Raw genomic sequence first — 72,089 nt, 5'->3', positions numbered from 1 at the left:
GTTCAAATCACTCCAGTTATTGCAACCAGAATGAATGGTATAAACATTAAAAATGGGACAGTACAAAAAATACATAAAGTAAAAGTGCCTTGTTAGTTATTGCTTCATTTCATTTAAAACAGTACAAAGAGAAACAGAGTTTCAGAAAATAGGTATTGCTTATCTCAAATAATGAAAACAAAAACCTGAAGGGGACTATAAAACACAAAAGCAAACTTCAGAGTTTACCTCCAGCAGTGATGTAGATTATATCATAAATAATCATATTTCCCATTTTAAGAGCAGTAATATATTTATAAGTTCCAAAGTGAATGTTACCTATTCCAAGTTGCAAAATACAGCTTCAGCTTATTTGAAACAAAGGCAGAATGACAGATTCTACACGTGAGAATTTTCAGCAATACCATAGAATTCTAACACTGCTTTTTGCATATCAGGGATTTTTTGGCAACAGAGAGCACCACCAAACAGGAACATATTAAGGAATTCATCTGAAAACTGACGGCAGTTTTGCAAATGCCAAATGCTTACTTAAGGTATTTAATGTCTCACGGAGCTCGTCAAAGGATTTTCTTTCCTCCCTCCCTCCCTTCTTTCTTTCTTTATTTCTCTCTCGCGCGCTCTCTCTAGATTCTTTCATTCTATTCCTGCCCTTGGCCAGCTCCTTGGAAATCAGAACTTGCCAGGCTGCATCATCTTTTGTTTGTCTTAATTTCCAGAAGTGTTCTTCCTACATTAATAGTTAATGCTATATAGTATTTTTTAAAATACAAGGCAGATAAGAAATACTCATCTGAAAAATGAATCAGAACAATGGCAAAACTACAGTCAAAGATATCTTCTTTTATTTTATTCCATGCGTCTATCAAAAGGATTGAAATAATGTTTGTTCTTCTTTGAAGGTAATATAGGTATTCTGCCAAGCCCAGGGCCTAGCATAGAGTGGACACACACTAGATAGTAGTAATTTTTAAAAATCCCTTTAAGACTTAAATTGGCAGAAAAAAAATACTTGACTCTTCTAAGAAAACTTTCATTTTTTATAAAATGTATAATTAGAATTACAGACTCTTCCTTGTTTACCTATTTTATAGGTAAACAATTTTATGCAGAACTAAGTACCTCACTTCAATAATCATCTTATTCTTAAACCTAACATATATTTTCAAGTTTTTTTTTTTTACAGTTGTAAAAAATTAGCTGTCTCCTGTTACTTGGGTTTTAACATTTTGATCAGGATTTTTTTTATTTTAGTGTCTATTGAAGTATTTCAAATACTGCTCCTTCCCTCAGGGGTAGTGGTGGTGGATTGTACAGACATGGCCAAAAGTTAAGACCTACACACCAGAATGGAGGAGCTGCTTAAAGGGCAAGAAGAGCTAAAGGTGGAGCTGTCCTGGGGAGGGCCACCAGAGTGACAAGAGGCGAGCTTCCTACCCTTCCAGGACCCCAATGTTCGCAAACCCATCACCAGGATTCTCACCCTCACCAACCAGACTCCTCAGGAGAACTGAGGACATTCTACAACGGGAGGAAGTACAAGTGCCCTGCAGCCCCAGAAGACACATGCCAGGGTGCCGCCAGCTGAACAAGCAGGGGGAGAATTTGAAGATCAAGATGCCACAGCAGCAGGAGCAGCTGTACCCCCTGTGGGAGTCCGTGGTCAGGGGCGGAACATCTGCATCCATAAAAGATGAACACACTGGGGGGAAAATTCAGATATCACAGGAAGAAATAGTCTGATAACCTGTTTGTGCCCCCACTTAAGAAACAAAACAAAAAGCCAGTGTTTTACAAAATAAGAACTCTTATTAAAAAGAATCCGAGAGAAGCAAAAATATTTATGTTATATTTTAACACATCTGAGTGTCATGCTATGTACCGTGGATATGTGAACAGAATCTGACAGGCATGTGGCCTGATCCTGTTACTGCTGCTTCCTGCTGAGTGGTCTTGGCAGTTAATCAGCCCCCCTGTGCTGCTTTCCTTACCAGTAAAATTTACATAACTCCTATCATTCATAGTTGTAAGGATTTATAACCGTTTATGCAGCAAGCCTAAGACAAAGCCTGATACACAATCAATATTCCATAATTGGTGGCTGTTGAATTAATAATGAAACCAGTAATATATGCCTTGGTTAGCTTCAGATGTGTGCTGAACATGAGCCCCCAAAGGACCTCCAGTAGATTGAATTGAGCAAAAACGTTAACACTGGTGGCAAAACAAGTGGGTTCTTCTTTCTAAAGCAATTCTGACTTGACTGGCATTCTCTCTGCTTGATGAAGCGGTGTGAAAATGGAGACTTGATCTTATTTTTTATAGCAAGTTATGACATACTGATTTTTGTTTATATTAAATAACAAAAGTAATAACACTAAGAAAATAACATTGTGTTACTTACATAGCTACACTTTTTTTTTTTTGTAAGGAAGAGAGAAAAATACTTTAATCACTTATAATAATCATGAGGGACATGTTTTTCAGGTGTGGGGTTGTTTCCTGTAACACCCTGAAATAATCATTTACTTTTGCCAAAATCCGTCCTTGGTTAATTGCATGAGACTTCTGTTGATTACCTAAGGGGTGTGCTAAGATTCCAGAGGGCTGAATTTTGCTCATAATGTAGTACACAAATTGAATCTGGAAATTGTGCATATTGGAGAGTAGATATACTGACTCAGATGGAAGATAGCATGACTCCTTGTAGAGTAGCTTTCTCATCTATTAAAGTTTCTGGTGTCATAGCCAGAATTTTTTGTTTGTCTTGTTTAGTTTTTGCTGTGGAGAAAGGTGATAATATGCGTCTCAATATGTCAAGGCTGTATAGATCTCATACAGCAATTAGACTTTGGTCTTCAACATTTGACAACTTTTTGTGCTGGTAAAGAGAATCGTGAATTCACTGTGTATCAGTTTTGACCTTTTTTTGCTTTCTGTAGGAAAACATAAAACTAAACTGACAACTTTACCCATCAGTTGGTCTTCATCTGTGAAAACAAAAATAAAGGAATAAAGGAACAACACCCATCATATATGCTACATAGACCCCTAGTGGCCAGAAGAGCAGGCCTTTTACTGCAGTGTAACTATAAAGTCTAGAGATGCATCATGTTTGACTCTTGTCAGGACATCAAGTAGTGACTGCACTTGACCTGCTGGGGGAGGGGTGCCCTGGAGTGGTTAAGGGACTGGCGGGTGATGTTGGCCAAAACTGCAGCTGTGTGAAGTGATGTGCACACTTCCAGACATGGAGGCCATGCTTGTCTTCCGATGTAGGCTAAAGGCACAGGTTTATTTAATGGATATTGAAGGTGCAAATCGTCTGAGATGATGCATTGCAGATGTGTGTGTGTGTGTGTGTGTGTGTGTGTGTGTGTGTGTGTATGTATACACAGGGATGGATGGCAGTGCTGTGTTAATGCACTTGGTTACCATTTTGTACATTGCAGTGAAATAGACATTGCTAATGAGGGGAAATTCTTTGAACTTCCAGGTATGTCATTGAGCACCCCATGTATTTTAATCCCATATCACCAAATAGGTGTATTTGCTGTTTTTTCTAAAATGTATAGTCACCCTGTAGCTTTCTGGTCCCTGAGTAGCACAGTGACTCAGGTGCCCAAATGTCCTCATTTGTCTGGGCCTGAGGAGTTTCTCAGATTAGAACTTATAGTTTAAAATTAGGAAAGTTCCTAGAAAGCTGGGCCAGTGGGTCACCTAACAGTAACAAACCAAGATGCAAAGAAGTTGGTCAATATGTGCTAGTAAAGAAAGTGTGAAATCAACCCAATGCTAATTTCTAATGATAATTCACACAACCGAGTAATAGCCATGTTCTTCACCTATGATTGCTCTGGGTCTCAGGAGTATTTTCATAGTTATCTCCTGCATCATGTTTGTAACATAGGTCAGTGGGCAATAACTGCCAACCAGGAATTCATGGACCAGCTCAGCTACCCACTTCATGTTCCAGCATGGAGCCAGAGAGCTGTGGTGTATGAACAAAATCAGAATCAATCAAGTCTTAAGGATTTTTTAAAAAGATTTTTACTTATTTATTTGAGACAGAGCAACACAAGGGGTGGGGAGGGGTAGAAGGAGAGGGAGAAGCAGACTCCCTATTGAGCAAGGAGCCCCACCTGGGGCTTGATCCCTGGACCCTGAGATCAGGACCTGAGCTGAAGACAGATACTGAACCACCCAGGCACTCCTATTCTGCGAGGGTTTGTAAACCTTTTCCTCAGATTTAGAGGAACCTTTGTAGGAAATATTACAATGGTTGGGCTGGAAGAAAGGGAGATATAATTCACTGCAAAGAATCCTCCTGGCTTTGTGACTACATCCTGTCTCTTTCCTGCAGTTGTCTTCGTGAGCCCCTGAGAAACATAAGGGAAGAGCATAGAGCCCTGAAGTTAGGCAGGAAAGGAATCCTGTCTTTACAACTTCTTGGCTATGTAACCTTGATCAATTTACTTAACCTCTCTGAACTTCTATGGCCTCATCTCTGAAATGAGAGACTAAATCCTTAGTCTAGATCAGCTTCCTTTGTTATGTACTCTCAGAGCATTATACTCCTTTTCATTAGAGCCTCCAGCTTAGTATTGAACGGTTGCCCAGTGTCAGTCTCCCTGTGAGCTCTGTGAGAGAAGGGGTCACCGTCCTTTCACATTACCTGTATTGCCATAGTGGGCACTCAGATGCTGTTTTTGTTGTTGAATGGAGGAATGACCATTTTTTTTGTTTTTGGTGAGGATTGCAAGAGATAACCTTCTTTTCTTTCTGTCTCCCCAAAAAATACCACCCAGATGCCTAAAGTTCTGGTCTTGCTTTCATATTTGTAGAAGTTGTTTTAGTTAATGGATCTTTTGCGGGGGCGTCTGGGTGGCTTAGTTGTTAAGTGTCTGCCTTTGGCTCAGGTCATGATCCTAGGGTCCTGGGATCGATCCCCCATCAGGCTCCCTGCTTAGTGGGGAGCCTGCTTCTCCCTCTTCCACCACCCCCCCCCCCCCGCTTGTGTTCCCTCTCTCGCTGTCTGTCTCTCTGTCAAATAAATAAATAAAATCTTAAAAAAAAATAGATATTTTATAAATATGTAGAGAAACTGAAAACCCAAAGATCAGATGGCATATCTGCGTGTTCATCAGATCTGCATATTTGGCCAAAATGCGAATTTGAATCCAGTTATTTTGGGTAATATATATGCAAACTTAGATTCTGGCCAAGGAATTGTGGCCATGGAGAACTGGTGGTTTATTTCCTTGTGACTAGAGGTCTCTAGTTCTGTGATGAGAATGAACTGACTACCAGCGATTTAGCTGAATTGCACACATTTTCAAATTATTTGTTTGTGCCGATTTTGAGCCCAGTTATTATATCCGAGACAAGAATTGTGTCTGAGCGAGCAGTGAAAAGTGAGGACTGGCGGGAAGTCTATTTCATTTTATCCAATCAACTCAATATTTCAGCTGTATGTGATTTTCTGTCCAAATGATGTAGTTGATTGCTTCAATTTTTTACTTCCTTCTGTATGTCTAGACACATCATTAGAACTGACAAAGAAGACAGAGAATTTAAGTGGCATACCCATCTCCACAGCACCAGGCCTTATGAGAAGGATAATCCCAGGGATTTATTCCTTTCTGAAACAATTCATATAAAATAGGCCATACTGTTCCTTTATACAAGGAATCCTGTTCAGCTCACCACAAAGTTAATTTGGGACAGATAATGCCAAATACAGTTATATCCTGTTTCTATTGGTGGGCTTAAATCCTAATAGCCTTTTAAAGAGTCCTTTAATTTTGTGTGTGTTTTTAAATAGTTATCTATAAGTAACAATCCAAACTTTTTAATGGTTTTTCTAAGTGATCCCTAGAAAACCCACAGTGGATGGTGGACCCTCAGTCATCGTCTTCAGGATAGGCTTATTGCTGTTGACATTTTCTTGCATCTCCATATACTCTGCTCTTCATGAATATATTATTGTCAGTGATGCTTTTTTAAAGGTTGGAAGTAATGAGGAAATTAAAAACATACAAACCGGGGCGCCTGGGTGGCTCAGTGGGTTAAACCGCTGCCTTCGGCTCAGGTCATGATCTCAGGGTCCTGGGATCGAGTCCCGCATCGGGCTCTCTGCTCGCCTGCTTCCCTCTCTCTCTCTGCCTGCCTCTCCATCTACTTGTGATTTCTCTCTGTCAAATAAATACATAAAATCTTTAAAAAAAACAAAACATACAAACCAAACAAATAAGAAAACTTTGTGAAGAATTATTTTATGCAAGAACCTCATGAGAATGCAAAATATGGTTGTCACTGATACAAGAATACTTGCATTTTACCACAGATGCCATTTTAATTTTTACAAGGTTGATACTGAGGGGAAGGGAGAATCTCTTCCTCTACCCGTTTTCGGTTCCGTAGCTGGGCCGTGTAAGTCAGATTGGCGAAAGACAGAGTAACAGGAGAAAGCAAACAGATGTTTATTAACATGTGCTGCATGTATCACATGGGAGTACTAGAGATGAGTAACTCAGAGGTTTGGTTAGCATTTCAGCGAAGAAATAATAAATTTTTACTGAAGTGGCAGGACAAGGGAAGAGGACCGTGATTCTCTAGGGGCTACAAATTGTGGGAAGTCCCGTAGATGGGAAACTAATGGGAGGTAAGGGCTAATTAGTGAAGTCTATTAGGCAGATTCCTCTGGTGCCATCTCTAGTTGATAAGAGTCCAAAGTTGTCTCTGCCGAGCAACTTTTGTCCTTCCTGGTAGAGAAGGGGGGAAGGGCACCTTTGTCAGTTTAGGTCCTGTTGTAGGCAAATAGGGGGACAGCAGGGAGCTTTCCTTGTATCTGCTTTTCCTCAGTTGCCGCCTTCAGCTCAGAATAATTCTTACACTGGAGTGCTACATTTTGGAATGGTGTATTCTTCTACCCTGCAATGTCCTTGACCTCTTCTTGTGCTGCTTTGATGCATGTGTGTTTGTTTTAAACTATAAGATGAAATTGACAGAATTAAGGGTGTATATGATAATCTCTCTGTAGCACTCATTGGTCTATTCAGGGTTCAAAATTAAACACGTTTACTTCGTAGAGAACTATTATATGATGTGAAAACTAACTTCAAGTGACTCTTTTAAAATAGGAAAGCATACCAAGATCACCTCTTTTATTCACTGTATCAATTCATTCTTACAGTTTAGGACTAAATTTAAGAATAGTTTGGCAAGGGCACCTGTGTGGCTCAGTTGGTTAAGTATCTGACTCTTGTTTTCTGCTCAGGTCATGATTTTGGGGTCCTGGGACTGAGCCCCATGTGGAGCCCCACCTCAGGACCCATGCTCAGCATGAAGTCTGCTTGTCCTTCTCCCTCTGCTCTTCTCCCCTGCAACCCCCATGAATGAATGAACGAGTGATGAATGAATGAATGAATGAATGAATGAATATCTTTAAAAATAGTTTGGCAGGGCACCTGGGTGGCTCAGTGGGTTAAGCCTCTGCCTTCAGCTCAGGTCATAATCTCAGGGTCCTGGGTCGAGCCCCACTTCTCTCTCTCTGCCTGTCTTTCTGCCTACTTGTGATCTCTGTCAAATAAATAAATAAATAAATAAACAAATAAATAAATCTTTTAAAGTAGTTTGGCCAATAAAATTTCTAGAATAAAAGCCTGGAAACATTCAACTCCCCCACGTCCAACATTTTATAAACTACATGGAAGGACATATTATGACATACTTGCCCAGTGTTTTCCAACAGAATTTGTTCTTTCCTTCAAAAACATTTACTGTGTACCTCCTATTCTTCAGGTACTGGTGCTGCACTGCCAGTTTTAGGAATGGGAACCGAACAAGACCTTGCCCTAGCCCTGGGGAAGCTTTCCACGAGTCATTCTTACACAATGTGATGAACGCTTTGATAAAGACAAGTCCAGTGTTGCCCACTAGTTCCCTTAGAGGTAGATTCTTTGTCAAAGTAATGACTAGTGGGGCGAGTTAAACCATGATCTTTGAGGTTAATCATGGCAGTGGGTAAATGGGATCTTGAAGGCGTGTGATAGGAAGGATGTAGGAGGAGAGGCCACAGCCTTTCTAATCTGAAATCTTTTTAAGAGGATACTTTCCTGAGTTCTGGGAGGTACTTAGAACCATGATAGAGAGGAGTTATGATGCGGACTTGATGAAAAATCAAAAACAGATTTCTGGATCCCTTGCCAGGTCTTCTAGTGTTCCTTTATTACTCTGTCCTACACTTACCCATGATGTTTTCCTATGCACAGGAATTCATTTGTATTTCAGCACTTACAAGATTTATATGAAAACAAAAAAGTGAAAGCTACTTGCATTGTTTGTTGCAAGAGCATGTATGTTGTAAGTGTTCCTATGTTGCAGCCCATCTTTCTTTCATTCTTCATCAGTGTTTTTAAGCACGTGGGTAGCTTTATCACAGGAGAGTTTCTGATTAACTCTGAAGTCTGTATAGTCCTGTTGTCAAATATGATGGTTCAGAACATCTGAGGTTGTCAAATTTCTGTCACCTAATGAAATCAGGTGATTTTTCCTCTTCTATAACCCCCTTATTAATTTCTCGGTAATATCTCCAGGTATGTACATTTGAGCTAATTTTGGGAGAGAGAGGAAAATATTAGAAAACTGAAATGGCAATGAAACTTGAAAGGTTGAAATCTGAAGAAGAAAATACCTTCTTCACAATAAGCTGTAGACACTGAGGAATAATGATTTCTTACTCTCTATCTTCTTCATGAGAAGAAATCTATCAATTTTATAGGAGGAGGAATATAGGTAAGAGTTCTTGGAGAGTAACTTATTCTAGGATGTTTTAAAGAAAGTGGAATTGGTCAATACATAAATTTCTACTGATTTCCTTTTTGACTTTTTAAATTAATATTTATACTCATCTGACTGGGTTGGTGTATCTATGTTCTTACTGGGAAGACATGATGGCTTCTTAATGGACTTTTGAGATCTATTATTCCTTCCTCCATCATTGAAAATTTAGGGCGCCTGGGTGGCTTACTTGGTTAAGCAACTGCCTTTTGCTCGGGTCATGATCCTGCAATACCGGGATCAAGTCCTGCATCAGGCTCCCAGCTCCATGGGGAGTCTGCTGCTCCCTCTGACCTTCTCCTTTCTCGTGCTTTCTTTCACTGTCTCTCTCTCAAATAAATAAATGAAAAATCTTTAAAAAAAAAAAAAAAATTGATCTCATGTGTTTTGTGACTTGGAACGTGTATCAGCTCCTCTAAGCTTCTGTTTCTTGGGGCACCTGACTAGCTCAGTTGGTTAAGTGTCTGACTCTCGATTTTGGCTCAGGTCATGATCTCAGGATTATGAGATTGAGTCCATGCTGGGCTCCATTCTATGTGTGGAATCTGCTTAAGATTCTTTTTTCTCCCTCCCCACCCCATGCTTGTGTGCGTACACTCTCTCCCTCTCTCAAATAAATAACTAAATTTTAAAAAAACTTTTGTTTCTTCTTAAGCAAAATGAAGATAGTCATAGCTCCTATAGGTCATGGTGAGGACTAAGACAATGCTTGTAAGGTTCCAATTTAGCAAAAGCTCTGGCAGATGGTAAGCAATCCACAAATATGAATTATTGTTTTTTTTAAATTTAATTATTATTTTTATTACTGTTAATTAAGGAGATACGCCTTTCATAATCAGCACGGCGTGCATCTTTAATTTTTCTCACGTTGGCCATCACCTGCATTTGTTGTCCATCTTTGGAACACTAACATACATTTATTTGTGTGTCTACTGATTAAGGTAAATGGACATGTTCTGATGGGGGAAAAGATGCCAACAGACACTTCTTAAAGATAAATGCAGTGTGCTAACTTGTTGCCCTGGCAAAATTCTGACAGTAACATTCTTTATATGAGATCAGTGGAAGTGGCAGCACATGCCCTTCGCCATAAAAACAATGTCCATTTTTTAATGTTCAGACTTATTTGATATAAAGATGACCATATGGGAGGGAGGTTTTGTTCTATATATATCCTCTATTCCTACTCTACCAAATGTTAAGGTGAGACTTTGTGCTGGTTCAAACATTTTTTTCCTTCAAATTTGAAAGTTTGAATGTTTATAGTCTCTTACCATGAGAAGCTGCTCCTCCTGTCAGTGTCGCATAGGTGCGTGTGGGTTATAGAACAGTGACTTGGGCAGCATTTTGAATGTTAATAATCCACAATAGCCAGAAGATGGGGTCAAAAGATAAGGACAAAACCATATCTGAAGAAGTCATCTAAGATCAAAACTAGTTATGGCAAACTGGTCATCAGTAAGGGGTGGGATGGTGGTGGGGCAAGTATGGGGAATTTTCCAGAGTTCTATGGCTACAAGAAAAATCATAAAGCAGAAATGAGGCGAGAGAGGTCAAGACATTGGTCATAAATAGGGATGGGTTGCCTGGAACTTACTTTCATTGGGTGTTGATTGCATAATGTATGTGTGTATTACTTAGGTCAGAGGCACAGGGTTTAAGGACTTCAATAATAGATTTAAAGCATGTATTCAATTTTATATCCTTTGAGTAATTAAAGGTATTCATCCTAATCTAGAGATGAGGTTACAGACGTCAGTGTTTCTTGCTTTTGAAAATTTGCCATACAGGATATGATTTCTTTTTTTTTTAAAGAGGGAATCTTCTCTTAAATACTCAGTTCTGTTTCTCATAGTGGAAAGAACAGACTGGAAATAAGATAAAGAAGAAGAAAAGGAGGCATATAAATTAAAAATGTTTTAAATATGTGTGTTATAGAATGTATCATAGAAATGAAAAGTATATGTTGGAAGAACACCACCCAGATAGCTAAAGTCATTAGAATATCTTACATTTATAGTATTTCTGGGACCAGCAGGACAGGAATTATACATCTATGGCTTTAGTTAGGAGAAGGAGCTTGAAAAAACCCAGGGCCTTTCAACATATGTAGAATTTTGAAATTTAAAATTGATAGAGATTAAAATGAGTTTCTTTCCCAATTTAATTTTGAGTTTAGTTCAATACACACGAATGGAAGAATGGAATGCTTATAGTTTCACATGATATGACAGCCTGGGCTTTGTTTTCTGCTGTGGTGCAAAAGAGCATAGATCAAGTTGTGAAAATCTCAGCCCTTGCCCCATCCAGTCATGTTGTTGCTCCTGAAACTTGTCATCATGAAGCATGTCCATGTTATAGCTAATGGTTATTCTTTTTTTTTTTTTTTTTTTTTTAAAGATTTTACTTATTTGACAGAGAGGGAGAGACAGCAAGAGAGGGAACCCAAACAGGGGGAGTGGGAGAGGGAGAAGCAGGCTCCCTGCCGAGCAAAGAGCCCCATGTGGGGCTTGATCCCAGGACCCTGAGATCATGACCCGAGCCAAAGGCAGACAATGACTGAGCCACCCAGATGCTGAGTCAAAGATTATACACATAAAAAAAGACTTTTGATATATTATTTCAAGTGGTTTTTCAGAAAACTTGTACCAATTTATATTCACACCAACACCTTCTCTGTGCCAGTCCCTATACTCTAGGAAACCCCAGTTCCACTCTCTATCTTAGGATATCAGTCCTTTGTCTACCTTATGTGTTTGGAAATACTTTTCTAGTGTTTTAACCTCCATCGCTCTCCAATTAGACTTGATAAATCCTTGATATTTAGTTAAATTTCATAGGGTACTCATGGTTTGAAAAGAGGTTAAAATTGTCCTCTTACTTTGACCCAAAATAAGTAGGAGGCTGTGCTATTATTGGTATTTACAAATATGGTTACTTAATTTCAGATACTCAAATTCCATCTGATTGGTTGGCTGGACCATTCATTCATTCATTCATTCATTTCATCAGGCATTTATTGAGTACCCTAAAGATTTTCTACTTGTTAGGTATGTATAGTTAAGTCAAACATGATCCTAACTCTGAGGAAGCTGATAGACAAATAAATGCATAATTATATTTTAATATACAGCATGAGAGTGTTACAATATCAGAATGCGCAGAATAGTTTGCTAACACAGGGTAAGGAAGCCTTTAATGATATAGGATGCTCCAGGAAGGCACTTGGGTCATTTTGAAAATTTAATAGGTATTTGGTGGATATAGGCATCAAAGGGCATTCTCTATAGAAGGAACAGTATGAGTGAAGGTGCAGAGACAAGATACACATTGAAGTACTTGGGAAATATTTTTGTGTTCAGTGTTTTTGTTTGTCTGGATCAAAAAGTGTTGGAGAATGGTGAGAGGGAAGCTAGAGATGAAGTTGGGGCCAGGATACAATGGGGCTTTTGTGGACTTAAGAACGTTGAATTTTACCTTGAAAATTTTGGCGGGAAAGAGGGAAAAAGAACAGAATTGTAGAAGGAACAGTGGGGACTTTACCTGCAGTGTTTTTGTTGGTTTTCCAGAAATTTTAGATTTAGAGGAGAATTGTGAAAAGGAGAGTCTCCGTATGTCTTTTAGCTAGCTTTGCTTAAGTAACACCTAACGATAGAACATTTATCTAAACTAAGAAACTTACCTTGGTACAATCTTTTTGATTAAAGAACAGGACTTTATATGATTTTACCAGTTTTTCTAACATTTCTTGTCTCAGAATACAGCCTGGGATTCTCCATGTCTTCAGCTGTTACGTTACCTTAGTCTATGATAGTTCCTCAGTTTTTCCTTGTCTCTCATGACCTTCATATTTTGGAGGACTACTGGTCAATTATTTTTTAGAATGTTCCTCAGTTTGAATTTCTCTGTTGTTTTTTTCATGAGTAGATTGAGGCTTTGCATTACTGGGAAGGCTTAACTCAGAAGTGACATTCCCTATCACATCAGGGTGTACATTGATTTTTCTGGTGATATTAACCTTAATCAGTTGGCTAAAGCAGTGCCTGGGAGAATTTCTTACCATAAATTCATATTTTGCCTTTGCAATTACTATATTTTTGGGGAGCGTCAACTAGAACTCTGGAAAAAAAGCTTCTTGGATATTTGGATAAATGTTTTTTGAGCTGGTAGTTTCCATCTCATTAAAGCTCGAGACTTTCTTGACAGATCAGTAGTAATTCAGACATTATTGCTCTTTGAAGACTAATTCAGCCTTATCTCATCTTTGACGGACGTTGTGACATAGCCCACATGCACTTACTGTATCGAAGGTCACCTTGATCTTTAACCCCCAGGCCAGTCTCCCCTCTTTTTCTCTCTCTTTCTCAAATGTCTTTTCCCCTCAGTCTGTATATTTCATTTTTCTCAGGTCTTTGCCACATTAGAGAAAATTATAAACAAAAACCCCTCAAAAATCTCCTTTGACTTTGTGACTATCTTTGTAGCAACCACCCTTTCTGCATACTTCTTTCTTAGTTAGACTTCCAGAATATGGAATTTATACTCTGTGTCCACTTTCTGTAATTAGCCCATCCATGGCATTCTAGCTTTGTTCCATCAGGTAATTAACACTGTTCTTACTAGAGTCATCACAACCTTTCATTTGACACTTTTCAGTAATTACCTTACTTTACTTCCTGTGACATTTGACATTGTTGACCACAATCTCATTCCTGAAATACTTTGGTCTTTCCTGGCTACACGGACAATAATACTGTCTCTGGGTTTTCTTGTGGACATCTGTGTGGACAACTGTCTGGACAGTTACTGCTTCTATTTCAATTATCCTGGAATTTATAGTCCTTTCTAAGGAGAATAGTATCTTGGCATTTGATGTTATTTTATTTTGAAGAATTCAAAGATTTTTATCTTTCACTTTTATTTATGTAAATATACGTTATGAGAATACTCATATCTTGACAATATATATTAGAATTTCATAATATAATGCAGTTAGAATTCTCTAAACTACTTAAATAGTGGCCTTTAAAGATAAAGTTGTCTTTATATCATTAAGTGAGATCAGTGGATATGCTTTCTACCTTTACCTCAAATTAATTGAATAAGCCTAGATTTTGTGATGTTAGACCATGTTGGTATGAAAATTCCAAGGATATTAGCAACAAAAGGATAATAAGAGCACACATAGCATTAATAATTGAGAAATTTTTGAAGTAATTTTTCAGGTACCTTGTTGAAGGTAAATTAAATTGGATGCAACTAGTTATAGGCTCCATATTTCAGAACACTTCATACGTTATTTTACTATTATTTATTTGGTAAAATAATAGTTAAATTCCAGTTAATTGTCTCAGTTTTTCTTAGACAAAGAACATCCATATAAATAAAAATACATCAAATGAAAGAACCACTGAAAAAACACACAACACTCAAGTATGTGTAAAGTTAAAATATGAAACAATGTAGTTTTCTAAGATTTAAAAATGATTTTAGTAAAAGATTAATAAGTGTCCAAGTGAAGAAAACACTTCTGTTTTTTTTTTTTTAAGATTTTATTTATTTATTTGACAGAAGGAGATCACAAGTAGGCAGAGAGGCAGGCAGAGAGAGAGAGAGAGAGAGAGAGAGAAGTAGGCTTCCTGCGGAGCAGAGAGCCCGATGCGGGGCTCGATCCCAGGACCCTGAGATCATGACCCGAGCCGAAGGCAGCAGCCCAAACCACTGAGCCACCCAGGCGCCCCAACACTTCTGGTTTTTGAGCTATTTGAAATTCAAAAGAATTGAAAATGATTTCGGGTTTAGTGCAGTCAAATCTTTGCACAGTTCTTTGCCTGGATAAAATGAGAACTATTAGTACACATAAAATTATGGAACGATTATTTAAATCACCCTGGAGTAAACAAAGTTTATTTATTTAATGGGAAACTTTTTGTTTCCTTCCTTTTATTTCTTGCTGAAGGAGTGCCAGAAACCATTTAGGAGTATTCAGTGAAGTAAAATAAAAAATAAGCAAGAAGGGATAAAGAAACAGAAGATAAGGAAACATGTCTGATCTTCAAAATGCAAATCCATTTGGAAAGTAGTATTTCTCATTTTGCCAAGCTTTTGTTGAGGTTCAAATAAGTAGCAGAAGAAAAGTCTTGTCTTGGCAAGAAATGGCACTTGCCTTAGCAAAATTAAAACGTTGAGATCCCTTTATATACTTTCATACATAGTGCATTGTTTAAATTTAAAAACTTAAATTTATTTTTTAAATAAAAATTGTACATATTTAAGTGTAAAATATGTTTTGCTATACAGATATTGATTACTTTAGTTTACATATCCATCTCTTCAACATAGTTATCATTTTCTTCCTGTGTGATGAGAGCAACTTTTAGCAATTTTTAGTATACAATACATTGTCACTGACTGTAGTCACCATGCTGTACATTAGATCTCTAGAACTTACTCATCCTACATAACTACAACTTTGTACCCATTGACAAAAATCTCTCCATTTCTCCTACCTCTCTGCTTATGTGAAATTGACTTTTTTAGTTTCCATGTCTACGTGAGACCATGCAGTATTTTTCTTTCTGTTTGGCTTATTTCACTTAGTTCAATATTCTCAAGGTTCATCCATGTTGTCATAAATGTCATGATTTTCATTTTTATTATGACTGAATAGTATTCCATTGTATGTATATACCACATTTTCTGTATCCACTCGTCCACTGATGGACACCTAGTTTGTTCTTTTTCTTGGCTTTGGTAAATTATGCTGCAGTGAATGCAAGAGTGTATCTCTTTGAGGTGCTGATACCCTTTTTAGTGTTCAATACAACTGTTACTAAACATTTTTCAGAACTCTCTGTAGCAGGGGTGTCAGCCACCATTACTTGTTTGGCAGAGACTCAGAGGATACAGACAAGTGGGAAAGTGTCATAGTAGAAAAAAGGAAAGGCTTTAGGTATGCCCTGATTGGAGACTGTTGGCTTGGGGAAGCTGGAGGTAGACCAGCTAGAAGCAGGTCATCTTATGTAGTTGGTTTGGGGAGAATATTCAGCTTTCTCTAGTTGGTCCTAAATTGGAAGAGGGGACAACAATTAGGAAAGCTATTAGTCATTGACCTGTACACCTGACCATTCTAGGCCCACTGCGGTTTGTCTTTCCTGTCTGTTTGCTGCTGGAGGTTGTAGGTCAGAGCTCTGTTGTCACATATGGTCTAGCCATGGTCCAGTTGCAAAGTCATTCTCAATTTAGTGTACCTCAAATATGTAGTAGTTTGAGAGCCTCATTCGATTTTTGCCCCCGAATTTTATCACCAGGACCAGATATATGGTGGATGCTTAATAAATATTTGTGGGATGGTGAGGAATGGGAAGAATAGAGGGCTGAAGTCCTATCTTTGTTATACCCCAAGACTGCCATCCATTGCAGTAGCCACTAGCCACACATAGCTTTTGAGCATGTGAAATGTAGCTAGTCTGAATTGGTGAAGAATAAATACCAAATGTCCAAGACCTCCTATGAATGAAAGGATGTAAATGATCTCATTATCAATTTAAAAAATACTTACTAAATGTTCGAATGATAATGTTTTGGATACATTAGCTTAAATAAATTACTTAATTTCATTGTGTCTTTTTTTTTTTCCCTTAAAATGAGGCTGCTAGAAAATCTAAGATTACGTATGTGGCTTGGATTATATTTCTGCTGGCCAGTGCTGACCCAGGGTAACCTTTTCTCGTGTAAATTTTCTCTTCAATAAAATAAGGCAACTAATTTCAATAGCATGTTCCTTTTCCATTGCCTCAATATAAAGGTATTTGAAAAGGCTGGAAATAAATTTGTGTATTCATTTCTTCATTCATCTTATGTTGTGTTTACTATGTCCCAGACAATAAGCTAGGGGTTGCTTTCTCTTGATGTTTGACAGTTTGGGGAGAGAGAGGCTTAAAAGGAGATGTGTTTGGTAGCCCTATAAAACTACTTGAACCCAAGAAAATTTTATGGGAAAATGCTCTTGCAACCTAATTCTCACAATTATGTATTGTTAATGTTATAAATCACTTCTCTAAAAAAAAGTAAAACCAACACCAAGAATATCTGAAAATTCACTTCAGGAAGATCTTTGTTTATACATTTCCATGAACCATTTCCTTCCCTCACCCCCTACTTACAAGCTGTATGACCTTGATAAACCCCTGAACCCTGTGGGAATCATCATCTCCTCCCCCCATAAATTGGGTTTACCTCATGAGATTGCTCTGAGGCTCAAACTAGATAATATGTGTGAAAAACCAATATAAATATGAAGGCTAATTATGTTTATTATTAGAAACAGTTACGGCCATTAGGTTAAAATGAGGGTATTAGGAGTTTGGGGACCCATGAAATAATTTTTAGCTTGTATAGATTCTAATAGAACTAGAAGAAGTCAAATAAAGAGGCATAAATATGCAAAGTGTAATATATGATATTAAAATCTAACATTTCCTATGCTTCCAGATCATTTTTTAAAAATTCCTTCAGGATTGAAGTGAACCAATGGATAATAGCTCCAGGGATGAAACTGGTTCAGGGCTGCATTTTTAAAATTAGAGATATGGCCTAATATCTTTTTCTTTGTGGGAGTCAAAATGAAAAAGGATAAAAAAGTCAATGATCCTGGGACGCCTGGGTGGCTCAGTTGGTTAAGCGGCTGCCTTCGGCTCAGGTCATGATCCCAGCGTCCTGGGATCGAGTCCCACATTGGGCTCCTTGCTTGGCGGGGAGCCTGCTTCTCCCTCTGCCTCTGCCTGCCACTCTGTCTGCCTGTGCTTGCTCTCGCTTCTCTCTCTATGACAAATAAATAAATAAAATCTTAAAAAAAAAAAAAAAATCAATGATCCTTATTGACACCCAGTAGTGTTTTTGATAAATTTTGGTTACGTCTCTTTACCTAGCCATAAAAAGATAATAAAATCTTTGACTATAACACTAGATTACAAAAGGGTAGATGTAGATGACTAGTCCAGAGCTATGTAAATTGAGTAGCCTCCTTCTAGATCTCCATGATCAAGTATGGTAGCGCCAAGCTCCGTAAGTCTACTGAACACTTGGTATGTGGCTGGTCTGAATTGTGATGTGTCATGCGTATAAAGTACACACTGTATTTTGAAGATTTAGTATGAAACAGAAGAATCCAAAATTTCACTGGTGATTTTAAAAAATTGACTACATATCAAAATATTTTTGGATATGTTGAATTAAGTAAAATCTATTAAGCTAATTTAAAAAAATTTTTTTTAAAGATTTTATTTATTTATTTGTCAGAGAGATAGGGAGAGAGCACATGCAGGCAGAGTGGCAGGAAGAGACAGAGAGAGAAGCAGGCTCCCCGCTGAGCAAGGAGCCTGACGCGGGACTCGATCCCAGGATGCTGGGATCATGACCTGAGCTGAAGGCAGCCGCCCAACCAATTGAGCCACCCAGGCGTCCTTAATTTTACAAATTTGAGTCAGGTATGTGCCTCACATTTGGCTCACATTAAATATCTGTTGGAGAGCACACCCAAAGACCACCCCCCTCCCCCCGCAACCCCCGCCAGGGTGATTTAGAAGTTCAAAACCTTGTCTAGATGGATTTTGGTATCCATTTCCTCTCTGCATATCCATTCTTCCTATTCCTTTCTTCCAGAAGGCATTAACTAAGTTGCCAAAGCAGAGATCTAAGTAAATTACTTGGAACTAAAGTTTCCAATCTTACTTTCTTCCTGTCCTTTAGGTTTTCTTACTCTTTCTTTTTTCCCCCTGGTTGGAGAAGACACGAACTTTGGGCACAAATGACTTAGAGTTCCTGTCAAAATTCCTTCAGTTAATAAATGGTTGGAAACCATAAGATGATTTCTCTTTGCCAGTCAATGGTGAAAGGTTTAGTTTGAGGTGATCTGTCTGCTCATAATGTGCAACAAACATAATTTATTAGTGTTTTTGTAGGGACTAATTTTTCTCTTCCACAAATCTATAGCGAGAAGGAATGGTCATTCCATAAATAGATTTAAAGGCTTTTTCCTTCCCCTGTGCTCTCTCTTTCCCCTTTGCTAGGAAAAAAACAATAAAAGTCAAGAGAAGAGCAGAGACTTAGGAAGTCATGTTAAGTCACCAGAAGGAAGAAAGATACTCAAGATTCTTTAGAACTCCTGAAAGTAAAATTCTTAGTTTACAGCATTTTGTGTACATTATGTGCCAGGAAAGGTGATAAGCATTGACGACAGACAAAAATTACTCCTCATTTAACTTATATTCTAATGTGAAGACATAGGCAATAAATAAGGTGTTAAAGTGTAGTTTTCAAGAGGGCTATATATAGGGGCATCTGGATGGCTCAGTCGGTTAAGCATCTGCCTTCAGCTCGGGTCATGATCTCAGAGTCCTGGGTCCTTGCTCATTGGGGAGCCTGCTTCTTCCTCTCCCTCTGCCTGCCACTCTGCCTACTTGTGCTCTCTTTCTGTCAAATAAATAAATAAGATCTTTTAAAAAAGGGCCATATATAAAATGGGCATTGTCAAAGATTGTATTCAACTCCTTAATTAATAAGGGAACAAGTAAGATGTTAAAAATTTTTTAAAGATTATTTGAGAAGTGAGGTATTTAGAGCCAATGTTAGGACAAGGTTACTAGATTAGATAGAAAACTGGATAATGTTCAAGGGGGATATAAACTATAAACTTTGGTTTTATTTGTTCTGCCAGACATTTACTAGATGTGATTTGCATCTTTACCAGACAGATCTTCAGGCTGACCTCTGTTTCTACAAAGTTTTAAAAAAGCAAATACAGTAGAGAAGTAGAGAAGTAAAGCACTGCATTAAAAGAACACCCTTGGCTGTTTCCAAGTTTTGGATAATTTCCTAAGACAAGTAGCTAAGTACAATATATAATATTTTGGATGGTGTTAATTGCTTTAGGAAAAAATAAAGCAGATAAGCAGATGACTGGGTATGTGTATGTATGTGTTTGTGTGTTCAGTCTTATTTATTTATTTATTTATTATTATTTTAAAAGGTTTTATTTATTTGAGGGGGGGAGAGAGAGAGAGGGACAGAGAAAGAAAGCATGAGTGGGGAGGGGAGAGGCAGAAGAGGAATCAGACTCCCTGCTAAGGAGGGAGCCAGCCAGCGTGCTCAGGGCAGGGCTCATCCCAGGACACATGAGATCATGACCTGAGCTGAAGGCAGCTGCTTAACCATCTGAGCCAACTGAGCCAACTGAGTGGTTGCCCCATGTATTCAGTTTTAATTAGTAGGTCAGGGAAAATGTCATCAAGAAATTGACCTTTGAATAAAGATCTGAAGGAAGTGAGAAAGTAAAAAGTGTATGTGGTGGAAAAAGATGCCAAGTGGTGGTAGAGTGGGTGCCCCACCCCTTAGACGGGAATGTGATTGGCATGATCTCAGAGCGTCAAGGAGGCCAATGTAGATGGAGTCCAGTGATCGTCTAGGAAAAGGTGTAGGAGTTGTTATCAAAGAATTTATCATAGGTGGTGGACCAGATCCCATAGAACCTTGTTGGTGATTACATTGTTTAAAATGGTCCCCGAGTGCATGCGGAAGTGCTGCCTACTGTTCTTAAGCTCAGGATAGCTGTGATACGCTTTATAGAGGAAATATATGTGTTCGATAAACTTTGTTTAGACATGACTTATAGTGCTGTCTGCCATAAGTTTAATGTTAATAAATCAACAATACATAACACATATGATGTCTTTAAACAGAAACATACATAAAACAAGTTTAGGTATTGGACATTTGATGAAAATATTGTGACTAAAGGCTTGCGGAAACCCAATCCTTTATTTCTTCTGGAGCATTGGTTCAATATTTGCTAATTCAGTGTTTGTGGTTACTTTATAGATTAAAACTACTGCAAAAAACCCCCAAACTGACTGTGTGCTGTTTATCTCCAGAACCCAAGGAATGTAAATCTCAATGTATGTTTATTGAGTGGAATAGTCAGTAGCTACTGGATATTTGCCAAGTCGATGAAACCTAGGGACGTGGGACAAGCTGCACAGCAGGGAAGAGGTCTCTTAGACCCCGGCTTAGGGGTCTGTCTGTTGGCCAGGGCTGTCACCACATATTGGGGAAGCCCCAGGTATCTAGCCAGGTGAGTCCTCCTGGTGTGGCGCGGAGACAACTCTGGACACAGCCCTGAACCCGTGGTAGTAAGGAAGAGATGACTTGAGCTGGGATCTGCTACATTTAAATGTGTAACTTTAGAGAATATCATTTTAACTCTTTCTATCTTAATTGTCTCACGTACAAAATGAGGCAGCTGGGCGAGGCTGCTGCGTAAGGCCCAGTGAACTGAGACTGAGAGGAGAGGGAGCTGGCACTTCCTGGGCTGCAGGAAGCTTACCCCCCACATCATAGTCTTTCCATGATGCCCAAATGCAGAAATACAAATAACCCCAGACGTTTCAGTGTAGGAATTCTGCTTTCACCTGAATGCAGACTATCTCATTGACGGTTCTGGAGAACATGCGTTCTGATCGGACTTTCTGACGCAGAAGGGCTGGCTTCTGCAGCCCTCGTGGCGAGATCTGCGTGGTGCTTTCAGTCACATTCAGCTTGAAGTTTGTAGTTTAGGTCAAATGAAATATTTTCAGAGCTCAGTATGTATTCCCCAAACAGCAATAAATCACTCAGAAAGTTATGTGCTCATTTGCACATGGCTTCAAATTACTGATTTAGCCAGCTGAGGGCACGCATTATGGTTTTTCAGCATATGATTTTTTTATTTCTGGTGTTCTGATCATCCAGTAATTAGTGGATACAGATGAAATTACAAGCTGCTGCCATTGCCTCAAATGGTCAGGTTTTCAGGATGCCAACTCCCAGCTCCTCTGGAGTTGACATAAATATTATGGAAGCAAAAAATTATAGTCATTTGCAGGGAAATCATGTGTTTAATTGCCAAGCGAGGCAGAGGAAAAATAGCAGAAGCACACATCATGTATCAGTTAATGTGAGCGCATTATTGCATGTTGCAAAGGGGTCTAAAAGGACTTTTCAATAGCAAAATGAAAACAAAACTATTCTAAAAAATGCCATCTGTGAAGCCTCCAGATATGTCTGACTGGCTCATTTCCTTTCAAAAATAGTCCCTGCATTCCAAAAGCTGTTAATAATGAAGGGAAATAACCATGGACTAAAAATGGACCATGGCTGATGGAGTGGGACTTGATGTAAGGAGTTGCTGTTGAAATAAACATGGAGGGGCACATTCTGCAGACACATTTTGTGCAAATATTTCAGTGTTTGCTACAGATGGCACTTTAACACAGTGTAAGACTCCTCAACATAAGATCCGACTTACGGGTAGATTCTTACCAAACTCAGAATTTATTTTTAAACATTTATTTCTCAATAAGGGTTACTTACTAAAAAAAATTGTTTCCCACCTTATTTCTCCCCTTTTTATTTGGTGGACTTGTCATCATGGGAAAGATAGTTGGTAACCATGTAAAGTTTTAATAGAAGGCCAAAAATTAACATAGAAATACCATTATTATACTTCTGTATTGGATAGACAGCCAGTGACCACAGAAAACATAACCTAATACTCTGTGTTTTATTCCTCTTCTTAAATTACTAAATCAAATACTTCATCTGTTATTCTAAAACCAAAAAGATAAAGCTCTTTTAGGCTCTGTCTCGGCTGAATGATCAGCGTAGTATAGTGGTCAAGGTCAGAATCTCTGGAGTCAGATTTTCTGGTTTTAATTTATGTTCTGTCACTTACCAACATGTGAACTTGGACAAGTGCTATACTTATATCATCTATAAAATAGAGATAAGACCAGTACCTATCTTGTAGGTGTTGAGAACTACGTGAGACAATATGCATGAGACAGTTGTTAGTCTGTTCCTTGGCATATGTGACACACTCAAGAAATGTTAAGTTCTCACTATTACTTAAATAGCAGCTGGAAATTCTAGCATACAGCCAGCAGCTAAGTGGTGACATTTTTTGTTCTATAATGATGTTAGGTAAGGTGATGAAAAGAGCTCTTATCTCCTAAGAGTCTATTACTGTTCTAAGCCCCCAGTTTTATCTAATATAATCTCACAATAAATGCAGGATGTAGGTATTATCATCCCATTTTTTAGATGAGGAAATTAAGGTTGATTAAGGATATCAATCATGCCTTTGGAAACAAAACAATAACTAGTATTTATTGAGTGATGGCTGTGTGCCAGGCACTGTTCAGTCTAAATTGTACTCTTTCTCTCTCGGTCCTCACAACAGTCTAGGTGGTAAATATCAACATCTTAATATCAGCATTCACATATGAAGGAACATAGGCACAGGGAGATCAAGGAACTTATTAAAAAAACACACAACTAGAAAGTGTCAGAAATAAGATTTTATTCCATCAATTTGACTCATAATCCTTGTTCTTAACTACTATGCCAAAAGAAAAAAAACAAAGAATTCACAACCATATCACAAAGAGTTATTATAATAAAAAATAAATAAATGACAGAAATGTGGGCAAAGTATATAAACCGTTTACACTGGAGGAAATAACAAATGGCTCATGCCCATATGGTACTGCTATTGCCGATTTCTCTAAAAAAGACACAAATTTAAATTGCAGTGAGATATGCTTTTTTACCTACTGTATTTGCATGATATGAAAAGATTGATACCACTATTGGTATAGACTTGATGGAGGTCAGTTTAGTAGAACCTGTGAAAAATGGGAAAGGCATACACCTTTTGATCTTGCAATTAAACTTAATAGAAATCTAATTTAAAGAAATAGTCATATATATATATATATATTTGTATACTTGTACAAAGATAGGCGTTGTGTCATTTGTAACAGTGGAAAATTGAAAAAAACTGAACTATATCAGCAGGGTAATGCTTTAATAAGTTATAGTTTTCCATACTGTTGAATAGTATGTAACCAGTCAAAATACAGTTATGAAATAGATCTGTGTGAAATGTTATATTATAAAGAAATCTGCAACCTTCTGTGCATGGTAAAAACCAAGTTGTATTATATATTTGGTATAAATAAATTCTTCAGGTAAATTTTTTGGGGGGAGGTCTGTTCATTCACCTTCTCTATCTGTATGTTCATAGAAAACTCCTGGAATAAAATACATAATTTTTTAAAAGATTATTTATTTATTTATTTGGCAGACAGAGATGACAAGTAGGCAGAGAGGCAGGCAGAGAGAGAGAGGAAGAGGAAGAGGCTGAACAGAGAGCCTGATGCGGGGCTCCATCCCAGGACCCTGAGATCATGACCTGAGCCAAAGGCAGAGGCTTTACTTTAACCCACTGAGCCACCCAGGCAACTCAAAATACATAAATATTAAGATAGTTATGTATCAGGAGTATTCATTAACATTTATGAGACAGATTTTAATTTTACTTTAACTCTTTGGTATTATTTAAATATATTATATTGAGCATGTCCCATTATAATGTAAATAGTGAAGTAAAAGTACAATGTAAAAATAAAGTAAAAAAGAAAAAGGGAAGTAAGAATTGTACCAAATGTAGATAGCTTGTAATGGCAGAACTATAATTCAAACCAAGTCCTATGTGACTTCAGAGTTACTGGTGTTCTCCACTATTCCATTATTCAGGATAACAAAAAGCATTACTGAACATTGCTACTGCTTTTCTGTATATTATATACAATTATGCATAATTTGTTTTCCTAGAGACTTATATATTACTTATGTATTACTCTATATCAGGAAGGAGATGGGACTTTGTTTTCCCCTTATTTTCAATTTTAGATTCATATGAAATTTTGACCATGCAGTGGAATGGGACAGGGTTACAATTTTAGATGAGGCCTGAAACAATTCTGCTTCTTTCTTATGTATACTCAGATGATAAGTTTATAGATTGTTAGTAAATACTTAAACCTATACATCACCTCAATTTATGAATGGTAATTGAGGGGATAATTCTCCCATTACTTCTTCTCAAAGATGGTACTGGAGTAGTAACAGAATATTAAAATGGGAGTGTCAGCCAGGACTTCAAGTTGAAGAATATTGGATGTTATGGGTTGAATTCTATCTTCCCTCCATTCATATGTTGCAGTCACTACCTCAGAATGTGATCTTATTTGAAACTAGGGTTGTTGTGGATGTAATTAGTTAAGGTAAAGTCACACGAGTGTAGGGTGAGCCTCTACTCTATTATGACTGATGTCCTTATTGAAAGGGGATATTTGCACACAGACATCCACACACACACGCACACAGCATACCATGTGAAAATGGAAGCAGAGACTTGCATGATGCCAAGCCAAGAACGCTAAAAACTGCCAGCAAACTACTAAGAAGCCAGGGGAGGGGCATGGAATAGGTTTTTCCTCACATCACTCAGAAGGAACAAAACCCTGCCAACATCTGATCTTAAACTTCTAGCCTCAACTCTAAGACAATAAATTTCCCTTGTTTAAGCCACTCAGTTTGTGGTGCTTTGTTATGGCTACTCTGCAAACAAGTACATTGAATTTTAAAGTAAGCTGTGGGAGAAATCAGTCCGAGTGGAGATTCATTTACTGGATCTAGTGTCTGGTAGGTGGGAGGTCCCAGGAATGTGGGCAGGAGAATGTAGGCAGAACCCACGCTAACTGTCAGAGAGGGAAGGTGTCAGATTCCATTACACGCCGGCCCCAAATGTGTGAAGTACCAGTCAAGAATTTCTTTGCTCCTCTTGGCTTTTCTCCTCACAGGAGAGAGGGAGAGAAACAGCCTACTCTGTTCTGCCTTCACCTGCTGCAGCCCTCCTCCTCCAGCCTGCCTTTCCGGGGGCGGGGGAAGGGGCGGGGGGAGAGGGGGAGAAAAGGATTTAACTTTGTATCACATTTAGAGTTTGTACCACAGATATTCTGATTTCTGAAGTGTAACAGTATTTGGCAACTTAATGTGATTCTAGGACAATTTGTTAATTACTAAGACTGCTTGAGCTGTCAGGTAGGGGCAGAGAACTGTGTTCCCTCCAAGAAACGTTAAAGGGCAGAGAGGTGGTATATATATATATATATATATATATATTGCAATATTATTACTCAGCTATCAAAAAAATGAAATCTTGTCATTTGCAATGACATGGATGGAACTAGAGGGTATGATGTCAGAGAAAGAAAATTAGCATATGATTTCACTCATATGTGGAATTCAAGAAACAAAACAGAGGAGCATAGAGGAAGGGAGGGAAAAATAAAATAAGATGAAATTAGAGAGGAAGGCAAACCATAAGAGACTCTTAATCATAGGAAGCAAACTGAGGGATGCTGGAGGGCAAGGGGCATGGGGAGATGGGGACCTGGGTGGTGGGTATTAAGGAGGGCACTTGATGCAGTGAGCACTGGGTTCTATGCAGCTGGTGGATCACTAAACTCCATCTCTGAAACTAATAATATAGTGTATGTTAATTAATTGATTTTTAATAAAATTTTAAAAAGAGGGAAACAAAATGAGGTTACAATATGATGACATCCCACAGGTTGTGCTTACTCAAATACTAATTATCTCAGTATACAGATACTTTTTTTTTTTTTTTTGCATAGAACCCAAAGAACTATTTTATTATGAATTGGCCCAGGACTGTCTCCATCATAGAGAAAACTCTGGTTTTATCACTTACACATTATGCATAAATGAAACCAGTGTGTGGATTTATTTGCCAAGGGCCCAGTCAGAGGGATAAGAATCTGACCTTTAATGGTCAGATAATTCACTAATCCACTGCAGGCAGGTATACAGATACTTTAAAATGAATATCCTTTGGTAGTTTAGACCTCAAGATACATTATTATTAATGTGATTAGAATTCTAAATCATGTCAAAAAACGTGTTAATCACTTATTCTTTGCTCAATTTCTTTTAGAATCTACCATGAACAATAAAAGTATTTTGGGGGTAGCTTATACTTGGGTATCTATTATATGTCCAAGGTTTTAACCATTACACTTGATCACCCATGTTATACTTTATATACTTGGAAGTAGTATTTAATCCTGGGGCAGGGAGAAAATGACATTTTAAATCTTTTCATTAGAGGTAGTGGGAAAGAAGGTTATGTCCCCAAATAGCATTAAGTCTAAGGAAGTAAAAATCAGCAGGTCTGTTTTGTTGGGGTCTCTCCAGTGTATGGAATGATTTCTAAGATCCACTTAAGCTGTTCATTTAATCCATACCTGTTCAGATCCTTTGTAATAATTGACATCCAATTAAATGCAGTTCTCTGCACATACAAAGCTATAAATTCTAGTGTAAAATGACAAATACTACAGTTGGTTTCAACATATTCAGGACCTGAGTAGGCACAAGAAATACAGAGAATGTTCTATGGGTATAAAACAACCAAAAACATGCCAGTAAATTTTTGAAGAAGTATTTAAATCTTCTATATCCATATTATAGTCTGGTGTTTTTGTTTTTAATATTTGCAGTCTCTTACTATTTGTTTTTCTTCCCACTTAAGCAACAATTCATTAGTAGCACGGATGTAGTAGAATAAAAGTCATTACACAATTTTTTTTTTCCACACAAATGTTTAGCAGAGAGGTGGTGACAAGCTGTCTTTTGAAGTGGTCATAAATGCTAACTGCAGATTGTTCTAATGTTGGCATAGCTCACCTACTGCTATAGGACATTAAATCTTAAAGCAATGAAGAACTTATGGCTTTATTTTATAATATAAGCATTAGGTATTAATGAGTAAAATAAACTGATTATCTGATCGAATAAAATTGTGTATTATTAACAAGTATAGGCTTTACAATCTTATATGTCTGGTGTAAATCCAGAGTTATCACTCATTGATCATGGAGGGAAGTACATCATACTCTCTGGAGGAATTCCCGGTATCCTTATCTATCAACAATTTGGTAATAAAACCTCTTCAATGCATTGTTACAAAAAGGAAATTAAATAATGTATACAAGACGTTTAGTATAGTGCAAAACATGTCATAAGTACTCAATAATGATAGCTATATTAGTAATGCATCCTAGTTATACAGAAAAAATGGAAGTTTCCATACACTCAGTACTCTAAATATTGTTATATTTAATTGGAAAAAAACCAAACAAATCAGCTGTGGTGTGATCCAACCCTTCTCATGCAAACACACCTCGATATAAAACCTTTAAAATTCCTGTACTCTCTTCTCTCTTTCCCTGTTTAGGCATGTGGACTTACTTTAAAACTTGACCTGTGGAGTCCTTAGCCCTATGTAATCATACAGACAGATTTCATTTTACCGTGCTTTGCTGCATTACACTTTGCAGATCTTTTATTTTTTTACAAAATAAAGGTTTGTGGCAACCTTCAGTGGAGCAAATCTGCTTGCACCATTTTTCCAATAGCATTTGCTCACTTTGTGTCTGTGTGTCACATTTTTGTAATTCTCACGATATTCCAAACTTCATTAATATACTTGTTATGGTGATCTGGGATCAGTGATCTTAGATGTTCCTATTATAATTGTTTTGTGGCACCATGAAGGGCACCCATATAAGATGGGAAACTTAGTCTCTAAGTGTATTCTGACTGCTCCGTCGGCTGGTCATTCCACATCTCTCTCCCTCTGCTCAGGCCTCATTCCCAGAGACACGCCATTATTGAAATTAGTCCAGTTAATAACTCTACCGTGGCCTCTAAGTGTTCAAGGGAACAGAACAGTCACACAGCTCTTACTTTAAGTCAAAAGCTGCAAATGATTAATCTTAGTGAGGAAGCATATTAAAAGTCAAGATGGGCCCAAAGCTAGGCTTTTTGTACCAGTTAGCCAAACTGTCAATGCAAAGGAAAAGTTCTTGAAGGAAATTAAAGTGCATCTCCAAGAACACATGAATGATAAAGTGAAATGGCCGTGTTGCTGATTTGGAGAAAGTTCACATTGTCTGAAGGGACGATCAAACCAGCCACAACATTTCCTTAAGTCAAACCCTGATCCAGAAGAAGACCCTACTGCCTTTCAGTTCTGTGAAGGCTGAGAGAGGTGAAGAAGCTGTAGAAGAAAAGTCACTGTAGAGGTTGGTTCATGGCGTTTAAGGAGAGAAACTGTCTCTGTAACATCAAAGTGCAAAAGGAAGCAGCAGGTGCTGATGGAGGAGCTGCAGCAAGTTCTCCAGTAGATCTGGCCAAGGTCATTCATGAGGGTGGTGCCACTAAATAATAATTCATCCTCAAATCAAGGCAGCTGTTGTTACCCACATTGTAATGATAAAGCCACAGCCTTAGATATGCAGAAATTCATAAGCAAGATTAAGAGAAATCTACACCTACACACATTAACTATCAAAATTCAGAGATGAAGAGAGAATCTTAAAAGCAGAGAGAGAAAAAAGATGGGGAAATAACGACATTAAAGACAAACTAAAAGTGAGAGCTTTGGTCACCCACAGACCTTCATGAAAGCAAAGTCTAAAGGATTTTCTTTCAGGCAGAAGGAAGGTGACCTTGGAGGAAAAGTTTGAGTGCAGGAAGGAATGAAATACGAAAAGCCTGGTAAATCTACAACAAGTGTAAGTAAATATTGACTGTATAAAACAGTGATGATGACATACAGCGATATGATATGATACCCCAACAAGATAGAATTGAAACATCAGGAAACAGTAGTGTGTGTGTCAGGAGTTGGAAGTAAGAGTCACTGATTCTAATGCTCTTGCCTCTTCTTGTAGAAAGGCAAGGGCTTGATGAAGCTTCGACTTTGGGAAGTTGTGAGTTCTAGGATCAATACAAAAATTTCACACTTGAGAGCAAAAATCAGAGTAATAGAAATTGTTTGGACTTGCATATGAATATATGACACTACAAAGACAGACAAGGAAATAATTACTATAGAAACTAGATTAGTTGTTGTCGCCAGGCAGGAGATACCCTTGCATTCTGAAAGGGATATAGAGGGATCCTGGGAAGTGGGTAAATTTTCATATCTCAACTTGGATGGTACTAAGGTGGGTCTTAATTTTATCATTATTAATATGCAGTTTTATTAGTGTATGCTATATATTTTTAAACAAATTATTATTATTATTATTTTTAGATTTTATTTATTTGTCAGAGAGAGAGAGAGAGAGCAAGCGAGCACAGGCAGACAGAATGGCAGGCAGAGGCAGAGAGAGAAGCAGGCTCCCTGCCGAGCAAGGAGCTCGATGTGGGACTCGATCCCAGGACACCGGGATCATGACCTGAGCTGAAGGCAGCTGCTTAACCAACTGAGCCACCCAGGCGTCCCTTAAACAAATTATTTATAAAAGTTTTAATAAGCAAACAGGTAAAGCCAAGGTGGACATAAGCATATACCAGAAACATTGTTGAGGTAGAAACAGGCAAGAGAAAAATATTAAGGGAGTTGAAAACAAAGTTATCTCCATTTGGCAACAAGTTTTTACTGAGTGCCTGTTGTGTGCTGGTGTTGTCCTAGGACCTGAGATGCATTACTGAACAAAATCAATAAAGATCCCTGCCCTGTGGATTCTGGGTGGGAGTGGGAGAAGACAGGGGCAGGGAAGACAGTAAACAGCAGACATAAAAAAATGGTAAATCACATTTTTCATGTTTTCTTTGACAATCACTGAATATAAGAGGGAAAGCCTAGAGGTTTTTAATAGTTCAGGCACTACTAGCTGGTTGTGAAGTGGGCAGAATTGTTTCCAGTGCATTTTGAAAGAAATAATTTATACCTACCACCTATGGATATAGTCAGAATTACATAGAATTATACCTATATAATAATCACTTATGTACAATATGCGATTCTATGATTGGTATAAGGTTTATGACAGAAAAGCATTATAGTAAGAGCAGGTATCAACCGTTAATCTCAGTCATTCTGAAAATGACTTCGAAATTTTGTATCAGGAAGAAGGTGGCAACAAAACAAAGGACATATAACAGAAACTGAAGACAATCACCAATATAAAGTTTTGATTCTCTTTAGTAAGAAGCAATTCTAAGCCATAGCAGAAAAAAAGGTCTTGTTAGTAACATAGAAAAACAAAGGAGAAAATGTGCCAGTGGAAGAGACACCACATTTCAGATATGTTTAGGAGGTTATCATATTAATGGTGTGTGCTGCTAGAATTGGGATCCCCTGGGTCAGTTAGTGTCCTTTGGGGCAGAATGACCATGGACTTGTTCTCAGCATCTTCCAGGCCTCGTGAGTACATCAGCCCTTGGTCACAGCTGAAAGCCTGTTCTGAATCTATCATCTAGCAAATTGTTAAAAGAGGTAATTCAGACAAAACAAGATTTCCTCCATGTCTTTTACTGGAATAAAAACAATTTAGAGGATAGAGAGGAAGCCAGAGCAGGGAGGCAGAAGGTTGAGCGTGTCAAAAATTCCAGATCCAAAGGAAGACCAAGAATTCCACTCCAGCCTTTTTTTTTTTTTTAAAGATTATTTATTTATAAATAATATAATATAATATTATATAATATATAATATATATAATATATAATATAAAATAATATAAATTAATTAATTAATTTATTTAATATATTTATTTATTTGAGAGAGAGAGAGAGAGAGAGAGAGCATGAGAGGAGAGAGGTCAGCGGGAGAAGCAGACTCCCTGCTAAGCAGGAAGCCTGATGTGGGACTCGATCCCAGGACTTCCAGGATCATGACCTGAGCTGAAGGCAGTCGCTTAACCAATTGAGCCACCCAGGTGCCCCTCTACTCCAGCTTTTAGAACCTCCCTGTCCACTGTGACCTGGCCTGTTCCTACCTCTTAAATCTCTTTCTTCCACTGGGTGTGCTGTGTACAAATATCACTATATGCTGGAAATAGCTCTGGATGGTGTATCTTGTGTAAGTTGCATTTAGAACATGCTGGTGTATCAGACAACCACATATGTACTCATTAGATATAGATTGAAGATTTTATGTCTTAATGCCAATTGTTGTTTATGACTCTGAAGCTTTAGGATTTTAACTTCTGCCATAAACACAGAATAAGAAAATAGTCATTAATTAGAGCTTTTAGATATACAACTTAAGAGAAGGTCTGATTCAGAAAATAAGATGTTCGTAAAAGTATGGACAAGTTTTATTTTCTTTCGTTGTGATTAAATTTGTTTAGTGACTGGAAATGACATATAAAGGAGAAATACTTGCTACAGATAAATGTTAAACACAGACGGACGTACCTAACTGGCAAGAATCACTGGCAAATTCACAACCAGTCGATTTTTTTTTTTTTTAAAGATTTTATTTATTTATTTGACAGAGAGAAATCACAAGTAGATGGAGAGGCAGGCAGAGAGAGAGGGAAGCAGGCCCCTGCTGAGCAGAGAGCCTGATGCGGGACTCGATCCCAGGACCCCGAGATCATGACCTGAGCCGAAGGCAGTGGCTTAACCCACTGAGCCACCCAGGTACCCCCAACCAGTCGATTTTGATTGTATAGTCTTTCCGTTTTCAAGAAGAAATTGTTGAACAAGAAAGAGACATACAAACTCATTATGAATTTGAGGAATGAAAATAGTTACTGAACTTGGTTTTAGGGGTTTGAAATGCAAGATTCTGAATTCACTCATGAATGTAATGCAAAACAGTTAATGTTTAAATCAGTTATAATTAGGACAAAATCATTTTTCTCAAACCAGTATTTATTTAGGTGAAGAAAAATTACAAACTATACAACCATGATGCATGAATTGGTTGTTCCCCTATGGGTGATTGTAAATGTAAGCCTCAGTGGAAGAATGATTGCCCCTTCTCCCATAATCTCTGTTCCACACTCCTATTAAAAGTCTCAACAGTGAGAAATTTCAGTTTTTCTTGATTACAATGTGCAGATTAAAGATGTGGACAGAAGGGCCACACTTCTGAGGCTGAAAAAGGCCTCATTTCTCAGTCCCTGGTGAATCTGTGGAACTGGTGGCTTTGGGTCCGTGCTTGCTGATATCTTGCCGTGTTCCTGCCACTGCCATTGTGAATTTGGAGTTGAGTTTCCAAACATTTAAAAAAAAAAATCCTGAATCAACACATCGCAGCCCTAACACTTGTGGTATTCTCAGCCATTAAGATTCTAGAAGTATATCTAGATACAGCAAACTGTTCTAGAGAATTCAGAAAAAGAACTCCTCTCTAGAAAAAACGCTTAACTGGGGTCTGTTTCGCTTTTGTCTCCACAAAAGCCTTCATCTCTTATCTGGGTTCTGGTTAAATTAAGAGCAAGTAAAGAAAGACAGATGAAGGCACTCTCAAATTCATCAGTTCTCATCCTTGGACATGCATTGAAATCACCTGGGATTTAAACTTGGTAGTTTAAAATGCATGGACTCCCTAAGTACCATCTCCAGAGATGCTTGTGTAACTGGGGTGGGATACAGCCCCAACAAAGAAGTTTTAAAAGCTCTTCAGGTGATTTTAATAAGCAGCCAAGGATGAGAACCACTGCTGGCTTGTAGGCCTAATGCAATTAAAATACAGTCTTCAGTATTTCCAAAGTTGACAAGTCGAGTTCCAAAGACATAGAAAACAGGGTGCTGAAGTATCTCGTTTTGATTCCTTCTTGGGCCCAGAGGTTTTCTAGGACCATATTAAGATCTTATTCCAAGGGCATTCATGCTCTTGGAGTTCACACCCCACCTCATATCAAACATATTAAAATGCAGCCACATCTCACATTAACTATAATTGATTCATGATTACATGAGTCATATTGTGCTAATTGTTAATATATTAATTTTTAAGTGTTAGTTGAAAATGTGGAAGTCATTTAGGGCCTTTGGGACCAGGTCTCGAACATTATTGCAGACCTCCCGCAGTTTTCCTGGCATTGATGGATAACAGAGTTAGAGCCCTTAGCGCAACCCCCGGGAGGACAAGTGGAGAACAAAGAAATGACTTGTTTATCTGCCCTGCCTCAGTGCAGCACAGTGACTTTGCACCCTGTGTCTGAATCTCTGAGCATATTCTGACTCAATCTCAGATGTTGTGCACATTTAAAGCCCCAGCTAGGTAAGCTGTCAGGCTTGACTGCTGGGAATTGTGGATGCAGATCTGAGCCTGGCCTTTACCAGCTCACTTACAGACAACAGAGTTACTTCTTTGCTGCAAAGCTGGCCTGGCAGCTACTTCCAGAACTCTTTAAAATGCCTGAGCGGGAATAGTAACTGTCTCCCTTTGACTGCCAGCCAGTGATGAGAGAAGAGTTTCCCCTGTAATAACTGGAAGACAAATCTCCCAGCAGCTGGCCCCGTTCAGTTGGCCAGGGCAGACCACTGGCCAAGAGAGCCCTGTCTGAGGGTGTAGAGGGCTGGAGGGATTCCTTTGCCTGGGTCCTTGCTTGCTTCGATTCCCACCCTTAATTCTGGTAGGGCTGAGTAGAAATTCAGGAAGCAGCACCTAGGAAAGGAGTTGGTGGCTTCCACAGAGAATTTATGAAAACCAAAGGCTTACAAACTATCATTGAGACTGTTGGGAGTGAGATGCTCCTTCTCATGTAGTTATACAGCTCAGTCCCCACGATTTTTCCCCCCTTCAATCCTGTACCTAATAGTCACTTTAACCTACTTTCAATCATGTGAATATGCTGGAGAACAGACAGTTTACTAAAGAAGAACCCTCCAGTGTTAATACGTATATAAAGAGATATTCAAAATCATGACTAATCAGAGAAGAAAAAGGCAAATTAAAACAACATGAAGAGTTATAACAATGTAAAGAGGTATAAATAACATAAAGAGATATAAAGAATTATATTGGAGATTCCCTGCCCTGAATGTGCATTAGAATCACCTGGAAAGATTTTTAAAAACTCAACACCCAAGTTCCACCCTGAAAGTTCCAATCTAAACTGTGTGGGTGGGACTTGAGCATTGGTTTTATTTAAAAGTTCTCAATGTGCTTCCCGAGGTATTGCATTGATTTGAAGGCGTGTTGCAATGGCAAGAAGTACAAAGCTAGGTCAGTTCTGGCAGGTGGCAGTGATTCTAGAGAGAATCTGGCAGTGCTTGGTCAGATGAAGGGCATATACATCTGTGCCTCAGCAGTTCGCTCTTAGGGTGTGTGTGTGTGTGTGTGTGTGTGTGTGTGTGTGTGTGTGTATGTGTATCTCAAAGAAACTTTGCCTTGGCTCCATCAGGGGACTTGTACAAGGTGTTGATTGCAACATTATTGGTAGTGACCAGAAGCTGGATACAACTTGGATATCCACCTGGAAGAGCAGATCGTTCAGTGGGGTGGCCGCACTCCCAGCAGGTAGATTAATGTATGGAGTACACTATCACTGAGTCATAGAAATGTAGCAAAAATAGCAAGAACAAACAATTGTTCTCATTTTGCAAAACCATTCATAAAAAACACATTAAAATCTGGAAGGTGGAAGAGATGGGGGCGAGCTGTGGAGATAAAAGTGAATGAAATAGGGAAAGGGCCGTGCAGGAACCAATGATGATACTGTCCTCTGAACTGAGAAGTAGGAGTCCCACAGCCCTCCACACCTACATCAAAAGGAAAGAAATAAAAGAACTAAGTGGGGATGGCAGGAAGTAGTGAGAAGAGCGAAGGGAGCAGACGAGATTTGACCTCAGGACAGTCCAGTTTGAGGATAAGTGCAAGATGCACACTTGGAAGGAGTCAAGAAGCAAGACTGAGAAATCCAAGTCAGAGTTCATTTGTGCAGAATTGAAAAGTCTGATTGCTCTAAGGTGGAATTCAGCTGGAAGGAAACTAAGGAAGCTCAGACTTTTCGGGAAGTTTCCATAGATGGGCCTTCACTGATGGGTGCCTTTTGAACAGATGGAAGAAGAAGGCTATCCCAGGAACAACACGAGGGAAGAGACTCAAGTGGAACTAAGAAGAGAGTGGTCTCCATGCAGGGAGGAAATGGGCTTCACTTGACTGAAAGACCTGTATTATAGGAGAGGGGGGTCATGAGAAGTGCGCTTGAGCAGGTGAGAAGGGGCCGCTGGGCTTCAGACAGGAGGAGGGAGGACCCAGTCCAATGGGAAGTAGGAAACTGTTGATGAAGGGCAGACCAAGAAGTCTGATTAGGAAGCGGTATGTTAGCTGAATGGGAGAGGGAGACACTGTCAGCAGGAAGGCTCAGGAGCTACTGCAGGGAGCCCAGACTGGGCTGTATTCTTGAGCTGGGGTGCCGGCAGGGGTGACGGCAGGAAGGCGCCATTTTATAGCATCTGGTGACCTGGCTGGATTTAGAGAATTATTAAAATTGTTGCCAGTGTTTCAGGAATTTGGGACATTTTAATATGAAAATATCATGCTGTTTTTAAGACACAAGGGAACATAATATAGTGGCTGAAGTTGGATTCCAAAGCCAAACTGCTCAGGCGTACATTTTGGCTCTACCACGTCCTCCTTTCCACCTCGACCAGCTGCTGAATCTCTCTGTGGTCAGAAATGCCCCCTTGTGTGTAAAACTGGGTCACGGTCTCTTAGGATTGCTCTGAGAACTAAATGAGCTAATGTTCATAAAGTACCTAGAATATTGCTTGGCACTCAGTAAGTCCTAGTTAAGTGTTTGTTAAATAAATATAAATAAATGACTCTTTTCCTAGGCTTGCGATACAGCAAGCCTTGTCTTTTCTTTCTACTTAACAAATGGTGCTGGAGGGCTTGCATTATGGGATAATGTTGGTCTCTAAGCATCATGGGTTAGGCTGTGGCTTTGCAGTCTCCATTTTGGATTTAGGGCCTGGCAGCCACTAAGAGACAGAGTCTTATTTGTACGGCCTACAGCCCTAACACCCAAACCTGTGGTAATTGTTACATCCTGATTTTATTCTCCCCCACCTCCTCCTGTAATCCCTGGAGCAAGCTCTTTTTTGTGTGGCTGACCTGGATTTTACGGCAGACACACCTACCTAGAGAAAGTGAGCAGCCCTGTCTGCTTAGACAGAAGGCGCTGAGTCACAAGGAGGGACTGAAAGGCTCCAGAAGCCTGGGCATGGCCCTGAGCAGGGCGCGGGCTTTGGCTGAGGCAGCACTGGCACAGTCCCTGATGCTCAGGGGAGAGGGAAGGAATGACCCCGGGTCACTGAGCACTATGCCTGTGAGGAACACTTTCAAACTGGTTTTCATTGTATTAATTTTCACATGTTGTTTAAACCTGAATTGTTACTATCAATAACAAAGGGAGAAGAAAACAAACTTCCTCCATTTTATTTCCTGGCCTCCTGGATGCCAGCTGATTACACCTCCTCTTTATCGTCAGTTTACTAATTTTTTTAATAAGAGGTAATGAGGAAATGTCGACCCTCCACTATTCTTTTCCCCAAGAAACTCACATCTTGAAAAGAAAGATGCGTAGATATTTAGTACGATTGTGGGCTGATTCGAGAGCCATTCAGAGGCAAGACAGGAGGATGGAGCCCAGCAGAGGGGAGGGAAGCTCGGCCTGAGGCCCTTGGAAAGGCTGCATCTGTGGCTGGCAGGGCAGCAGGGCTTTGAGAGAAGAATAGAGGTTTCCCAGAGGAAAGCTGGGGCCCAGTTACTCCTTGGTTGTGTGACACTGGGCAAGGCACATCAGGAGCTCGGTTTCCTTATAAGTGAAATGGAGTCTCTCGTGTTGCCTGCTTCTAAATGCAGCTGTGAAGATTTAAAGGATAAAATGGAAGCATTAAATGTAGTGCTCACACAGTCCTGGCACAGAACGAGCTCAGGGGGTGCTTGCTGAACGTATGCACGTGTGCCCGAGTGAGCGAGTGCGTGGTGTGCAGAAGCGCATGGTCATGAAAGGTCATGGCAAAGCTGGCAGTACAGGGCCACTGCCTAATAGTTCTCTACGGAATTGACTCTTACCCAGTATTCTTTTGGGGAGCGGGGTGGGGCAGAGGGAGAGTAGAGACAGGATCTTTTTTTTTTTTTTTTAAAGATTTTATTTATGTATTTGACAGAGATCACAAGTAGGCAGAGAGGCAGGCAAAGAGAGAGAGGAGGAAGCAGGCTCCCTGCTGAGCAGAGAGCCCAACGTGGGGCTCGATCCCAGGACCCTGGGATCATGACCTGAGCCGAAGGCAGAGGCTTTAACCCACTGAGCCACCCAGTCGCCCCTAGAGACAGGATCTTAAGCAGACTCCACATCCAGTGTGCCAAGCTGTGGTTTGGTCCCAGGACCCTGAGATGGTGACCTGAGCTGAAATTGAGAGTCAGACACTTAACCAGTGAGCCACCCAGGTTTCCCTCCTACCTCCTACCTCTCTCTGAACTTTTTTTTTTCTTACCTGTAAAATGTGTTGCATGTGGAATTCTCTGTTTGTTCTCTAAATACCGATGGAGGGCCCGTCGTGTGCCCAGCACTGTGTGGGACGCTAAGGATACAGTGATGTTTAAAGTTGCACAGTCCTCATCCTTGCGGACCTTTGAGTCCAAAAAGGATGATAGATAGTAAACAAATCGTCACAAAAGTGAAAATACAGTTACCAATTATGATAAGTTCTGAGGAAGAACACAGTTCTGGGGAGATCATATAAGTAGAAGAACTGATTTAAAATGGAGAGTGAAATCTAAATTAAAATCCCAAAGATGGTGAATTAGTTTTCTATGGCTACTGTAAGAAATATAAAAAATATAGTAGCTTAAAACAACACAAATTTATTATCTTACAGTTCTGAACATCTGAGTCCAACATGGGTCTCACTGGGATAAAATTCATGTGTTTGCAAGACTCTGTTCCTTCTGTGGGCTCTAAGGGAAAATGCGTTTTCTTGATTTATTCAGATTCCAGAGGGTCTTTTTTTTTTTTTTTTCCACATTCCTTAGCTTGTGAGACCCTTTCTCCTTATTTAAAGCTAGCAAAACTGCATCTCACTGAACATTTTTTCCATTGTCACATCTCTTTCCCTGAATTACTCTGTCTCCTTCTTCTACTTTTAAGGACCTGTGACTACATTGAGTCCACTTGGATGATCTAGGATAACTTCCTTATTTTAAGGTCAGCTGATTACCCATCTCAATCCCGTCTGTGACCTTAATTCCACTTTGTCCTGTAAGCTAACATACCCACGGGAATTAGAATGTGGACACCTTTGGTGGGACATCATTTTGCTTGCCACAGACTGGTAGAAACAAGCTTGGAAAAGGCTTGAGGGATGGCGCATGAGTTTCCAAAGATTGTGTTACATGCTTCCAACAAATTCTCAAAAAAAGAGAACATGTTTGAAGAGCAATGAATGAGGGGAGTAGTGGTACAAGCTAAGATTTTAGAGATTTCAGAGTATCTAACTTTATCTACCTCTACCCCTATCTACGTTTTTTTTTTTTTTTTTTTTTTTTTTTTTTTTTTTTTTTTTTTTTTTTGCCTCTGTTAAAAATTGGCATTTTTTCCCCCTAAATGCATTGGGAATCCTTTAGAATACCAGGTGGGGTGTGGAGTCACGTGATTGGTGTTTAAGGATCACTGTCAATCCTCAGAGGAGAGTGGTTGCTGATGGGGCTACTATAGTTACCAGAGAAAGAGATTTAAGGGAATGGTTAATACAGATAGTAAGTCTTGCCTTCTGCCTAGGCATTTCAAAGCCTTCGATACACTTTGAGTGTAAACCCCAGCATACTCTCACTAGTAGGCAAGTCTGCTTCAAGTATTAGCACCACTCCTTTCTTGTTGCCAATAAACAGCCAAGGTGCTGCTTTGGTATATCCTGAGACATGTTACCAGCGTCTCTGGTTGTATTTTTCTGTCCAGAAGATTAGGTATCTAAGTATCTTTCCCTCTTATGCATCTCCTAATTTTTCTCTACATTTAATGTGACCACAGTGAATATAATAAGTATTTTAACAATCACTCCTTGGGTGGATGAATGGGAAGCCAGAAACTTATCTCAAGGCTCATAAAGTATCACTAAATGCTTTGGTATTTTACCAGGAAAATGGTGTGTAATATTTAATTCAGGAAGGTATTAGGAGGATTAGATAAGATTAGTTGTGGAATGTACTAGAAGAGGCAGCTCTTCACAAGAAATGTCAGTAATATTAATGACAAGATGTGGCTGAGTCAGAAACCAGCCAAGTGGGGAGTAGTGCCCACAGAGTGTGCCCCAGTGGCATTCTTCTACAAGGGGTGACATGTTTGTGTCTTTACCGATCATCTGCACCCTACCTGCCCTCATGTGGCCTTCTCTTGATGGGAAGGAAAAATAACCCCTTACTTTCTTTAGGTTGTTGTTTTCTGCTGGAGGGGGCAGGAGAGGTAGCTTCTTCAACAAATACGGGGATAATTTTAGTTTGTTCACCTTCCCACTTTGATCTTTTTTTTTTTTTTTTTTTTTGGCATAGTCATTGCATTGGGTTTTGACTTGACACTTAAAAACTTCTCCCACAGTTGCATTTTAAATGATTATCTCATCAAGTTTAAGTTAATAGGAAACACCAATCTAAATACTGTACTGAACGAAGTCTTTCAAATATGATACCTGTTTGGTTATCATTTTGATCACTCAGCACGATAGGATAAACTATAATAATGACCTAAAGTGGGTAACTTGATCAGTAAATTAATTTTATTGTAATCTTTAAGACTCCAGTCTGGTTCATTTTATAATAGATGACCTAGTAACAGGTTCTGCATTCTTTTGGCTAAAAAATTTAACAGTTGTTAAAGGACTGTCAACCACTCCCAGTTCATATAGATAGACCTCCAAGCCGTTTTGACTTTAAATCCTGCAGATCTCAGAGAGCTTTAGGAGGAGATGCTCCGCATACCGAGACGAGTTACCTGTATTTGCACATTGTCATCATCCAGTTGCACTCTGCTCTGGCAGTTGGTCTGTGATATAATAAAAGGATAAAATGTATTCTTTAGAAATAGAGAAAGTTTGAATTTTATACTGAGAATTTAGGACACAGTAGTTCATTGTTCATTCTTTGGCTTTTGTAAGAGTTACTTAATGAGAGGGTAGAACTTTGATACTGTTTTGGCAGAGACTTCATGACATACAATGTGGAATTTTATCTGCTCAGTGGTTTTGGAACTCCAATGCACAGTCTCAATATTTATATCTTAGTACCACAATGTGATACCAGCTTTTTTAAAAGCTCAAGTAAAACATGTGTTTTATTCAACTGAAATATGTGTTCACTTGAGATACTGATTTTTAAATTCATTGGCTTATCGCTTGTCCAGTGGTCATGAGTAGTACTAGTGAATCTTCCTTTAAAAAAAAAAAAAAAATTTATTTATTTGAGAGAGACAGAGCAGGGGGAGGGGCAGAGGAAGAGGGACATGTGGACTCCTCCCTGAGTGTGTTTCCCAACACAGGGCTTGATCTCACACACCCTGAGATCATGACCTGAGCAGAAACCAAGAATTGGATGCTTAACTGACTGAGCCACCCAGGAGCCCCAGTACTAGTGAATTTTCTAATTCACATGGGTTCCTTACAGCTAAGTGTCCACATGTCCTAGTATGTATGGGATAGTATTGTCTTTGTTAAATTGAATTATTAATACTGTTTCCTTCTGTTCTCAAAAGTGTTTTGGTTTGGAGAGATAAATTATATGATGATGCTGCTTAGACAGAGCCAGAAGCCATTGTTTCATTGGCTTAGTTTCGGCATGTAAGGGTGAAGCACTTTCTTCTCCTCCTCCTTAGAACAAAACCTTCCCTTAGATTTTTCACACCTTTTATATTCTGTAGACCACAGAGCTGTTTTATTTTGCTTTTGTGGATTCTAATGGAAACTTTTAGCTAAAGAACGCCTTTATAAGAGAACTTTAGGAATGACTTTTAGAAAGTGTTTTAATATATAATATATGTTTTACTATAATCCAGGAAGTCAAGAATTTTGACTCTTTCATTCACCATTGAACACTCAGCACCTTACACAATGCTTGGATATAGTAGGGACTCAATAGTGTTTGTTGAATGAATAAGCAATTTAAAAACTTAACCCTTTTTTAACTTGTGAAAATTGAGGTTTTTTTTCACACACAGTTTTCTTCCTAAAGATATGAAGAGACTACATAATGACCCTTGGAATCATTGTAAAATATTTCTCAAACATTGTCTGATAAGGATTACTTGACATTTGGCCAAAAAACCAGACTTCCAGATCCTGCCCCTAAAGGTCTGGTTTAGAAAGGCTCAGATGGTTCTGGGTTTATAACAGGCATCCCATCTAGCATCCTTTCGAACTCCAGGTCTTTGAAATCTTTGTTTTACTTGTTTTCAAAAGGATATCTGTTTGATTTCCTACTAGACTGTTCATCTTCTTATGAAGTCACTGTTCGCAAACTAGTTATGGAAAGGGTATTGGATTGAAAGGAAGCCAGGTTCCACCATACAACTAGTTTCATCATTTTCCCTGTCTGGACACACATTTCCAAGGCTGAACTTTAAAATGACAAGACTGAACTACAAGATCTCTTGACCTCTTGTAGTTCTATTATTCGGTAATTCTTACCTTTAACAATTGACAGGTAATCTGGCTAGATTAAAAAGTGCCACATGAGACATTTTCAACAACAACAACAACAAAGTGCTTTCTTGCTTTGTTTACAAGAAATTCTCTATGGATGGATTACTACTGAAGAGATATTTTTTAGATATTTTAGGTTATTTAAGCAGTATTCTTTGCAAACATCTTTTTTATTTGGGAGTCCCTGGGAGTCCCTGGATATATGTGTTGGGAGCCAATTGATAACTTTTCTTTTGCCATTAGACATTATTTATCTCAGGGCTTCTGGGTGGCTCTGTTCATTATCTCCCTTCAGCTCAGGTCATGGTCCCAGGATCATGTCCTGCATTGGGCTCCCCCAGACTCAGTGGGGAGTCTGCTGCTTTTCTGCCCCTCTCCCCACTTGTGCTTCTTCTCTGCCCCCTCCCCACTTGCACTTACGCGCGTGTGCACTCTGTCTCTGAAATAATTAAATATCTTAAAAAATGTTATTTATCTCTTCCGAATTGTGTTTTAGATCTTGTCAAAGCTACTTCTACAAATAAGAGAAAATTCTTTTGCATTTGAATATAATTTGAAGAAGTTTGAAGAGCCCCACCAGCCCGTGTATCATGTTACTAAACTGCAACCAGAATCAGAAGTAATCTTCTGGCTAAGTATGCCAACTAGTTCCCACAGAAGGGAAGAAAGGGACCCTCGTGGAAATACTTCCAGAGATTTGTTCATCAGATTGACTCTCTGTATTCGATTAGGGTTTAAGGAAGTATAAACCAAGTTAGATTAATTTTTTTTTTCCCCAGAAGCAGAGAACAGATTAGAAAAACTTTCGAGCGGGAAGGAACCCAAGAAGGTCAAAGACTTGAGGAGCAGTGGTTGTTGCCAATAATGGAGGAAAGCTGTTCATGTTTTCTAAGTAAAGGAGCAATCCCTTCACTTATTTCAGAGTTCTGACTTGGGCCCTTCATAAAGTCAGAAGGGAAAGTTCTGTGGAAGATGCGATAGGTGAGAGAAGGAAGGGTGATATGGTTGCATTTCGGCTAGGTGGGCTGTCTGGCGGAGTACTATTGAGAACGTAATCATAGAGGTGGCCTGATTTTCTTGCACCCTTAATTGCTTAATGCCCCACTTCTTCCTTTAAGGTGGATCCCACATAAAGAATAATGATTTATTATTTAGTCTAATCCACACTGGTACTTATGTCTCATAGTAGATTTAATATTAATCAACTTAATTATTTCTCATGATTGCAGTTATAAAGGGCAGTGGACAGGCTGAAAAATGTTTCTGGTAGCTTGTGATACTGACAGTTCAAAAATGGAGAGAAAACCTGGGAAATACATAGTGAATATCGGACATTCTGAAAACCAGCTGGTGAGTATTGTGGTACCACTGTGATATTTCAGGTGGCTCAGAGTTTTGTTTTCCAATATTTGTACAATCCTAATATTTCTTTATTATAACATGGTTCTTCCTAAAAAGGGATTCCTAAAAGTTTTACATGAAAACCAATTTTTAGCTATTCTTTTTACTACTTAGACAATTAGAAAACTTGTATTTTTTCTACATATCAATATATACATAATTGAGAAATTTAGTTTAGTATTCTTTAATCTAAGATATTAGCAATTTGGGGGGTAAAATTTAATATCCTGTTCAAATAATTCTCTACAGTTATCATAATTCAAGCACAAGCCAATAAATTTAAATTTGATAGCATTTAACAAGTTATGTTTTTTTTTTTTTTTAAAGATTTTATTTATCCATTTGAGAGAGAGTGAGAGAGAGCATGAGAGGGGAGGAAGGTCAGAGGGAGAAGCAGACTCCCCATGGAGCTGGGAGCCTGGTGAGGGACTCAGTCCTGGGACTCTGGGATCATGACCTGAATCGAAGGTAGTCACTTAACCAACTGAGCCACCCAGGCATCCAACAACTTATGTTTTTGAAAATGTATGTATAGACTATGTGTTAACTGCCTAGATTTTTAGTGTAATGTGTAGATTTTCCATAGCTCAAAGATTTCTACATCTACATATCTTTTTTTTTCTTTAAAGATTTTATTTATTTATTTGACAGATCACAAGTAGGCAGAGAGGCAGGCAGAGAGAGTGGGAAAGAAGCAGGCTCCCTGCCGAGCAGAGAGCCCAATGCGGGGCTCGATCCCAGGACCCTGGGATTATGACTGGAACCGAAGGCAGAGGCTTTAACCCCTGAGCCACCTGGGCGCCCCTACATATCTTTTTTTTAATACTTCATTTATTTATTTGAGATAGGGCGCACATGCCTGGGCAGGGGTGGGAGGATCAGAGGGAGAGGGAGGACAGATTCCTTGTTATGCAGGGAGCCTGATGTGGGACTGGGGCTCTATCCCAGTAACCTGGGATCTTAACCTGGAGCAGAAGGCAAAAGCTTAACCACTGAGCCAACGAGGTCCCCAGATTTCTACATATCTTTGGAGGTGAGAAGGTAATCCTGTGAGTGAAGTCTAGGCCTGGGCAGCAAACTATTGGCCTCTTTAACTTTATATGAATTTCTGTTTTTGGTAAAGAATTGTATTCAGATGAAATATTTAGAATTTAATCATATATTATATTATTTGACTATTGTTTATATTTTTAGAAGAAACATTTCAGTGCTGTGCATTTATGGTTGTCTTTTATGTAACTGCATGCCTGATTAAAGACCTTGATATTGGGAACAGCCATGGAAATGTGCTGAGATCAGTACAGATTTGAATGGAAAATTACATTTTCTTTTTTTTTTTTAATTTTTACTTTTTTAAAGTTTTTTTTTTTTTTATTTTTTTATTTGACAGAAAGACATCACAAGTAGGCAGAGAGGCAGGCAGAGAGAGAGAGAGGAGGAAGCAGGCTCCCTGCTGAGGAGAGAGCCCGATGCGGGACTCGATCCCAGGACCCCGAGATCATGACCTGAGCCGAAGGCAGTGGCCTAACCCACTGCAGAGAGAGAGAGAGAGGTCACAAGTAGGCAGAGAGGCAGGCAGAGAGAGAGGGAGAAGCAGGCTCCCTGCCAAGCAGAGAGCCCGACTCGGGGCTCGATCCCAGGACCCTGGGATAATGACCTGAGCTGAAGGCAGAAGCTTTAACCCACTGAGCCACCCAGGCGCCCCGAAAATTACATTTTCTTGAGGAAAAATATTTTTGTCCCTATGTCCTAACAAGGAAATTACAAGGCAGAGAAATTGTTTTCTTGATTCTAGATCAGCACTGCCTTCCCCTGAAGATGTTCTTCAGGGACCTTCTACCTTGTGAGTCTTTAATTGTGTCTTTGTAGTGTCAAGAAACTCAGTTAAAAAGGTCCTATGTTTTTATCTGGAAGTTTGATCATTTCAGTTGTACACTTAGGTTTATGATCCATTTAAAATTCATTTTTATATGTGGCAGGAAGTAGGGTTAAACATTGTTTTCAATATGGAGATTTTTTGCTGTACAGATGTACAGGTCATCTTGTCTGTACTGAACATGAAGCTTTTTTGTAAATCAAAAGATTATGTATGTGTAGGTCTGTCGGGACTCTTATCTGTTCCGTTGTTCTATTTGTCTGGTACCACTACTACACTGTCTTGATTACCCTAGCTTTATAATAAATCTTGAAATTTGGTAGTACTTAAACATTGCTCTTCAAGTTATCTTTGCTATTCAAGATCCTTTGCATTTCTATAGAAATTTTTAGAATTAGCTTGTTGATCTCTATTAAAATACTTACGCAGTTTTGACTGGGAGATCATTGAATTGGCATTTAATTTGTGAAAATTTATATCATAATACCTAAATTCTTCAAATCCATGAACATGGCTTGCTTTTTCTTTTATACTGGTCTTTAATTTTTATTAACAATGATTTGAGGTTTTAATGTAGAGATTAAGTACTTTTATGTTTAGATTTATTTTTAGATGCTTTTTATGTTGTTTTAAATGGCATATTAAGTTCAATTTCAAATGTTTTCTTGCTATTTTATAGAAATCCAATTGACTTTTGTATTCTTACCTTGTATCCAGTGACCTCATTAATTCATTATATTTCTTTGTAGATTCTTTCAGATTTTCTGTAAACTCGGTTATATCATTATCCTTTTTTTCAAATTTTAAAACATGTTGTTTTCTTAACCTAATGCACTAAGACCTCCAGTGTAATATTGAATGGAAGTGATAAAAGTGAGTATCATGCATTTTTCCCCAAATTAAGGGGGAAAGTGTGAAATATTTAATCATTAATTATAATGATTAGCTTTAAGTTTCATGGAGCTATTCTTTATCAGATTATGGACGATCCATCTATTATTAGTTTGCTGAGAAATTTTATCATAAGTGGCCATGAAATTTTTACATTTTTATATATTTTTGAATTTAATTTACTACTATTTTGCTTAGAGAATATTTGTACCTACATTTTTCAGAGACTGACCTTCAAAGGATTCATGGTCAATCCTTTAGGTTTCTATGCCAGAAAGCCTCAATATCTGACAACTGTCCTAAGGGGGGAAACCAGTCTTGTGTTTGTAGTTAAGTCTCCTTCTAGAATGATTTTCTCTTCTGTTCACTATGATACTGCTACAGACTTTATTCTGCCTTTCTGTCCCAGGCCCTTAGCCTCTGGAGCTATCCCAGAACATTAAGAAGAACATTAAAACATTGCTTTGAGACTCCTTTATTTTCAAATATGTCATGTCAGCCTCACATGAATACCAAAAGTTATGTTAACCTCTTTTGGTAGTCAGAACCTCAGGCTCATACTCAGAATCCACAAATGCCCCAGACAAGAAGAAGGTCTATGATGTTAGATCACTTTGGAAAAGCTCCTTTCTTTTAAAAATTTTATTTGATTTTTAATCTATTTTTATTTTTTAATTTATTTTTTATTTTTTTATTTTTTTTTAATTAATTTTTTATTTTTTATAAACATATATTTTTATCCCCAGGGGTACAGGTCTGTGAATCACCAGGTTTACACACTTCACAGCACTCACCAAAGCACATACCCTCCCCAATGTCCATAATCCCACCCCCTTCTCCCAACCCCCCTCCCCCCAGCAACCCTCAGTTTGTTTTGTGAGATTAAGAGTCACTTATGGTTTGTCTTCCTCCCAATCCCATCTTGTTTCATTTATTCTTCTCCTACCCACTTAAGCCCCCATGTTGCCTCACCACTTCCTCATATCAGGGAGATCATATGATAGTTGTATTTCTCTGCTTGACTTATTTCACTAAGCATGATACGCTCTAGTTCCATCCATGTTGTCGCAAATGGCAAGATTTCATTTCTTTTGATGGCTGCATAATATTCCATTGTGTATATATACCACATCTTCTTGATCCATTCATCTGTTGATGGACATCTAGGTTCTTTCCATAGTTTGGCTATTGTGGACATTGCTGCTATAAACATTCGGGTGCACGTGCCTCTTTGGATCACTACGTTTGTATCTTTAGGGTAAATACCCAATAGTGCAATTGCTGGGTCATAGGGCAGTTCTATTTTCAACATTTTGAGGAACCTCCATGCTGTTTTCCAGAGTGGCTGCACCAGCTTGCATTCCCACCAACAGTGTAGGAGGGTTCCCCTTTCTCCGCATCCTCACCAGCATCTGTCATTTCCTGACTTGTTGATTTTAGCCATTCTGACTGGTGTGAGGTGATATCTCATTGTGGTTTTGATTTGTATTTCCCTGATGCCGAGTGATATGGAGCACTTTTTCATGTGTCTGTTGGCCATCTGGATGTCTTCTTTGCAGAAATGTCTGTTCATGTCCTCTGCCCATTTCTTGATTGGATTATTTGTTCTTTGGGTGTTGAGTTTGCTAAGTTCTTTATAGATTCTGGACACTAGTCCTTTATCTGATATGTCGTTTGCAAATATCTTCTCCCATTCTGTCAGTTGTCTTTTGATTTTGTTAACTGTTTCCTTTGCTGTGCAAAAGCTTTTGATCTTGATGAAATCCCAATAGTTCATTTTTTCCCTTGCTTCCCTTGCCTTTGGCGTTGTTCCTAGGAAGATGTTGCTGCGGCTGAGGTCGAAGAGGTTGCTGCCTGTGTTCTCCTCAAGGATTTTGATGGATTCCTTTTGCACATTGAGGTCCTTCATCCATTTTGAGTCTATTTTTGTGTGTGGTGTAAGGAAATGGTCCAATTTCATTTTTCTGCATGTGGCTGACCAATTTTCCCAGCACCATTTATTGAAGAGGCTGTCTTTTCCATTGGACATTCTTTCCTGCTTTGTCGAAGATTAGTTGACCATAGAGTTGAGGGTCTATTTCTGGGCTCTCTATTCTGTTCCATTGATCTATGTGTCTGTTTTTGTGCCAGTACCATGCTGTCTTGATGATGACAGCTTTGTAATAGAGCTTGAAGTCCGGAATTGTGATGCCACCAACATTGGCTTTCTTTTTCAATATCCCTTTGGCTATTCGAGGTCTTTTCTGGTTCCATATAAATTTTAGCATCATTTGTTCCATTTCTTTGAAAAAGATGGATGGTACTTTGATAGGAATTGCATTAAATGTGTAGATTGCTTTAGGTAGCATAGACATTTTCACAATATTTATTCTTCCAATCCATGAGCATGGAACATTTTTCCATTTCTTTGTGTCTTCCTCAATTTCTTTCATGAGTACTTTATAGTTTTCTGAGTATAGATTCTGTGTCTCTTTGGTTAGGTTTATTCCTAGGTATCTTATGGTTTTGGATGCAATTGTAAATGGGATTGACTCCTTAATTTCTCTTTCTTCTGTCTTGCTGTTGGTGTAGAGAAATGCAACTGATTTCTGTGCATTGATTTTATATCCTGACACTTTACTGAATTCCTGTATAAGTTCTAGCAGTTTTGGAGTGGAGTCTTTTGGGTTTTCCACATATAGTATCATATCATCTGCGAAGAGTGATAATTTGACTTCTTCTTTGCCGATTTGGATGCCTTTAATTTCCTTTTGTTGTCTGATTGCTGAGGCTAGGACCTCTAGTACGATGTTGAATAGCAGTGGTGATAATGGACATCCCTGCCGTGTTCCTGACCTAGCGGAAAAGCTTTCAGTTTTTCTCCATTGAGAATGATATTTGCAGTGGGTTTTTCATAGATGGCTTTGATGATATTGAGGTATGTGCCCTCTATCCCTACACTTTGAAGAGTTTTGATCAGGAAGCGATGCTGTACTTTGTCAAATGCTTTTTCAGCATCTATTGAGAGTATCATATGGTTCTTGTTCTTTCTTTTATTGATGTGTTGTATCACATTGACTGTATTGCGGATGTTGAACCAACCTTGCAACCCTGGAATAAAAATAAATCCCACTTGGTCATGGTGAATAATCTTTTTAATGTACTGTTGAATCCTATTGGCTAGTATTTTGTGGAGTATTTTCGCATCTGTGTTCATCAAGGATATTGGTCTATAGCTTTCTTTTTTGGTGGGATCCTTGTCTGGTTTTGGGATCAAGGTGATGCTGGCCTCATAAAATGAGTTTGGAAGTTTTCCTTCCATTTCTACTTTTTGGAACAGTTTCAGGAGAATAGGAATTAGTTCTTCTTTAAATGTTTGGTAGAATTCCCCCGGGAAGCCGTCTGGCCCTGGGCTTTTGTTTGTTTGGAGATTTTTAATGACTGTTTCAATCTCCTTAATGGTTATGGGTCTGTTCAGGCTTTCTATTTCTTCATGGTTCAGTTGTAGTAGTTTACATGTCTCTAGGAATGCATCCATTTTTCCAGATTGTCAAATTTATTGGTGTAGAGTTGCTCATAGTATGTTCTTATAATAGTTTGTATTTCTTTGGTGTTAGTTGTGATCTCTCCTCTTTCATTCATGATTTTATTTATTTGGGTCCTTTCTCTTTTCTTTTTGATAAGTCGGGCCAGGGGTTTATCAATTTTATTAATTCTTTCAAAGAACCAACTCCTAGTTTCGTTGATTTGTTCTATTATTTTTTTGGTTTCTATTTCATTGATTTCTGCTCTGATCTTTATGATTTCTCTTCTCCTGCTGGGTTTAGGGTTTCTTTCTTGTTCTTTCTCCAGCTCCTTTAGGTGTAGGGTTAGGTTGTGTACCTGAGACCTTTCTTGTTTCTTGAGAAAGGCTTGTACCGCTATATATTTTCCTCTCAGGACTGCCTTTGTTGTGTCCCACAGATTTTGAACTGTTGTATTTTCATTATCATTTGTTTCCATGATTTTTTACAATTCTTCTTTAATTTCCCGGTTGACCCATTCATTCTTTAGAAGGATGCTGTTTAGTCTCTATGTATTTGGGTTCTTTCCAAACTTCCTTTTGTGGTTGAGTTCTAGCTTTAGAGCATTGTGGTCTGAAAATATGCCGGGAATGATCCCAATCTTTTGATACCGGTTGAGTCCTGATTTAGGACCGAGGATATGATCTATTCTGGAGAATGTTCCATGTGCACTAGAGAAGAATGTGTATTCTGTTGCTTTGGGATGAAATATTCTGAATATATCTGTGATGTCCATCTGGTCCAGTGTGTCGTTTAAGGCCTTTATTTCCTTGCTTATCTTTTGCTTGGATGATCTGTCCATTTCAGTGAGGGGAGTGTTAAAGTCCCCTACTATTATTGTATTATTGTTGATGTGTTTTTTTGATTTTGTTATTAATTGGTTTATATAGTTGGCTGCTCCCACGTTGGAGGCATAGATATTTAAAATTGTTAAATCTTCTTGTTGGACAGACCCTTTGAGTATGATATAGTGTCCTTCCTCATCTCTTATTATAGTCTTTGGCTTAAAATCTAATTGATCTGATATAAGGATTGCCACTCCTGCTTTCTTCTGATGTCCATTAGCATGGTAAATTCTTTTCCACCCCCTCACTTTAAATCTGGAGGTGTCTTCGGGCTTAAAATGAGTTTCTTGGAGGCAACATATAGATGGGTTTTGTTTTTTTATCCATTCTGATACCCTGTGTCTTTTGACAGGGGCATTTAGCCCATTAACATTCAGGGTAACTATTGAGAGATATGAACTTAGTGCCATTGTATTGCCTGTAAGGTGACTGTTACTGTATATGGTCTCTGTTCCTTTCTGATCTACCACTTGTAGGCTCTCTCTTTGCTTAGAAGACCCCTTTCAATATTTCCTTTAGAGCTGGTTTGGTATTTGCAAATTCTTTCAGTTTTTGTTTGTCTTGGAAGCTTTTAATCTCTCCTTCTATTTTCAATGATAGCCTAGCTGGATATAGTATTCTTGGCTGCATGTTTTTCTCGTTTAGTGCTCTGAAAATATCATGCCAGCTCTTTCTGGCCTGCCAGGTCTCTGTGGATAAGTATGTTGCCAATCTAATATTTTTACCATTGTATGTTACAGACTTCTTTTCCCCAGGCTGCTTTCAGGATTTTCTCTTTGTCACTGAGACTTGTAAATTTTACTATTAGGTGATGGGGTGTGGGCCTATTCTTATTGATTTTGAGGGGCGTTCTCTGAACCTCCTGAATTTTGATGCTCATTCCCTTTGCCATATTGGGGAAATTCTCCCCAATAATTCTCTCCAGTATACCTTCTGCTCCCCTCTCTCTTTCTTCTTCTTCTGGAATCCCAATTATTCTAATGTTGTTTCGTCTTATGGTGTCACTTATCTCTCGAATTCTCCCCTCGTGGCCAGTAGCTGTTTGTCCCTCTTTTGCTCAGCTTCTTTATTCTCTGTCATTTGGTCTTCTATATCACTAATTCTTTCTTCTGCCTCATTTATCCTAGCAGTGAGAGCCTCCATTTTTGATTGCACCTCATTAATAGCTTTTTTGATTTCAACTTGTTTAGATTTTAGTTCTTTTATTTCTCCAGAAAGGGCTTTTATATCTCTCGAGAGGGTTTCTCTAATATCTTCCATGCCTTTTTCGAGCCCGGCTAGAACCTTGAGAATTGTCATTCTGAACTCTAGATCTGACATATTACCAATGTCTGTATTGATTAGGTACCTAGCCTTCGGTACTGCCTCTTGTTCTTTTTTTTGTGTTGAATTTTTCCGTCTTGTCATTTTGTCCAGATAAGAGTATATGAAGGGGCAAGTAAAATACTAAAAGGGTGGCAACAACCCCAGGAAAATGTGCTTTAACCAAATTAGAAGAGATCCCAAATCGTGAGAGGGGAGAAAGGTGATAAAAAGAGGTTCAAAAAGGAAGAAAGAAAAAAAAAAAAAAGAAAAAAGAAAAAAAAAAGAAAACACCTAAGAAAAATGTAAAAAAGAAAAAATATATATATTAGATAAACTAGTAAAAAATCATTAAAAAAGAAAAAGGTAACAGTTAAAAAAAAAATTTACCCGAAGGCGAGAAAAAAAAAACAAAAAATGAAAAAGAAAAAAATTAAATTAACTGCAAGACTAAAAAAAATCACAGGGAAAAAGCCATGAGTTCCGTGCTTGGCTTTCTCCTCCTCTGGAATTCTGCTGCTCTCCTTGGTATTGAAACCGCACTCCTTGGTAGGTGAACTTGGTCTCGCCTGGATTTCTTGTTGATCTTCTGGGGGAGGGGCCTGTTGTAGTGATTCTCAAGTGTCTTTGCCCCAGGCGGAATTACACCGCCCTTACCCCGGGCCGGGGTGAGTAATCCGCTTGGGTTTGCTTTCAGGAGCTTTTGTTCCCTGAGCGCTTTCTGTAGAGTTCCGGAGGACGGGAATACAAATGGCGGCCTCCTGGTCTCCGGCCCGGAGGAGCCGAGAGCCCGGGGCCGCACTCCTCAGTGCGCCCTCAGAGAACAGCGCCAGTTACTCCCGTCTGCCTGACCTCCGGCCGCGCTCAGAGCTCACCGAGCCTGCGACCGGTTCAAGGTAACACCGAGCTGCGAGCTTACTGTCGGCTCTGTCTCTGTAGCCGGCTTTCCCGTTCCAATACCCGCAAGCTCTGCGACACTCAGACACCCCCGATCCTTCTGTGACCCTGCGGGACCTGAGGCCACGCTGACCCCGCGTGGGCTTCGCCCCGGTTTAGCCTCTGGAGCGATGTCCCTCAGCGGAACAGACTTTTAAAAGTCCTGATTTTGTGCGCGGTTGCTTGGCCGCTTGCCGGGAGCCGGCCCCTCCCCCCGGGGTCTATCTTCCCGTCGCTTTGGATTCACTTCTCCGCCGGTCCTACCTTTCAGAGAGTGGTTGTTTTTCTGTTTCCAGAATTGCTGTTCTTCTTCTCTTCGATCTGCCAATGGATTTTCAGGTGTTTGCAATCTTTAGATAAGCTATCTAGCTGATCTCTGGCTAGCTGAAGTAGTCTCAGCCTGCTACTTCTCCGCCATCTTGACTCCTCCCCCCTTTAATCTATTTTTAAATTTTAGATAATCTAATTTCAGTTTTTTCAAAGCTCTCCCTTTGTTTTGTTTTGTTGTTTAATTGCAGTGGAAGAAGTGACTTTTTGCAATTTACTAAATCCGGAATCTCACTTCACCTCTCTAGATACTGGCTTTCTCAAAAGAGTTGTTTTGATAAGCCTTAACGTCTCTATCACCACTCCAATTTGTCCCTCTTCATTTTTCCCTTCCTTCTCCTAATGTCCTCCATGCTATTCCTTATGTTCCACAAATAAGTGAAACTGTATGATAATTTACTTTCTTGGCTCAGCTTATTTCACTCAGCATAATATCCTCCAGTCCCAGGTCCCATCCATGTTGATGCAAAAGTTGGGTATTCATCTTTTCTGATGCCTGAGTAATATTCCATTGTGTATATGGACCACATCTTCTAACATAACATAATTTAAAAAAAAAAAAGAAGCCTTAAGATCTCTAGAATTTTAATAGTGGGACTTTTAAAAATATGATCTCTCTATACTAACTTGCAATGTAATGATATTTAACAAATGTATTAAATATGACGAGGATAAAAGATAATGTCTGTTCCTGGATTTTGCTTCAATAATTTTGTAAAATAATTAAATATAACTTAGGATGACATAACTAGATTTCCATGTTTTGAGAATAGTATAATGAATATATTCTTTTGTTCTTTAATCAGGTTTCAAATGATCTTATTTGGTCAAATATGTCATAATATTCAACAGTCTGATTTATATTTGTCAGAGTATTTTGCCTTAGACATCAAATACAGTAGCTTCTTTTTTTTCTCCATTCTTTTCTATGCACAGTCATTCAACCCAAGAAACCATGAAGCTCACAATACGTCATGTCAGTTTTCAACATCAGCTGATGTAACTGGTGATGTTGGTACTGATTTAACTGGTGTCTGCACTAATACAGGGACCCTTGGACACTCAGAATCTCCAAACAGAGAATTCCAACAATGTCAGGTAATGTTTGGGGCAACACTCTTTCTCCAGGTTATGATGTAATCAACATGGAAATACTCTTGATCTGATAATATTTTGGAGGAAAAGCATCCAGTAATTAACATTATCACCATTCTTCTGGAAATCTACAACATCTTTTGAACATGTAAAGTCACTGAGAGGGAATGCAAAAGAGATGGATTTATGGAGGTCTTCATTTAAAGAGCTAATGATTTTGATGGAATAAAAGAACATACACAGAGTTTATGAGACTAAAGGAAAGAAATAAAGCAAAGTTTTGGGCTCCTTTATTTGGGAGGCTGAGTAGATGATGTCAACAACTGCACTGACAGTGAGACATTTTAACCCTTGCTCCATGGAAGATGAAGTCATGTGTTAAGGCTCTGAGGACCTAGTCTGTGGGTCTCACTCTCCTTCCCTTCCTGCCTCTGAGCCTAACTCTGGGCCTTCTCTTAGCCTTCTGGTTTTGACCTCATGTATTTTCAACCTTGACTCACAAACCAGTTAGCATCACTTCTAGTTTGGTTCCCAAAGCGGATTTCCTATATTCCTGATTCTGTTTGCTATTCTTTTTTTCATATTGAAGTCTGATCTTTTCTCACAAGGCCAAACTTAGTTTTGATGATTGTTGATGATGCTTGTCAGTTTGGTTCAGTGCTTCTCACTCTGGACTATACCCTGATCAATTAATTACTTAATTAGATTAATCCTACTCTAGAGACAGTTTGAAGAAACTGTGGTAAATTATGAGAAGATAAACTCCTTATGTCAAAAGACATTGTGGAAGAATGCTTTTTATATATAAGAATTATTTAGAGAATGTGTCTCTGATGATTCCAGAAGCTGAAAGTTACTTTAGATACATTTACTTACTTACCGATGGGCAACACGGTGGTCCAGGAAGTTTTTAATGTTTGTAACATACCTAGTTAGTGGTAATAATAACTGCTGGAACACAGGTCTGAAGTCTGTTTTAGATTAGTTTCTATTAATTCTATTCCCCTTTTTAAAGGTTTAAACAAAAAATAATGGTAATTGCTTTTTCAATCTAAGAAATGAGTATATGTCTTCCTCTCCTTCACCTTTGACTTCTTTCTGAGGCCTATAGAACATGAGGCAAGAGATACCATTTATCTTTGCGCTCTCTTATTTGGTGCCCTGAATTCCCTCAGTCTTGGTACTCAGAGCCTTTGCACTGCTCCTGATTGCCTGTGAGCATCACTTATAACACCCAAACTGGGGTTTATGTCTGAAACAGAGTCTCATATATTGGGACATTTAAGAGCTACTCTGCGTGTTGTAAAGACTTCTACTCTGTGTTTCCTTTAGTGATCTTTTTTCAGTCAAGAGAATAGGGATAATAATGAGCTAACTAGAGAAACCAAATGCTTCTTTGAATAATTAGTAAGTGCTAGGAAAATGTTACCCATACAGTTTCATTATTTACCATTTAGATCAACCCTATGAAATAGATGATGTTATCCATGTGAGAGCATCAAGGCTTTGCATAATGCTAATTTCCAAATGCCACCATCTATCCAGTGAAAGGTAGAGTTAAAATTTAAACCTGAATCTGTTAAAGTCCAGTACCTATGCTTGTAATTACTACAGTGTACTGCCTTCTGCAAAAGATATTTTGAGGATTTTTTTATTATAGAGGATATTCTTATTCAAATTTTCTCAACAACACATTGAAGTAGATATTATTATCATCAATTTTGATATAAGTCAAGCTGATAATTAGACAAATTAAGAAGCTTGCTCAGGATATTAGAGGTGTGGGATCTAAATTCAAGGCTCTCTGATCTCAAGACTTACATGTTTAATACAGTGCAGTATTTTCTCTACAATAATAAATCATGTATGCATGATACTTCAGAATTTACAAAAGTAAATTTACTGATACTAATTCCTTATTCTTTCTTATTTTATTATATAAATTTTTATAGATGAAAGACTAGGATCACAGAAACATCTTATCAAGTGAAAATAGCTGGTGGTAGCAGAAAATGGATTTTGTAAATATTTTTAGCCCTGAATTTCATGCTGCTAAATACTAACTGGTATGAAAAGTTAGCCAGAAAATTTGATAAGGCTTTAATTAATGCTGTTAAAGTAGAAGCCTACAATGCAGACAAATTTATGAAAGACCCAAAGTGGAAGAAAATTTAATCAGATCTTTGGAGTCCCTGAAATCAGTCTACAGCAGGCATCCACATATGTATAGATAGTTTTTTTGACAGTGGAAAGAATAAGGAATTTCCAAGAAGACATTTAATATTTTTCTTAGTTTGAAATGCAGCCATATGAAAAGAAAGCAGGAAAGGTTTGTTTCTTCGTTCCTATATTAAATACAGTATAAGGGCAAAGTCTATCCTAAATAAAAACTGAAATTTAAGTCACTATTTCTTACTGATAGTATTAAGATAGTTTCTTATGTTTATATATTCTTTAAATGAAGTTATATATATATAAAAAGAATTATTGAAGGCATTAATTTTGCTTGAAACATTTGGTTTCATTTGTAGTAATCTTATGTAAGTCCTTTCCAGGTAACATGGAATTTCTTCAGTGACTGGTCTCTTTGGAGAATCTTCCTGGCTTGTCTCTTAGCCTGTGCACTAACAACAACCATTGGAGTACTCATAGAATGTCTAGTGTATAATAGGAAAAATAATAATGCATCCATTATTCAGCTCCCTCAAAATGATGGGACAAGCTCATCTACTAGTTCTGAAACTATAGTACCTATTACTGTAATGGATTCAACCACAACATCTGATTCAACTACCATCACTATGACCACTGCTAGCACTTCAATAGAACCAACTAGTGCTATCACGACAACTTCTACCACTTCTACTGAACATAAAACAATGGTAGGAGCAAACACTTCAATGAAACCAAATACCACAGTGACTCCCAGCAATTCCACTAAGGGGAAAACCACAAGAGCCTCTAGTACTGCTTCTACTGAACCTACAACCACAGCTACAGTCACCAATTCACTTGAACTCCCTACCGCAAAGATTGCCAGCACAGCCATTGAAGCTACAACTACCATGGGCACCATTGTTGCCTCTACAGAACCCACAACCATCATAGCCACCAGTACTTTCTCTATTAAGTCAACAGCTACCACAGCAGCCACCATATCATCTGAACTCACTAACACAAAAACTTCCAGCACTAACACTGAGGTTAGTACAACTGCAGCTGCCATTACAACATCTACCAATCCTACAACTACCATGGCCACCACCTTAACTTCTGCAGAACCTACAATCTCCAAGGCTACCTCTAAAACTTTTACTGAAACTACAACTACCGCAGCCAGCACAACTTCTACTAAACCTACAACCACCACAGCCACCACGACTGAACCTATATCTACCACAGCTGCCATCACATCATCAGTACCAACTTTCACAACAATTGCTGGCACGACCCCTGAGTCTGCAACCACCACAGATACCACTACAGTGTCTTCCAAACTTGCAACACCCAGGGCCACCACTATCACCTCTATCAAAACCATAGTCACCATGGTCACCACTCCAAACTCTGCTGAACATACAACCTCCACAGCCTCCAATACCACCTCAACTGAACTGACAACAACCACTACAGCCACCACTTCATCTGAACTGACTACCACAATAACTTCCAGTGCTACCAATGAGGCTACAAGCACCAAAGATACCACTGTGAGCTCTACTCAACCTACAACCACCACAGACATGACTACAACTGCTACCAAACCTACCACCACTACGGCCACCACTGTTGTCTCTATGGAACCTACAGCTACCCTGGCAGCCACCTCGGCATCTGAACTGACCACTGCACTACCTGCCAGCACTGCCACTGAGGCTACAACTGCCACAGACACTACTACCCCTTCTACTGAAACTACAAGCACCATGACCACCACAACTTCTACTGTACCAACAATTACCACAACCACCACTACAACCTCTACTGAACCTATAACCACCACAGCCATTACTACAACTGCTACCAAACCTGCCACCACTACGGCCACCACTGTTGTCTCTACGGAACCTACGGCTACGCCGGCAGCCACGTCGGCATCTGAACTGACCACTGCATTACCTGCCAGCACTGCCACTGAGGCTACAACTGCCACAGACACTACTACCCCTTCTACTGAAACTACAAGCACCATGACCACCACAACTTCTACTGTACCTACAACTACCACAACCACCACTACAACCTCTACTGAACCTATAACCACCACAGCCATGACTACAACTGCTACCAAACCTGCCACCACTACGGCCACCACTGCTGTCTCTACGGAACCTACAGCTACCCCGGCAGCCACGTCGGCATCTGAACTGACCACTGCACTACCTGCCAGCACTGCCACTGAGGCTACAACTGCCACAGACACTACTACCCCTTCTACTGAAATTACAAACACCATGACCACCACAACTTCTACTGTATCTACAGCCACCACAACCACTACTACAACCTCTACTGAACCTATAACCACCACAGCCATGACTACAACTGCTACCAAACCTACCACCACTACAGCCACCACTGTTGTCTCTATGGAACCTACAGCTAAAACCCTGGCAGCCACCTCGGCATTTGAACTGACCACTGCACTACCTGCCAGCACTGCCACTGAGGCTACAACTGCCACAGACACTACTACCCCTTCTACTGAAACTACAAGCACCAAGACGACCACAACTTCTACTGTACCTACAACCACCACTACAACCTCTACTGAACCTATAACCACCACAGCCATGACTACAACTGCTACCAAACCTGCCACCACTACAGCCTCCACTGTTGTCTCTACGGAACCTACAGCTACCCCGGCAGCCACGTCGGCATCTGAACTGACCACTGCGATACCTGCCAGCACTGCCACTGAGGCTACAACTGCCACAGACACTACTACCCCTTCTACTGAAACTACAAGCACCATGACCACCACAACTTCTACTGTATCTACAGCCACCACAACCACCACTACAACCTCTACTGAACCTATAACCACCACAGCCATGACTACAACTGCTACCAAACCTGCCACCACTACGGCCACCACTGCTGTCTCTACGGAACCTACAGCTACCCCGGCAGCCACGTCGGCATCTGAACTGACCACTGCACTACCTGCCAGTACTGCCACTGAGGCTACAACTGCCACAGACACTACTACCCCTTCTACTGAAACTACAAGCACCATGACCACCACAACTTCTACTGTATCTACAGCCACCACAACCACCACTACAACCTCTACTGAACCTATAACCACCACAGCCATGACTACAACTGCTACCAAACCTACCACCACTACGGCCACCACTGTTGTCTCTATGGAACCTACAGCTACCCCGGCAGCCACCTCGGCATCTGAACTGACCACTGCACTACCTGCCAGCCCTGCCACTGAGGCTACAACTGCCACAGACACTACTACCCCTTCTACTGAAACTACAAGCACCATGACCACCACAACTTCTACTGTATCTACAGCCACCACAACCACCACTACAACCTCTACTGAACCTATAACCACCACAGCCATGACTACAACTGCTACCAAACCTACCACCACTACGGCCACCACTGTTGTCTCTACGGAACCTACAGCTACCCCGGCAGCCATGTCGGCATCTGAACTGACCACTGCACTACCTGCCAGTACTGCCACTAAGGCTACAACTGCCACAGACACTACTACCCCTTCTACTGAAACTACAAGCACCATGAGCACCACAACTTCTACTGTATCTACAGCCACCACAACCACCACTACAACCTCTACTGAACCTATAACCACCACAGCCATGACTACAACTGCTACCAAACCTACCACCACTACGGCCACCACTGTTGTCTCTATGGAACCTACAGCTACCCCGGCAGCCACCTCGGCATCTGAACTGACCACTGTACTACCTGCCAGCCCTGCCACTGAGGCTACAACTGCCACAGACACTACTACCCCTTCTACTGAAACTACAAGCACCATGACCACCACAACTTCTACTGTATCTACAACCACCTGACTGCTGAATGTACAATACCACAGTCACCACTACAACTTCCTGTGAACCTACTACCACCATGGCCTCTACTATAACTTCTGCCGAACTTACAATCACCAGAGCCACCACTACAACCTCTAATAAACCTACAACCACTGTAGCCACAACTTTGTCTACTACAGAGACCACAACCACCAGGGCCACTATAACTTCTACTGAGCCTGAAATCACCATGGCCACCAGTACAACCTGTAATGAACCTACATCCACCATAGCTGCCACTATGGGTTCTACCAAGCTTACCACCATAGCAGTAGCCACCATAGCATCTGAATAGATTATTTCTGCAGTAACTGCCAGCACCACCACTGAGGCTACAACCACTGCAGACACCAGTATAACCTCTTTGAACCAAACACCACTACATGTACCACTCTATCTTCTACTGAACATACAACTGCCACGCCACCACTACAGCTTCTAATGACCCTACAACTTCCATAGCCACCAATACTACCTCTACCAAATCTACAGCCACCACTTCAGTCATTACATCATCTGAACTTCCTACCACAACTGCTGCCAGCACTACTGCTGCTGAGGCTATAACCATCATGGCCACCACTTAAACTTCTACTGAACCTGTAACCACCACAGCCATCATTATGACTTCTGATGAACCAGCAACCACCACAGACACAAACATTGTCTCTCCTGAACTTGGAACTCCCATAGCAGCTACCACCACAGCATATGAACAGACAACCAGAACTACTGCTAGTGCTACCATTGAGGCTACAACCACCATGGCCACCAGAACAATCTCTCCTGAACCTACAATAACCATGGCCACCACTAGTGCTTCTATGAGACCTATAACCACCAGAACTACCACTTCATCTTAACTAACACAGCAACTGCCAGTACTACCACTGAAGCTGCAGCCACCACAGCCACCACTGCTACTTCTCCTGAACCTAGAACAACCATAGCAGCCACCATTTCATATTAAACAACTACTGTGGCACCTGCCAACATGACCACTGGTGCAATTACAACAGGTTCCAATGAACCTACAACCACTACAGTCACCATTACAATTTATACTAGTCTCCTGAACCTACAGCCACTGGAATTGCCACCACTTCCAACTGAACTGCTACTACGATGATGAGTAGTACTACCATGGAGGCTGCAACCACCACAGCCAGTATTGCTGCTTCCGCTGAACACACCACCGCAAGAGCCACTACTGTCACTGAACCTACTGCCACAATGACTGCCAGTACTGCCACTGAGGCTAGAACCCCAGTGGCCACCAGTATTGCTCTTACTGAAGCTTTAACCACCACAGCAGTCACCACTTCATCTTACACCACCAACACAACTATGAGCACCTTTTATTCGTCTGAACCTACCCTCGGAGTTCCAAGCATCGTCTTTCAGCTGATTGCATTACCACACTTGCTGTTACCATTTCTGTTGCACCCACAGTCATTTCTACCAGGGTCTTAGTAACTGAATCTGTCACTGCTCTCGCTCTTGCTGAATATTCTGTTAGATTGCAGTACCAGTTCAGCTCTTTCTAATCTATATTGGCAATCCCTCCCACCACTGCTGAAGGTACAACTACATAAATCATCTAAAAACTTAGTCAGATCTGACTTGCTCCCATTTCAAATAAACCTATAGTCACCATCAGTTTAACAGGATCTCTAGACACTACTCTCTGCTCCTCAATTGAATTTACATTATTTGCCATAGCTACTTCTGCTTCAGTTGACTGAATCTAGTCTGTTTTCTGACTAAACTAAAATATCATCTTCAGCTCCACTGCCACAAAGTATAAATATCATAAAACACATGCTAGCAACTCAACAGACTTTGCAGTCACACCATAATGACTTGATTTTAGCTGAATGTATAATCTCTATAATTGATATTACCTGTTAATGGAAAGTGCAGCCATGAATTTTAAGTCATCTACTTTCACGATACGGTTAGCCCCTTCCCCACCCTTTCAAATAAGTCCTTAGCCACAATAATAGCATTACATTCATAAAACATGCCAGTACCACAGCTTCTACTGAAATTTCCTGATAGAGAGCCCTGCAACAGTCTGTCCTACAGTCCAATACCATCTCTGTGCGCCACCATTTCTACAGTCCCTTCCTACTGTATGTACTAATACAACAGACAGAACTTCACCGAACTCTTCAGTGCCCCATCACCTGAATCTATAAGCACTATAATTTCTGTGGACATGTGATTCAAAGTAAGTGATTACTTACTCCTCCAAACCAGTGCTGCCTCTGCTGGTAGGAAATCCAGTAAGTCACACCATCACTCCCGCTTGACAAAAACAACAAATTCATAATGACCTCTTCCATTGCAACTTAAGTGCCTGCAAATTAAATCCTAACATCCACTATCATCACTCCAACCTCAGAACCTATATCTATTATTAGTGACATGAGTGATTCCATGGCCAGTAGCCACCAATGTATAACACAGCCAAAATAACCATTTCTCAAACCAGATTTCCTTAATAGCTGGTTCAACTATCATAACGATCATGACTTTTACCCCTAAAACAAAATTTAGATTTAATATTGCCATTTATTAGATCTGGCCATTTAATGTAGAGAGTCTCTATTTTATTGAGTTCTTAGTACACATTTTAAGAAAATTTATGTTGGAAAACTGCTATGATTAAATAAAAAGTTACCAAATGTGAATACAGTCTTTTATTATTGCAAACTTTTAGTCTTCAATACACAAATTCCATATGTAATAGAGAAAGGACATCTATGTGGCAAAGGTATATTAAATACATTTGTGTATCACCACATTTTAGATTGCATAAAATTATTTTCATTTCATTTTCTCTTTAAATCATTTTGATATTTAAGTAATATTTATAAAGATGTTATTACTGTTTTCAATTAAAAATTTGTTTTCTACTCCTTTTTGAAGTAATCTTGTAAAGGCACCCAATAAACTACTTTGAGTAAACATTTACTTGTGTCTGCTATCTGCTGAAATGCTGGAGAACATTCATAAAAAGAAAATAGCAATGCAGATTGTAATAAACTTACAAATTTGGATTCTGTTATTTAGAATTCTTGGAAATTGACAGGCTTAAATCAATGTTGATGGTACTTGCAGAGAAGAAAATCACTGAAACTTAGTATAACCCATGAGACCTCAAGTAAGTTTAGCCCCTGCTTACCCTTCAAGCTTCATTGTGTGCTCATTTATATAACACCTGTTATGTCCTAGCCATGCTGTTTTTTTAAACTATAAATATTTCAAGTACACAAAGAGATTGAAGAATTTTACATTGAACATCCATATGCCCATTATACATCCTAAGCGAGAAATCGTATGCCATTTGGCTCCAGATCATGGATGCAGGTGTTGAAGACCTGTTTAGGAAGTTGCAGTGACATTTTGCAACAACAGATGGTGCAATGGTGCTTTTTTGTAAACCTTTAACACATTAAAAATAATCCGAGAGTAACTTTTGCCTTTTAAGAAGTAGACTTAAAAAAAGAAAAAAAAGAAGAAGGGGCATAGTGAGGTGGCAAAATAATTAAGTCTTATTTAGGAGAAGAATTTTATGTACTTCATTTATCTCTTTAGAGAGCAGAACCAGGGTAAGCAGTTTGAAGCTATTGAGAGGAAGACTATGACTCATTTATTGTTGTATAAATCCCCATTGCCCAGAAAAATATTTTGTAGTAGTACATTCTCAATAAACATTTGCAGAATGAATAAAACTCCCCAATATTCTACCAATAAAAACACATTTGTCATTTTTAAGTAGTCTTAGAATGGAATCTAGTATACTGTGGATTAGAAAAAAATCACTGATATGGATCAGACAGTTGTGTCTTTTTTAAGAAAGATTTTAGTTACTTATTTGAAATAGAATGAAAGCGAGAGAGAGCATGGAGTGGGAGGGAGGGGCAGAGGGAGAGGAAGAAGCAGTCTCTCCACTGAGCAGGGAGCCCAGCGCTGGCTTGATCCCAGGACCCTGGGATCATGATCTGAGCTGAAGGCGGACACTCAGTGGATAAGCCAGGCGCCCCCCGTTGCTTGTTTCTATTTTGAGTAGTAATAATAATACTTTTGTTCTAAGATGTTACCTAAATAACACTTCATTAGTTTTAATTTGTTGAGATGACATCTGTATATATTCGATCTATATATATATTGGATATTGAATTGAGTTAAAAAGAAGAACCTCCCTTATGTTTATAATTATGTAAGAGAATATGTAAGACTTCCCTTTTTTAAAACTTCTGTATTTGATGATTTTATACAAAGCACTGATAGACCAAATACTAATATGAAAGGGTTTTTGAAAATTTCTTTGGACATTTGGTACATTTTTATAATGATTTTTTCATACATTTAAATTAATTTAATAAATTATTAAATATAATATTACTGACTACACTCTATTTTTAAACCTCCTGTCTGGTTTGTTAGTTACTGTGTCAATCAAATAATAAATATGAATGAAAATTACAGAATGGACTGGACTGGACTTAGCCAAATCGGAGAATGGACTTAGTCAATCAGTGGGCCAAAAGTGTTTTTGTTTTGTTTTGTTTTGTTTTTTTATTTTTTTATTTTTTAAATTTTATTTTATTTATCAGAGAGAGAGGGGGGTAGACATGAGTGATTGGTAATGGTAATCAGTTCTGTCACTGAACCTACTGCCACAATGACTGCCAGTCACTGTCTGCACAGGCAGACAGAATGGCAGGCAGAGGCAGAGGGAGAAGCAGGCTCCCTGCTGAGCAAGGAGCCCAATGTGGGACTCGATCCCAGGACGCTGGGATCATGACCTGAGCCGAAGGCAGCTGCCCAACCAACTGAGCCACCCAGGCGTCCCCAAAAGTGTTTTAATTGACCTCACACCATAGTGAAATTTAAGTTGAGTCTTACGGTGGGTGACCGTAAAGCTATTTGGTATTAATAGATGAATTTCAAAGAAACCACCACGTTCTTTTGGCTAAATAGTGAGAAAATACAAAGCACTTCTTGTATGCTTTGTATTACTTGATCAACTGACAAAGGTTTCCAAATTCTTGTGGTTGAAAACCCACCAGAAGTTGAGGAGTCTTTACAGGGACTATCCTTCACTGTGAAATATACCCAGGGAGAGAATGTGTGACCATGAAGATGACTTGAAACACAGCTGTTAAAAGTCACCATTTTTATAACCTGAGATGCAAAAGCACCCCCGGGTGTTGGGCAGAGTGACAATCCTGGATTTACCCATACACTCCTGGCATATTAAACCAAGTGTGTCCTGCTCTGTCTTCCTGAGTAATTCCTGCATAACAAGTGTCCTTTGACAAAGTAGAGATCCTCTGGGTTTCACAACAGCGTATGTTTTTGGTATTTGGAAATTAGGTCTCACAACTCTTTAATTAATTAGGCATTCTGAAAGTGGAACATTCCAGTTATTACACAAATATCAGAAATTACTTACTCCTCTGTAGGCTATCAAAATAAATTGTAGATGCAAATGAACTTGTGAAATTTTATCAACTCTGTGGTTATGGTGCTCCAGGGCCAAATTGAGGTACTGTCTCCATATCATCATCAGATAGAATATTACTAATGACATAATTCAGCTGTGATAGAAGTCTAGGGTGCTATAGCTCTTCATTATTAGGGATTTAGTGGTGCAGAGTTTGTTTCAACTAGCTGCTTTGCTGGACACAGAGTATCACCCTAACCTCTGTGTCTGGGATGGTCACTCGCTGATCTGCATTCAGACGAAAAGGAAGGGAAAGGGGGAAAAAAAGGCATACCCCTTGCTCTTAAGGACACAACCCAGAAGTTGCACTCCTCTTTTCTGCTTTTGTGCCTTACGACCAGAAATTAGTCGTAAGGTCACACCTTGCTACATGGGTAGATGGGTAAGGTAGCCTTTATCATTGGTAGGCATGTGCCCAGCAAAAATTTTGAGGTTTACTTACTAGGAACATGAAAAAGAGAATGGTAATTAGGGATAACTAGCAGTATGTCAAACATGTAGCCAGTCTGGAAAAAAAGCCTAATTTTATAGTCATTTCCAGTATAATATCACGTGTTTGCTGACATTATCATCAAAGTTCATTGCTATTGAAACATTTCATTCACATTCATTCACATTTCATTCACATAGGTTTTTATAGCCTAGAGGCCTGAGAGTCATTTTTTGGCAGGCATCGTGTTTTACTGCTCGTTGGGAACAAATCACTTCCCGTTTCTCTTGTTTTCTATAATGTTTTCATTGCTAGTATATTTTATTTATTTTTTAGTTTTTTTAAAATTTGTTTTTATTTTTATTTTTTAAAGATTTTATTTATTTGACAGAGTGACACACAGTGAGGGACGGAACACAAGCAGGGGGAGTGGGAGAGGGAGAAGAAGGCTTCCTGCTGAGCAGGATGCCCAATGGGTGGCCCCATCCCAGCACCTTGAGATCATGACCTGAGCCAAAGGCAGACACTTAATGACTGAGCCACCGAGGAGCACCTCATTGCTAGCATATTTTAGAATCTAAAATGATGATACTGTTCTAGTTGATTCAAATTAGAATTGTTAAAAATTGTTAAAAATGGTAAATTTATGAAAAGTCTTTGGAAAGGGTTAAACCACACACACACACACATACACACACACCCTCTGGTATGGCTTCAAGAGGGCTGAGAGATTGTTCATTAGCATCTAGCATAATGCCTGGCATATGTTGAATGAATAAATACAGATTAGCCACATAATTTGAACATTTCGGGTCATTTTTCACACACAAAATATTTCTTCCTAAATGTTTCAGAGAATTCTCTTTAAAACATTTCCTAAACTAGTGGTTCTCAGAGTTTGGTACACATAAGTCATCCAAGCAGAGTACAGTACTCCCTCAAATTTAATTAGTCTGTTGTGAGGCCCAGGATAAGCATTCCTGGGATATCTTTCTATCCCTTTCCGACTCTGGGATTTGATTTACTTGCTTTTCTTTATTTCTGACGGAGCTCTAATGGGCTCTTTACTGGACTGTCCCCTGAGCTGGGACAAATAAGTGGTTCCTAGCATGAAAGACAGCAGGGAGGGTCTGACCACGATTATGAAGTTGGTTGTGTCACTTCTCTTGGGGCCTTGATTTCCTCAATTGTAAATGGCATCATTAGAATAGATGGTCTCCTACATGTCTGAGCAGTATCATTGGAAGATGGAGATATATTAAATTAGATAGATCTCTAACTACTCAATTAGTGTTAATGATACATCTATCCTAAAAGAAAATTACTTTTGAATTAGTTTTTGATAACTCACTGTGTAAGAGTCATTTTTAAAAACTTGTGTTACTATACCATTTAAAAAAAAATTTAATTCTAGTATAGTTCACATACAGTGTTCTGCTAGTTTCAGGTGTACAATATAGTGATTCAACAATTCCATAAATGACTCAATACTCATCAAATTGAGGGTACTCTTAAACCCCAACACCTACCTCACCCAACCCCCTTTCATATACCATCTTTCACCAAGAACTTCCCATGCTACTGTTGTGAGATCTTGCTGGATACTTATGTTGGATGCTGACTGTTAGCTTTCAAATTGACAATTATTTTTAAACTACAGTCTGTTGCCACTTAGATTTTGCTGAGTGACAAGAACGTTCCTACCTATGTAAAGGAGAGGCTTCCTCAGAAGTTAAGTATGAGGATGGTGGAAGTCCCCTGCTTAATCAAGTTCCCTTTAACTAAATTTCTTAGTGCCCTTTTGAAAGACGGGAGACCTTGGTGAATATATTAACAGCTATTAGTACATCAAATTCACCAGCTTTCAGAGTTAGGGCCCTGAGGAAGTGAACTCAGGATAGGCATATTTTTCTGGAAGTGAAGAAAAGGTTTAGAGTAAGGGAGGAAAGTCTGAAAATGTCAAAGCCTAATGAGCGGAGAGCTATGCATCCCTAGAGAGGATGCCAACAGTGGGAGGGAAGATGGCCATGCTTCATCGGAAAGAAAGCAATGGTAAAGTCACTTGCTCCAGAATTTTATCAGAAGAAGATGACCCCAAAGTCAGAAGGAAGGGTAAATGAGGAATGTTGCTAAAATGTTGAAGAATGTAATATGACCTACAGCTTGAGAATTATACCATGTGGAGGCCCAGGAGGAAAGTCATAATAGCTCCAGAGGCAAGATTCGTTTTCTTGTTTGTTTGTTTTAAAAAAGTTTATTTGAAAGAGCGTGTGAGAGTTGGGGGGAGGGGCAAAGGGAGAGAGTGAAAGAGAGACTCTCAAGTAGACTTTGTGCTGAACCCAACATGGGTCTCGATCTCATGACCCCAAGATGACTTGAGCCAAAATTCAGGAGTTGGACACTCAACTGACTGAGTCACACAGGCACACCAGCTACACAGGCACATTAATTGCACCTTACTCTTTCTTCTTAGGTGGGTCCCATATTGGGGAATGATGGCTTATTAATTAGTTCATCCTAGTTGCATCATACTTGATAACACAGAGCTATCAATCAACTCAATTATTTTTTAAGATTTCAGGTATAGAAGACAATGATCAAATGGGCAATTGTTCCTGGAGTTAAGCATGTGGTAGTCAGTGTTCAAGAATAGAGAGAATACGGACAATATGTAATGAATATTGAATCCCCTCGGAAAACAGCCAGTGAGTATTTATTTTTCCATTTTGATAGCTTGTTTTATGAGTCTTATATTCAGTCTTTATAAGAAATGCTGTTAACTTTTGTAACTTCAAAAAAAGGAATTAATACCTCTAGTTATTAAGGAAAACTCAATCTATTAACTTTTTAACTACTCACTGTCAATCACAAATCTTGTATTTCTATCCATTTGGTATGCCCCTGTGTGCTATAGTGATAGTTTTGAATAGTTTAAAAACTATTTCAAATATTGATTAATCTACAATGGGTGCAAATTTCTGTCAACATAATCTAATCAAAATTTTAAATGATATTATAATCGTAGTTCAGAATAATTTTAATGGTCTTAATTGCTTCCGTTTGATTTAATTATTTTTGAAAGTCTGATGTCCAGTTTTAGTGTATAGTGTGTAAGGTTTTCTGTGTTTTCTTGTGTGTTTTTTTTGCAAAAATTTTAGACCTGCTAGAACTCAAATATTTCCAAAAACCTTGAAAATCAGGAGTTCATCCTGAATATAGACCCTAGATTTAAGAAAGGTCCTCTCTATTGCATGGAGCACTGGGTGTGGTGCAAAAAACAATGAATACTGTTACACTGAAAAGAAATTTAAAAATAAATAAATAAATAAAAAGAAATCTCCTCTCTAAAATATTGTTATATTTATATATAGTTTGTTTAGACAGTTGTTTTTAGACCAGTGTTAACCCTTTGTAAGTAATATTTATAATAGCATTTTTTTGTAAATAAGCAAATCTAACAAAATTGCCTGTGATGTTTAAAAAATGTAAAACTATATGGAATATACAAATGCAGTTTGAAATAAACAGTCCAAAGGAAACAAAGTGTGGAATAACATATTTTTGCACTGAAGAGAGGCAGCAACTAAGAAAGCTATGTTGCTTAATAAATATTTATTGAATGAATGATTTTTAAGGAAGATACTTGTGCATCAAAAGCAAGAGATCTTTTCCTGTTGGTCCTAAGTAATGAGATCCTTGTCCCTCACACAAAATGATCTCTAAATTCCTTGTGACTTTTTAGTTCTCCATGATGCCAAAATACACCAATTAAAATTTAAGGAAATTTCTTAGGAAAATTCATCAGCTAATATTATAGTTTCTCTAGAAAATGTCAAGCTTAGAAATGTTTTCAAATATTATTTAAAATGAAATTTAAAACATTTTTCTTTTTTCAACGGGGTATTTGAACAGTTACGGAGAGAGAGTTTTTTCCCATTGAGGGAGAGTTTGACAAATGGAATAAAACATCAACTGGAGAGTACAGGCAAAAAAACCAAACCAAAACCAAAAACCCCCACCAAAACAAAAAACCCAAAACAATAACAACAAAAAAAACCCTAAGTCTCCCCCGCCCAAAACCCCAAAACCACACACACATGCATAAAGACAGTTTAGGTGGTTTTATTTTTCTTCTTTTTAAAGGTATAAAGAGAGAACATAAAGTTCTCCTTCATAGATATGGCTAATGCACTTCAGTTTTATTTTATGGCTATTAGTAGCTGACAAGATGAGCTAATTGATGTTATTCCCAATGCTGCAACAGCTAACATTTAAAAATTTAGATCTAAAGAAAAAACTAACATACAAAAAATACTTCTTGTGCTCCGGTATTTATGATAAAAGCCACAACCAATAGCTAGCTCTTACTCCAGAGTTATAGATACTCTCGTGGAGTAGACAGGACCCATCGCTTTGAAAGGACTGGGTTTCCAACAAGGCAAGAAGCCTGAAAAATTAGCCTGGTGAGTCAATTTTATTTTGCTTATAAAGTGTATTTAAATTGTCTAAGTTCATTAGCCCTTGACAATCTGAGTACTGTGAAGACTGAGCAAATATAACAACCCAAGGGAAATGGTATGGATCCTGATTTTCTTTTTTTGTGTGTGTGAATAATAGATGTAGTAGTATTGTTGACAGAGCTCAGGTGTATCGGACCTCTCATTTACAATAGCAGTGTATCACTGTTACCTTCATTTCCTCTAAGTGATATACTGTATGAGCATTTACATTGTCTAATTGTATGTAATTTTTATCTCAGGTTTTCCTTATTTAATCACAGTCTTGCTTATATTTATTTTCAGTGAAGGCCATCTAATGGGCCAGTGTTTACACACGTAATTGGTTTTACTATAACTGATTGTCATCTGAGCAGTAGGGTAATAGATGTGAGGGAAGAGTCTCCTGGATTTTAACAAACTTCTGGACTTGACTGTATCTCAGATTTCTCCTTTCTTTTAACTTGTCTTGAAGAAGGTTCACCCCTCAAGCCTTTCTTCATTGAACCCTCTCTTTTATTATTTTAAAAATTATTTATGAACTATTTCAGACATTCAAGTATAAAGAGTAGGCAGATCACCAAAGAAAGTCTTAGACACGTAGCTGAAGAAATAAAAACATGAAAGATATCATTCCCATCTTTTCAGCACTTCCCTGCTCAAAAGTTCGCCACTATCCTCCGTTTGGCTAGACTTAGATTTCTTCACCTCCCATTAATCTCGCCTCACACATAACAATGCTTTATTATTTTTGTAATTATATATTCTTATTATATGTAGAGCTTTGTCCTTCCCTATTCCCTGTGACAGAATGTGAGATGCTTGAGGCAAAACAGACACCCACAAATGCATATCGAAAGACTGCAAAATGCTTTATCTTTCTTATCTCTGTCTTATACTCTGATTCATTCTGTTATATAGTGCCCTGAGTTACTGTTAATATAGGGTGTGTCTTTGTGGGTTTTTTCAGTGGTGGTTTTAACTGCATGGACTTCAGACTCAGGAGAAAATTGGATTGCGAGCACTTTTTAAACTGAGTTATTAAGGGAGAGTCTCTGCACCACTTTTAGTTGAGACTAAATAACT

At 38.9% G+C, this 72,089-nt stretch overlaps 1 protein-coding gene across 1 annotated transcript; it reads left to right on the top strand.

Moving 5' to 3' along the window:
* The first annotated feature begins 57,155 nt into the window (after nt 1-57,155).
* MUC22 (mucin 22) lies at nt 57,156-60,538 on the top strand. The gene has a single exon (XM_059138969.1). The coding sequence runs from the start codon at nt 57,230-57,232 to the stop codon at nt 60,536-60,538; it is 3,309 nt and encodes a 1,102-aa protein (XP_058994952.1). The 5' UTR covers nt 57,156-57,229.
* Nucleotides 60,539-72,089: the final 11,551 nt, after the last annotated feature.

This window comes from Mustela lutreola, chromosome 11, assembly GCF_030435805.1.
Source record: "Mustela lutreola isolate mMusLut2 chromosome 11, mMusLut2.pri, whole genome shotgun sequence".
Classification (NCBI taxonomy): domain Eukaryota; kingdom Metazoa; phylum Chordata; class Mammalia; order Carnivora; family Mustelidae; genus Mustela; species Mustela lutreola.
Note: the sequence above shows the minus strand (reverse complement) of the source record. Positions and strands in the feature narration are given on the sequence as shown.

Coding starts and splice junctions, on each gene's coding strand:
- MUC22 (XM_059138969.1), top strand. CDS start 57,230: ATGGATTCAACCACAACATCTGATTCAACTACCATCACTATGACCACT.